The sequence below is a fragment of the Balaenoptera musculus genome, chromosome 21 (genome assembly GCF_009873245.2).
Source record: "Balaenoptera musculus isolate JJ_BM4_2016_0621 chromosome 21, mBalMus1.pri.v3, whole genome shotgun sequence".
Taxonomy (NCBI): domain Eukaryota; kingdom Metazoa; phylum Chordata; class Mammalia; order Artiodactyla; family Balaenopteridae; genus Balaenoptera; species Balaenoptera musculus.
Genome location: NC_045805.1, coordinates 34,033,153 through 34,104,436, shown reverse-complemented (window position 1 = coordinate 34,104,436; position 71,284 = coordinate 34,033,153). Strand labels below are relative to the sequence as shown.

General features: G+C 49.5%; 1 protein-coding gene across 5 annotated transcripts; it reads right to left on the bottom strand.

The window, feature by feature from the left end:
• Positions 1-19,648: 19,648 nt before the first annotated feature.
• IKBKB (inhibitor of nuclear factor kappa B kinase subunit beta) lies at positions 19,649-67,162 on the bottom strand. Of its 5 annotated transcripts, none has more exons than XM_036838601.1 (22): positions 67,039-67,162; positions 66,330-66,452; positions 55,524-55,618; positions 54,066-54,183; positions 51,650-51,719; positions 40,042-40,130; positions 38,922-39,011; positions 36,609-36,733; positions 33,285-33,392; positions 31,991-32,120; positions 31,514-31,708; positions 30,769-30,883; positions 30,066-30,189; positions 29,353-29,510; positions 29,139-29,200; positions 28,029-28,138; positions 26,692-26,741; positions 26,506-26,605; positions 26,166-26,313; positions 23,842-23,969; positions 21,564-21,654; positions 19,649-20,527 (listed from the first exon to the last, which is right to left on the bottom strand). In XM_036838601.1, exons 2-22 carry the CDS (start codon positions 66,432-66,434, stop codon positions 20,462-20,464), a joined length of 2,277 nt encoding a protein of 758 aa, XP_036694496.1. In that variant the 5' UTR covers positions 66,435-66,452; positions 67,039-67,162; the 3' UTR covers positions 19,649-20,461. The 5 variants fall into 5 exon arrangements, with proteins under 5 accessions (XP_036694496.1, XP_036694497.1, XP_036694498.1 ...); XM_036838602.1 differs by lacking the exon at positions 67,039-67,162 and adding an exon at positions 66,574-66,894; XM_036838604.1 differs by having other exon boundaries at positions 20,462-20,527; positions 29,359-29,510; positions 67,039-67,055.
• Between the last annotated feature and the right edge of the window lie 4,122 nt (positions 67,163-71,284).

Genomic DNA, 71,284 nt, shown 5'->3' with positions numbered 1-71,284 from the left:
TTTCCATACAAATACAAATATAAGATTTTTAGAAATTTCATGTAATGTCTGGAACATTTATATTAACATATTTCCATACATATTTCCATACAAATACAAATATAAGATTTTTAGAAATTTCATGTAATGACTGAAACATTTATATTAACATATTTCCATACAAATAACCCAATGAAAGTTTAGTATTAGTTGTTTTGTTTGTTTTTTTATACTGCAGGTTCTTATTAGGCATCAGTTTTATACACATCAGTGTATACATGTCAATCCCAATTGCCCAATTCAGCACACCACCATCCCCACCTCACCGCAGTTTTCCCCCCTTGGTGTCCATATGACCATTCTCTACATTTGTGTCTCAACTTCTGCCCTGCAAACTGGCTCATCTGTACCATTTTTCTAGGTTCCGCATACATGCATTAATATACGATATTTGTTTTTCTCTTTCTGACTTACTTCACTCTGTATGACAGTCTCTAGATCCATCCATGTCTCAACAAATGACTCAATTTCGTTCCTTTTTATGGCTGAGTAATATTCCATTGTATATATGTACCACATCTTCTTTATCCATTCGTCTGTTGATGGGCATTTAGGTTGCTTCCATGACCTGGCTATTGTAAATAGTGCTGCAATGAACATTCGGGTGCATGTGTCTTTTTGAATTACGGTTTTCTCTGGGTATATGCCCAGTAGTGGGATTGCTGGGTCATATGGTAATTCTATTTTTAGTTTTTTAAGGAACCTCCATATTGTTCTCCATAGTGGCTGTATCAATTTACATTCCCACCAACAGTGCAAGAGGGTTCCCTTTTCTCCACACCCTCTCCAGCATTTGTTGTTTGTAGATTTTCTGATGATGCCCATTCTAACAGGAGTGAGGTGATACCTCATTGTAGTTTTGATTTGCATTTCTCTAATAATTAGTGATGTTGAGCATCTTTTCATGTGCTTCGTGGCCGTCTGTATGTCTTCTTTGGAGAAATGTCTATTTAGGTCTTCTGCCCATTTTTGGATTGGGGTGTTTGTTTCTTTGATATTGAGCTGAATGAGCTGTTTATATATTTTGGAGATTAATCCTTTGTCCGTTGATTCATTTGCAAATATCTTCTCCCATTCTGAGGGTTGTCTTTTCGTCTTGTTTATGGTTTCCTTTGCTGTGCAAAAGCTTTGAAGTTTCATTAGGTCCCATTTGTTTATTTTTGTTTTTATTTCCATTACTCTAGGAGGTGGATCAAAAAAGATCTTGCTGTGATTTATGTCAAAGAGTGTTCTTCCTATGTTTTCCTCTAAGAGGAGAAAACCATAATTTAAAAGGACACATGTACCTCAATGCTCATTGCAACACTATTTACAATAGCCAGGACATGGAAACAACCTAAATGTCCAATGACAGATGACTGGATAAAGAACATGTGGTACATATATACAATGGAATATTACTCAGCCATAAAAAGGAATGAAATTGGGTCATTTGTAGTGAGGTGGATGGATCTAGAGTCTGTCATACACAGTGAAGTAAGTCATAAAGAGAAAAACAATTATTGTATATTAACGCATATATATGGAATCTAGAAAAATGGTACAGATGAACCTATTTGCAGGGCAGGAATAGAGACGTAGATGTAGTGAAGGGACGTGTGGACACAGGGTGGGAAGGGGAGGGTGGGATGAATTGGGAGATTAGGATTGACATATATGCACTATCATGCATAAAATAGATAGCTAGTGGGAACCTGCTATAAAGCACAGGAAGCTCAGCTCGGTGCTCTGTGATGACCTAGAGGGGTGGGATGGGGTGGGGGTAGGAGGGAGGTCCAAGAGGAGGGGATATAGGTATACTTATAGCTGATTCACTTAATTGTACAGCAGAAACTAACACAACATGGTAAAGCAATTATACTCCAATAAAAAATAATAATTAAAAGAAAAAAAGAAGAAGAAACACCAGAGTCAAGCTCAAGGAAAAGCTCTCCAGAGAAGTGCCCCTTGAGCTGAGCTTTAAGGAAGGAGTTGAAAGGGGGGCAGTTGGGCAAGGTGGCGGCAGAGGAGGAGGACGGAGGAGGGAGGAAGGATGGGCCTCCAAAGGACATGTCTGAAGGCCCAAGGCTAGAAATAGCTTCCTTTAGGGAAATTCAAGTAATTCTTTTTAAAAAAACAAAAAAAAGCACTGATTTTTTTTTTTTTTTTTTTGGCTGCGTTGGGTCTTTGTTGCTGTGCGTGGGCTTTCTCTAGGTGCGGCGAGCAGGGGCTACTCTTCGTTGCAGTGCGTGGGCTTCTCATTGCAGTGGCTTCTCTTGTTGCGGAGCATGGGCTCTAGAGCGCAGGCTCAGTAGTTTTGGTGCACAGGCTCAGCTGCTCCGCGGCATGTGGGATCTGCCTGGACCAGGGCTCGAACCCGTGTCCCTGCATTGGCAGGCGGATTCTTAACCACGGCACCACCAGGGAAGTCCCAAGTAATTCTTTAAAGCAGATACAAAGGGTAAAGATGAAAAATAAAGGAATAGTGGGAAATACAGCTTAAGAAGCAGGAAGAAGTTATATCTTGAAGGGCCTTGTGTGCTGAATTTGAACTTTGTCCTGAAAGCTATGGGAAGCTCTTGAAAGATTTTAAGTAGGAAATAGATGATACAATTTGCTTTTTAGAAAGATCATTTTATCAGTAATGTTGAGGACACATAGGAGGGTTGAGTAGATTGTAGGGAAACCAGTTAGCAGACTATTGCAGTAGTGCCTGATAGAGGTGATGAGAGTCTGAATTTAGGCAGTGAGAGTGGCTGTAGAAATGAAATTGAGAGAGGACAGGGAGAGAGGGAGGGACTGATACAAGAGATAATAAAAAGAGACTTGGGAGAAACTGATGACTAATTGAGTGTGAGGGATGAGTGAGAATGAGGAATAGAGAAAGATTCCCAGGCTTCTAGGTTAGGTATCTGGCGATTTGATGATGCCATTTACTGAGAGAGAAGCCAGAATTGGAACAGAAAGACGATGTGTTTGGTTTGGGACATATTTAATTTGGTGTGTCTATGAGACATCCAAGTGCAGATGTCAGATAAATAGATATCTGGGTCTGGAGTTCAGCAGTGATCAGGGTTGAAGATAAAGACTTAGAAGTCACCAGAATAAAAGTGGTAGCTGAAGCCCTGGGTTAAGGAGAGTGCTTAGTTAAAAAACAAATTAGGGAACACCGACTTAGCAGGCCATCAGAAGAAGAGGAAGCCTTGAAAGATATTAAGAAGGAATGTCCAGAAAGGCAGAAGGAAAACATAATGATAAGCACCATTTTGGGGGATACCTATTGTCTTCTAGTGAATGGCCTGGGACCTTTATATACATCATTTCACTGAATTCTTATGGCAACCCTAGAAGGTAGATGTTTTCAAACAGAAAAACTTAAGTTCTGAGAAGTTAAGTAATTTGACAAGAGTATGTTTGGCCTCTGGAGTCAGATGAAACCTAGATTGAAATCCCACCTTCCAGTAGCTATGGGATGTGCGCAAATTTGTAATCTCTCTGAGTCTCGATTTCCTCGTCCACATAGGATACAAATAGAACCTACCTCTGAGGACTGTTGTGAAGATTAGATGAGACAGCACATGTAACGTGCCTGGCACTGAGTGGGTACTCGATACCTGATAGTTACTGTCCTTATTAATAACTATAACCACATATAACTATGTTAACAAGTTACTGTCTCTTCTTTAGCTCCAAATTCTCACCTAAGGTCCTTAGTGTACAACTGACACCTGAGCCAGGCGAAACTATTATAAGGCTTTGTTAAAGACTTAGGCATAGCTGGATGGGAATGAACACAGAGAGCAACGTAATGCTTGATAATCTGAAAGTGTATCGCTTCATCTTAGGCTCCCTTACAGGGGGGTACTGCCTTCCTGCCTAGCCCTTGGGAGAAGCCATTTTTCCATACCACCAGGGAGCATCATCAAATAGTCAGTACACCTAAAAGCCCAGCAAGAGTGTGGTCCCACAGGAAGTCAGGAGTTCTCACCCAAGTCTAAGACCCACCTTCCAAGATCTTGACATCGGTCTGAGGAACTGCCCCTTCCAGATGATTGATGCAGGGATGCCCACTTTCTTCAGAGAAGATCATGTCTACCTCGACGAGGATGGCCTTACACTATGGCCTCAACAGTAGAGCCTTATTAGAACACAACAGAATAAGCCCAATGAGGGTTATACCCTCTTCATAATTCCTAGAAAAGATGAGATTCCTTATACAAACTCTTCTTAATCTTTCAAAACCTTTCTACGCAAAAGTCACTCTGAAAAGTGAGTCTGGATAAAGCCAGAAACTGACTATAGTCCAAGTACAACAACAAGACATATAGCAAAAGGGACCTACCAGATTGAAAGTAAGAAAAATGTTTTGTCAGTATAATCGAGAAAGAACCATAAATGTATGTCTTAAAAATTAAAAGATGTAAGTAGATATAGAAATGAATAAATTATTGATTAGTGTTCAAAAAATTGTAGAAATAAAATATATTGGAAAAAATGGCCTAAGTTACAATAGAAGAAAACAACAAAGTGTCTAGAAATTTTTTTAATGCACAACATCTACATGGGGAAAATATTTAAGTTATTTAAAGCTTTACGGAAGACCCGAATAAATGGACAGATACAATACATGGATGAATCTCACAGCCATATGTTGAGGGAAAGAAGTCAGACACCAAAGAGTATATACTATGTGACCATATATATATGTGACTACATATATATATGTATATACTATGTGACCACATTTATGTGAAGTGCAAATAGGCAAAACTAATCTACAGTGAGAGAGGTCAGAACACTGGTTCTTTTTGGTGAGGGGGGTAATTGCCTGGGAGGGAAGGTCCAGAGGGTGTAAGTTGCAGGAGTGGTGGCTCAGACCCCTTCAACACTAACCGATGTTGCTTCCTCTTCCTCTTTCTCAATCCATGCCTATGGCCTCTTGGGGGTGCTCTTTATGGCCAGTGGACTAAAGAAGAAAATACTGAAGCCTGGTTTGTGGATGGCTCTGCATGACATGCTGATACCACCTGGAAGTAAATAGCTGCAGCACTACAGCCCCACTCGGGTAACTCAGAAGCACAGAAGTGAAGGCCAAGTCTCTCAGTGGGCATTACAATCTGAGTATTACAATTCTTGCCCATTTTGTCTGGAATAAGAAATGGCCAGAAGTATGGATCTACTCTGATTCCTGGGCTGTCACTCATGGGTGGCTGGATGATAAGGGACGTGGAAGGAGTGGGCAAGGGAGGTTGGAGGAGAGGCACGTGGATGAACCTCCCAGGATGGGCAGAGACTGAAGATAACTTGTGTCTCCTGTAAATGTCCACAAAGGACATCCACCGCAGGGAGCCTGTTAATAACATGGCAGGCAAAATTACATGGTAAGTGGATGCTGGTCTGTTTCTCTGCCCGGCCACCACACTGTTTGCTCAATAGTATGACCTTCCTCTGACCAAGGCAGAGCTGGATAATGCTGCTGTTAACCGGCCAGCAGAGACTCCCACGAGCCCCCAGCGTGGCACTGTTCCCAGGGAGACAAGCCAGCCAAATGACGGCAGCTTGATTATAGTGGAAGAGGCAGAGATTCAACCTGGGCATCATTCCACTGGAACAGCTCCGCATTCGGGATATGGACTTGCTCTCCCCATCTGCCTCTGTCAGCACCACCGTCTGCGGACCCATAGAACCACACTCCCTACAGCACTGCTTCTGATGAAGGAGTTCATTTCACAGCAAAGGAAGTGCAGCCACATACTCTATCGTCCAGAAGTGGCTGGGAAAACAGAAATTGGAGTGGCTTAATGAAGACACAGTTTCAGTACCAGTTGGGACACAACATCCTGAAAGGATGGGATTCTGCCTTACAGGATGCAGTCTATGCATTGAATCAAAGGACATTATATGATGCTATCTCTGCCATAGTGAGAATGCATGGGTCTGGGATTGAAAGGGTGAAGGGAGAGACTTTGCTCACTATATATACAAAAAAAAGCCTTGCAGAATTTTTGCTTCCCACACTGACAGTCTTGAGCTCTGCTGGTCTGGAGGTCTTAGTGCCCAAGGAGGGAACACTTCAACCAGCAGCGTTCCATTGAATTGAAGCATGAGACTGCCACCTGCCCATTCTGGGTTCCTGATGCCACTGAGCCAACAGGCCAGGAAAGTGTTTACTCTACTGATTAGAAGGATTGATCCTGATTGCCAGGAAGAAATTGAGTTGCTGCTATACAATCGGGGCAGTAGAACTGTGTCTGGAACCCAGGGGTTTCTCTGGAGCGTCTCTTGGCACTTTTATGTGCAATAGTTAAGATTAATGTAAAATTACAGCAAAAAAAAAAAAAAAAAGGCTGTATGATTTTGGATTTGGATTTTTTAGGAATGAAGATTTGGATCACAGCACCTGGCAAAGAATCCCGACCAGCTGAGGCTCTGGCTGAGGGCAGGGGAAATATGGAACGTGTAGTGGGGAAAGAAAGCCATCTGGTCAATTCCAGCCTCATGGAAGACAAGGGTATCAAGTACAGAAACAAGGACGCAGGGGCTGTGTGCATTTTCTCTTTGCTTGTTACGTGTGTGCTTATTTGTACATGCAATCCATTTTCTTCTCTCCTTCTTCCCAATATCATTTCATATACAGGTTGTTGGAAATAAAACTTTATAATTTAGTGTGACTGAATTTGGGGAGTCATTCATATAGCTGGTGATGGATACAGTGACTGTATCTCTTGATTTGGGGGGAAGGGTGAGAACATTTTCATTTCTGTGCAGAATGGTCATATCTTGTTAGGTGGAAACAGAGTTGTTTTGTTGTTGGAAGGAAGTTTAAGTGTATGTGGGAGGACGGATACGGAAGCTGACGGTCAAAGGGCTGGACTCTGCATCACCGGCTTATTGCCTGTTCATCCCAAATCCACCCTTCATGGTCCTGTTTTTGATGCTGGAACATCTCCGCCTTGCCGGCTGGCCCGGTTATCAGCTTTGTCACTGGGAACACTGGAGGGACACGGAGGAGGAGGGGCTCTTCCTGCTGCTCGGATGTGCTCCTACTGGGGGCCCACGCCCGGAGGCAGTTTCTCAGTGAGTTGTGTGCGGTGACCCATGCAGGAATGCCACATCCCGTGAGAGCCAGCATCATTCCAACAAACTGGGAGACAGTCTGTGATGGGAAAAATCTGACTGCTGCCCTCACCCCACAGCCAGCTCTTCCTGGAGAGGGAGAGCCACTTCTGAGAGACGTCCTGGGCCCCAAAAGAAGATCACATTTAATTTAAGCTGATTACAGCCCCAGTTTCCTCATGGATAAAATGAGGATAATGATAGCACTTAACCACATCAGAATTGCGAGGGCTACCAAAGGCTGTATTTTAACAACCTAAACCCACTGAATTGTAAGAAACACCATGATTTTATGTACCGGTAAGAAAAAATTGCCATCAACTAAACTTTGGCACCACGTCTTAGCAGTAATCGCCATGACAAATGAATGAGTCACACCAGCCTCTTGTTGCTTTGAGTTTTTTCAGCTACCCTGAGGGACCTGGCAGTTTCTCTTGCCTTCCGTTGCATTGCTTGGCATGTGAGATAGACTTTTGTCCTTTGGCTTGTGTTTCAGTGACAGACAGTCTTGCCTTTTTGTAGGTATATTCTGTTCTTATGACCCATTAGAATTTGGTAGAATTATGGTCATATCTCCACATGAAATATTTATTTGACCCATATCAGATTTATGCTCACTGCTGTTCCTATGCGTTTCTACGTACACAATACACTTCTGTGTCAAGTTGAATCAAAGGGTAATCTTTCTGGGACTTCCCTGGAGGTCCAGTGGTTAGGACTCCACGCTTCCACTGCGGGGGGGCGCGGGTTCGATCCATGGTTGAGGAACTAAGATCCCTCATGCCATGTGGCGAGGCCAAAGGAAAAAAAAAAGAAAAAGGGTAATCTTTCTGAAGAGATTTTTAAAGGCAATTAGATTCAACGTGGGTAGTACCAAGTGTACATGGCTCAACTGAATGACAGCTATGACCAAGTTCACACACGCAAATGACAACTGTAAGTCAACAACCATAATTGTGACATGACATTGATCCAAAAACATGTCCCACGTTGAAAAAATTACACACTTTTTATTGCTGATGAAACATATTATTTCAAGTAAAGTTAGTTCAGTGCCCGGCATATTTCAACCAGTCTACACATGCTGGTCCTGCTCCAGATACATCTTTCAAAGACAGTGTTTTCCTTCTAGAATGCACTGTCCAATATAGTAGTCACTGGCTACACATGGCTATTCACATTGAAAATGAAATTAAATAAAAAGTAAGAAGAAAAATCTAGTTCCTCAGTTGCACTCACCACATTTCAAGTCTCAGCTGCCCCCTAACTGGACAGTGCAGATTAGATGGCTCTTGTTGCCACATGAAGTTCTATTGAGGAGCACTTTTCTAGAAACTTCTATTAATACGGACATATATATATATAATTTTTTGGGGGGGATAAAATTGAAACTTTATTCTTCATAACATATGCAGATATTATTTTAAATTAAATGCTAAACATAGACAGCTTCTAAAAGTAAATGTAGATTATGAAAATATCTTCAGCAACTTGGAATAGGCAAAAATGCATATCTTTGTTTTTAACAATTTTTAATCTCACTGAGATTGGCGTCAAGATGACACGGGGTGAGGAGGGTAAAGAGGATGCTACCTATTATTTATTAATCAGAATGGGTATAGAAGAAAAGGATAAGATAAAACCAGCATTGCTAACTAGAAAACAGATTGTCAGTTTGTATTGAGCACTTCTTTTTTTTTGAAGTATAGTTGACTTACAATATTATATTAGTTTCAAGTGTACAACATAGTGATTCACAATTTTTAAAGATTAAACTCCACTTAAAGTAATTACAAATCACGGCCATATTTTCCTGTGCTGTGCAATAGATCCTTGTAGCTTATTTATTTTATACATAATAGTTTGTACCTTTTAATCCCCTAACCCCCATCACATTCCCCCCGCCACCGTCCCTCTCCCCTCCCCCCTCCCCGTAACCATTGGGTTGTTCTCTATATCTGTGAGTCTGTTTCTGTTTTGTTATGTACATTCTGTTTCTGTTTTGTTTTGTACATTTGTTTCTGTTTGTTTGTTTCTGTTTTGTTATGTACATTCGTTTGTTTTGTTTTTAGATTCCACATATAAGTGATAACACAGAGTATTTGTCTTTCTCTGTCTGACTTATTTCACTAAGCATAATGCCCTCCTGGTCCATCCATGTTGCTGCAATAGACATACACTTCTTATATACACAGAATGTATTTCTAAGTGTCCATGTCACTCACATTCTTTCCATTTCTACCATTACCTTCTCTCTGCCCACACCTTCCTCTTCTCCCCAAGCCCCAGCCCAACACCCACCCACAAAACTGGGCTTCTACCTCCAGGGATTTATTGCTCTTTTTTAAAAAAACTTTTAATTTTAAAATAACTATAGATTCACAGGAAGTTCCAAACAATTACAGATGTACAAGAAGTTGCAAATACACTATAGAGAGGTCCCACACACCCTGCACCTAGTTTTTCTCAATGGTTACATCTCGTAAAAACCAGGTAACTGACACTGATTCAATGTGTGCGTATAGCTCTGTGTCATCACAGGCAGATTTGTGTAACCACCACCAGAATCAGGATACAGAACCATTCTATTACCAGAAATATCTCCCTCGGGTTATCCCTTAAACACCCCCCCTCCACCCCTCCAGCGTTACTAATTCCAGGAAATCACTAATTTCCCTTTATTCTCCAACTCATAACATAGTCATTTTGAGAACATTATATAAATGGAACTACACAGTATGTGACCATTTGAGACTGGCTTTTTTTTTTTCACTCAGCATAACGTCCTTGAGGTCTATCCAAATTGTTGAATGTGTCAATAGTTTGTGTCTTTTTATTGCTGAGTAGTACTCCACGCTATGATGTATCACAGTCAGTTTAACTGTTCACTGGTTGTGTGAAATGTTGCTTCCAGTTTTTGGCTCTTAAAAATAAAGCTGCAATGAACATCTTTCTGTGTGGACGTAAGATTTCATTTCTCTAGGATAAATGCCAGGAATGTGATTGCTGAGTCATATGGTATCTATTTAGTTTTTTTAAGAAACTGCCAAACTATTCCAGGGCACCACTTTATACACCATGAGCAATGTCTGAGTGATTCAGCTCCCCACAGGTTCACTAACAGTTGATATTGTCACCATTTTAAAACTTACTTCCTTTGTAAGAGATAATGATATTGTATCACTAATTATTTTAATTTGAATTTCTATTGAACATCTCTTTATATGATTGCCACCCGTGCATCCTTTTTTCGTGAAATATCTCTCCATGGCTTTTGTCCATTTTCTAATCAGATTGTTAGTAAAAAAAAAAAAAAAAGTTAAGTTTTGAGAATGCTTTATATGTTCTAGATGAATCCTTTGTGAGATATATGGTTTGCAAATATTTTCTCCAAATCTAGAGCTTGTCTTTTCATTCTCTTAAGTATCTTTCACAGGGCAAAAGTTTTCAATTTTGATGACGTCTACTTTATTGATTTTTAAAATTTTACGGGCCATGATTTTGATATAATGTCTGAAAACTTCACCAAGCTCTACACCCTGAAGATTTTCTGTATTTTTCCTAAAAGTTTTGTAGTTTTACATTTTACACTTAAATCTATAATCCATTTTGAGATATTTTTTATATAAAGTGTGAGACAGGTCAATTTTTTTTTTTTTTTTTGCTAATGGATATCTAACCATTTGTTGAAAAGACTAGCCTTCCTCCATTGAATTACTTTTGCACCTTTGTCAAAAATCTGTTGGTTGTACTTGTGTGGGTCTATTTCCGGTTCCTCTTTTCTGTTCAGTTGATCTGTGTGTTTACTTCTCTAACCACTAGAATGTCTTGAAACTGGTAGAGTCATTAATCCAGTTCACTCTTCTCTTTCAGAATTATTTTAGCTATTTAGCTCCTTTGTCTCTCCATATAAATTTGAGAATAATTTTGCCTATATCTACCAAAAGTATTGCTTGGATTCTGATAAAAATTGTGTTAAACCTGACTATCAACTTGGGGAGAACTGATACTTTAAGTTGTTGAGTCATCCAATCCACAAACATGGTATTTCTCTCCATTTATTTAGTTCTTTGGATTCTTTCATCCGCATTTTATAGTTTTCAGCATACAGGTCCTATACATGTTTTGTTAGGTTTACACCTGTTTTTTTTTTTTTTGCCTTCGGATCCATTTTTATCTTATGATTTTCAAATTTCTTATTATTCTCATTTTTTTATACAATTTTAAAGGTTACACTACATCTACAGTTATTACAAAGTATTGGCTCTATTCCCCGTGTTGCACACACACCCTTGTAGCCTGTCTAACCCCCAGTAGTTTGTACCTACCACTCCCCCTCCCTTATGTTGCCCCTCCCCACTGCCCCCCTCACTGGTAACCACCAGTTTGTTCTCTACGTCTGTGAGTCTGCTTCTTTTTTGTTATATTTAGTTTGTTGTATTTTTAGATTCCACATATAAGTGATATTATACAGTATTTGTCTTTCTCTGTCTGACTTATTTCACTAAGCATAATGCCCTCCAAGTTCATCCATGTTGCTGCAAATGGCAAAATTTCATTCTTTTTTCTATGGCTGAGTAGTATTCCATTGTATAGATGTACCACATCTTCTTTATCCACTCATCTGTTGATGGACACTTAGGTGGCTTCCATATCTTGGCTATTGTAAATAATGCTGCTACAAATAGTGGAGTGTATGTATCTTTTCGTTTCCTTCAGATAAACATCCAGGAGTGGAACTGCTGGATCATATGGTAATTCTATTTTTAGGTTTTTGACGAATCTCTATACTGTTTTCCACAGTGGTTGCACCAATTTACATTCCCACCAACAGTGTGCAAGGGTTCCCTTTTCTCCACATCCTTGCCAACATTTGTTATTTATGTTCTTTTTGATGATAGCCATCCTGACAGGTGTGAGGTAGTATCTCATTGTGGTTTTGATTTGCATTTCCCTGATGATTAGCGATGTCGAGCATCTTTTCATGTGCCTGTTGGCCAACTGCATTTCCTCTTTGGAAAAATGTCTATTCAGTTCTTCTGCCCATTTTTTAATCAGGTTGTTTGCTTTTTTTATATTGAGTTGTATGAGCTGTTTATATATGTTGGATATTAATACACCTAAGTATTAATTTGGTTTTGAGTAATTATAAATGCTAGTGTATTTTTAATTTGGGGTTTCATGTGCTCATCTAGTATAGAATTTTGAATGTTTATCTTTGTATTCTGTGACTTTGCTTAAGTCACTTTTTAGTTTTAGGAGAGCTTTTGTAGATTCTTTGGGATTTCTACATAAACCATCATGTCATCTGCAAATAGGGACAGTTTTATCTCTTCATTTCCCATCCCTATGTCTTTTCTTTCCTTTTCTTGCCTTATTGTGCTAACACTTCTACTACTATGTTGAACAGCAGGGGTGAGAGAGGACATCCCTGCTTTATCTGAAATATAAGGGGAAAGCACTCAGTCTTTCACCATTAAGTAAAGTGGCTGCTGCTGGGTTTTTGTAGATGACTATTTATTCAGTTGAGGAAGTTTCCTTCTATTTCCATTTTTCTGAGCCTTTTATCTTGAATGGGTGTTAAATACTGCCCAGAGTTTTTCTGCATCAACTGATATTATCGTGTGATTTTTCTTCTTTAGCCTCTTAATATGTGATTACACTGATGGATTTCCAAATACTGAACCAGCTTTGTATCCATGGAGAAAAAACCCACACTTGGTCACGGGTTATAACACTGCTGAATTTTCATTAATATTCTGTTAAGGATTTTTGCATCTATATTCATGAGGATGTTTATGTGTTAACTTTCATTTTCTGTACTGTTTTTGTCTAGTTTGGTACCATGTTAACAGTGCCTTCACAAAATGAATTGGGAAGTATTTCCTCCTATTCTATTTACTGCAAGAGATAGTGTAGCATGTGTTAATTCTTTCATTGTTTGGTAGAACTTGCCAATGTAACCATCTGGGCCTGGAGATCTCTTTTTCAGGGATTTTTTAAATTACAAATTCAATTTCCTTCATGGCTATAAGGCTATTCAAATTATTTCATATTTGATGAGTTGCGGTAGCTTGTGCTTTCCAAGGAATTGGTTCACTTAATCTAAGCTGTCACATTTATTGCATAGAGTTGTTCACAGTATTCCTTTCCTATTCTTTTGATATCTGCAACATTGATAATATCATCTTGTTTTATTCCTGATATTGATAATTTGTGTCTTCTCTCTTTGATCTTAACAGAGAAGCAGCTCATTGTTTTATTGATTTTGTTTTCCTTTTTGTCAATGCCTTTGATTTCTGGTCTTATCTTTCTTGTTTTGTTCCTTCTGCTTGCTTTTGATTATTTTGCTCTTCTTTTTTTTAAGTCCTTGAGGTCATTTGGTGTTATAAATTTCTCTTTCAATTGGTTTAGTCGTATCCCACAAATTTTGATATGTTGTATTTTTATTTTCATTCAGTTCAATGTATTCTTAAAATTTCCTGTGAGACTTCCTCTTTGGTCCATGAGCTATTTAGAAGCATGTTTTTTAGTTTGCATATGTTTGGGATTTTCCTGCTATACTTCTGTTACTCATTCCTGGCGTGATTCCACTGTGGTCAGAGAACACACTCTGTATTATCAATTTTTATAAGTTTTTTGAGGTTTGTCTTATGAGCCAGGATTTGGTCTATCTTAGTATATGTTCCATGGGTGCTTGAAAGGAATATGTATTCTGTTGTTGTTGGGTGAAGGCTCTATAAATGTTGATGAGATCCTGTCGGGTGATGGTGCTGTTGAGTTCTTCTATATCCTTTATATATTGCTGATTTTATATAGTTGTTCTATGAATTGTTAACATCCCCAACTATACTTGTGGACTTGTCTTTTCCACCTTGCAGCTCTATCAGTTTTTGCTTCATATATTTTGCATCTCTGTTGTTTGGTGCATATAGATTTAGGATTGCTATGTCTTTTCATGGACTGCTGCAATTTATTACTATGATGTTCTTCCCTGTCACTGGTAATTTTCTTAGCTCTGAAGTATAATTTATCTGATATTAATATAGTCACTCCTGCATTTTTTGATTAATGTTTGCATGGTATATCTCTTCCATCCTTTTACTTTCAACCTGCTTTGATCATTATATTTGAAATGAGATTCTTGTAGACAGCATATATTGGGGTCTCTTTCAGATCCACTCTACCAATATCTCTTTTAATTGCTGCATTTCAGTCTATTTACATTTAATATAATTATTGATGTGTTAAGTCTCAAGTCTCCTATTTCATTTTTTGCTGCTTTCTGTTTTTTCTCTGTGCGTCTAGCTTCTCTTTTTCTTTTTTCTCCTTTTCTATAAGTTACTTGAACATTTTTTAGGATTCCATTTCAATTTATTTATGGTGTTTTTGAGTGTATCTACTTGTATACCTTTTCCAGGTTGCTCTAGGTGTTCTATTATATATGCATGTCTTATCACAGTTTGATACCTGAGCCTAAAGTGTCAATTTATGAATTCCCTCTGAATTCAAGTGAAGTATAGGAACCTTGCCTCTCTTTGTATCTTTTACTCTATCCCATTTATAGTAAAATTGTCTTAAACACTTCCTGTACATACACTGAGAACTATATCAAACCATGTTATAATTTCTGCTTCAACCACCAACATAACTTAGAAAACTCCAGAAAAGAAAGTCTATTACATTTATCCATATTTTTAGTCTTTCATTCTTCCTAACTTACTGAAGTTCCAAGAATGCTTCTTTTATCCTTTTCACTCTGTTTAGAGAGCTTCCTTTAGCCATTCTTTTAGGGTGCGTCTACTGGCTACAAATTCTCTTCATTTTCTTTGATTTGAGAATGTCGTGACTTCCCCCTTCATTCAGAAGGCATTCCTGAATATGCCTCTAGTATATTTTAGCTGGACACAGGATTTTGGGTTGACAGTTCTTTTCTACCAGAACCTGAAAAATGTGCCACTTTTTCTGACTTCCATGGTTTCTGATGAGAAATCTGCTATCATTCAAATAGTTTCCCACCCCCCAAAACTAAGGTGTATATCTTGTAGTTTTACACATTTTTTCCCCTTTATCTTTAGTTTTTAGGGGTTTGACTGTATGTGTCTTCATATACATCTCTTTCTTTGTGAGAGTTTATCCTGTTTGGGGTTTGCTCAGCTTCTTGAATACACAGGTTTATATTTTTTGCCAAATTTGAAGGATTTACACGTATTCGTTCTTTGAATACTTTTCAGCTACACCTCTTTTCTGCTCTCCTTTTTGGGACTTAGATGACATAAATATTAGCTCTTTTGTTATAGCCCCACAGGCCTTTGAGGCTCTGTTGTTGTTTTTTCCCAATGTTTTCTCTCTGTTGTTCTAATTGAGAAATTTCTATCGTCTATTTTCAAGTTCACTGATTTGTTCCCCTCCATTCTGCTGCTGAGCCTATCCACTGATATTTTTACTTCATTTATTTTACTTCATGTATTTTTCAGTCCTAAAATTTCCACTTGGTTCTTCTTTACATCTTCTGTTTCTTTGCTGAGACTTTCTATTTTTTGTTTGTTTGTTTCAAGCTAGTTCATAATTATTGTTTGAAGCATGTTTAAATGATGGCTGCTTTGAAATCCTTTTCAGATAATTCCAAATCTCTGCCACTTGGGTGCCTGTGTCTGTTGGGTTACCTTTTCTCAGTTGAGGTTTCCTAACTCTTGGTATGATGAGTGATTTTGGAATAAGACCTGGACATCTGAGTCTCATGTTATGAGACTCTGGCTTTCATTTAATTCCTGTCTTAGCAGGCCTCCTCTGATACCCAGTGGGGGAAGCAGGGTGCTGTCTCATCACCACCAAGTGGGAGTGGAAGCCCAGTTTTCCCGAGTGGGACGGGCTCTTCCTCACTGTTGGGTGGCAATAGGAGTCCCGGCTCCCCAGTAGGTCTGCTGTCACCTGGGGGCAGGAAAGCCTCGTTCCTGCTGGGCATTCCCCACGTGGTCTCCCCTGATACCAGCAGCAGAGGCCTTGTTACTGTCCAGCATCAATGAAAGTCCCAGTTCCTCACCCCATCCCTCCAGTGGGGCACTTAATTATGGCCTGATGTGTGTGGAAGTTTAAGTTTCCTCCTTGGTCTTTGCAAGCAGAGGTGGGGCAGTATGTTTTGTGATGTTCAGCTGCCATAGAGTGGTTATCGTTTACATTTCTCCTGTTTTGCGAGGCTGCCCCATCCTGACCCTTCACCTGATGTAGTGAGTTGGGTGCACACCCCTAAAGGCATGTCCATGTCCCAGTTCCCAGAACCTGTGAACATTACCTTATACGGCAAAATATGTGATTCAGTTAAGGACTTTGAGAGGAGGAACTCACCCTAGGTTATCTGGATTGGCTCTAAATCTAATGACAAGTGTCCTTATAAGAGATGCACAGGGGAGATTTGATGGATAGAAGAGAAAGCAATATGATCACATTGGCAGAAACTGAATAGATGTAGCCACAAGGCAAGGACCACCTGGAGCCACCAGAAGCTGGAAAAAGAAAGGAACATGTCTCCCCTACAACTTCTGGAGGGAGCACAGTCCTGCCAGCATCCTGATTTCAGAGTTCTGGCCTCCAGAATTGTGAGAGAACACATTTCTCTTGTTTTAAGCCACCCAGTTTGTGGCAACTTGTTATAGTTTGGTACTGGAAAGTGAGGTGCTACTGTTAAAAAACTCTAAAACTGTGGAAATGGCTTTCAAATTATATAATGGTTAGATGCTAGAAGAATTCTGAGATGCATGAGAGAAAAAGCCTAGGTTGCCTTAAACAGACTATTGGTATAAATGAGTGTTAAAGAAATTGATGATGAGGGCTCAGAAAGTGAGAAGCATGGTAGAAAAAGTTTCTAGTGTCTCAGAGAATACATACATTGTCATGAACAGAATGTTGGTAAATGCGAATGTTACTTGGCTCTGCCATTGTGTTCTACCATTATGTGGACAGCAGAACTTGTAAGCAATGAACTTGAGTATTTTACTGCAGAGATTTCCAAGCAAAGTGTTGAAGGTGCAGTGTGATTTCTCCTTGCTGCTTATAGTAAAATGCAAGACAAAAGAAATAAATTGAAGAAAGAACTGTTAAGAAGAAAAGCAGCAGCATTTGATGATTTAGGAGATTCTCCATCTATCCATATTGCAAAGGATGCTAAAATTAAAAAACTCACTGTTGGAGAGAAGTCCAAGAGTGCAGCTGGACAACCTTTTGCTGAAGAGATTATTTGTGTGACTCACAGACCCACTCACTCATCTCAGCAGAAGCCAGGAACAGAAGTGGAGTTCTGTGGAGTTAAAGAAAGACCTGTGGATCTTTTGTTAATGGTGTGGACTCCCATGACATACACAGGAGACCCACAAGATTATTAAGAATGTTATATCAGCAGAAACAAGCTTGGTCTGAAAAGGACAGAGGGAGGATGGAATAAGTCTATTGGACTTCTAAAACTCAAGAGCCAGGAAATGGTTGACAGAGTTACTTGGTTGTAAACATGTGCTAGCTGTCAAGACAAAGGAGGAATGACTCTGAGGGCAGAGCCATGGGTGCAAAGGAAGAGACTGGAAGAGCAGTTACAGAGGCAGTGGGTGCAGAGGCAGAGGCCTATGAAGCTGCCTTGGGTTTGGTGGACAGAGCCTCAAGTGACAGAAAATGATTCTCAGGACTTGAAACCTAATGGAATTTACCCTGGTAGATTTCAAACTTGCTTCGGGCTAGTGACTCCTTTACTCCTTCCAACTTCTCCCGTTTGGAATGGGAATGTCTATCACATGCATATCTCGCCATTGTATTTTGGAAGCAGATAAACTGTTTTCTAGTTTCACAGGCCCACAGATGGAGGGATTTTGTCACAGGATGGATCATGCCCAGAGCCTGCCAAACCTGATGTAGATGATGAGATTCAAGACTTCTGAGCTGATGATATTTAGATTTTGGTCTTAGTGTTGATTCTGTAGTGGGTCGAGACTTTTCAGGACGGGGTGAATGTATTTTGCATGTGGGACGAATGTGAATTTTGGGGGGCTAGATGGTGGACTGTAGTGGGTTCAATGGTGGCCCCCCCAGGAAGAAATGTCCACATCCTAATCCCCAGAATCTATAAATATCGCCTTATATTGTAAAACATGAGGTCGAATTAAGGGTCTTGATCAAATTATGTGCCTCTTAGGCACTTATCTTGGATTATCCAGATCAGCCCTAAATTCAATTACGAGGGTTTTTTATGAAAGGTACACAGGGGGGATTTGACAGATAGAAAAAGAGGTGGCAATGTGACCACAGAGGCAGAGATGCAGCCACTAAGTCAAGGATCTCCTGGACCCACCAGAAGCTGGAAGAAGCAAGGAACAGAATCTCCCCTAGGGACTTTGGAGGACTTGATCTCAGACTTCGGCCTCCAGACCTGTGAGAATAAATGCCTGTTTTAAGCCACGTAGTTTGTGGTGATTTGTTACAGCAGACCTAGGAATCTAACAGAGTTGGAGAGCAGCTTCTTTGTTTGTGCCATTGGTCGGCGTCTCCAGCCTCCGTCAGGGACACAGGAGGCAAGAGGAAAACCCAGGGAACTCACCACCACCTCACCGCTCAGGGCCAAGGTCCCTAGCTGGTCTGCCTCCTTCTCACTGCCTTTTGGGGTCTTCTTATCTTCGTTTATAAATAACGTCCAAGGATCTCAGCTGTACTAGCAGGAGGAATAGGAAAAAAGTACATCTGCTCCACCTTTTGGAAGTGGAAGTCCTACCTCCAGAATTTTCACTTTTTCAACCAATTAGCATATTCCAGTTACATCACTCGTTTTAAACATTAGCTTTGGTGATGTCCTTCCTTGCTCAAAATTCTTCAGTGGCTCCCAAATGCCTATAAAATCAGCCCCTGACTCTTAACTCCACATTCATTCCCTCCCTAATCTGACCCCGTCCCAGCCTACCTTTCTGGTATAATGTCCCACTGCGCTCCTCACTGGTGTTTCCAAAATCACGCTTTATCAGACTCAGTTCTTTGGGACGTTAATCAATGTTACATGCACCCGGGAGAAAAAAAAAGGCTCTACTGTCAAATGAGTTGGGTAAACAGTGGATTTAGGCACATTTAAGCCAGTTTATTATTATAGATCTTTCAGATTCTTTAATAAACCAGTGCACAAGGTGAATCTCCAAGAGGCAGTTAAAGCATGAAGCGTTTCCCAAACTTCCCTGACACAGAACCCACTGTACCGCCTCCATGGAAGGCACTCTGTGAAACTCTTCTCGTCCCACTTTCTTCTCCAACCAAACTTGCCTGTTTGTTATCATGTGAACTCACTTCGCTTTCCTGCTGTTATAGGAAGGAGCAGCTTTTGTGAAACGTCAAAGAGGCAGTGCTGGTGCTCGGGCACTGTTTGATCAGGCACCCTTCAATTTCATAAAACTTTCCATTAAAGTTGGACTTTGAGTTCAGAAGTCCCAACCAGAGGTATTATAAAAATAGACTGTGGGATTTGAGTCATGCTACAACATAGAGAATCTGCTTTTTAAATACAAATCCATTTAATAATACCGTTGGATGATACGAGGGATGGGAACTGCCCCGTCCACCCCGCCACACCCATGGACAGGGGGTGTGGGCACAGGGGTCAGCAAGCTGGTGGTTGACAGACACCTTCCTCTTCTTTCCCTCTTCTCCATGGCAGCTTGCTCCCGGGGACTCTTTGGGACCCACAGGAAGGGAGATGCTCTCCCCTCCTGGCACCAGCGACTCACTCTGGCTGGAGAGACTCCGGACGGGGAAAGCAGCACTCACCCAACCTGGCCCAAGGTCGTAGGCAGAAGGAAAACGTTAGCAGCCGTGAAATCAGAAGAGGAGGGAGGACCGGGCCGGGCCGAAGCCATGGTTTCGAGAGAAGCCGGATCCCGATGAAACCTTAGCTGTGAAGACAGGTGGATGAGGCCTCTGGAGATCAGGAGGGGTCAGGAGAGCACAGCTAGCACCAAGTGCCGTTCACACTTCGTCCTGAAAGTCAGTTAGACGTGCGGCCAGTGGTCTGTGCAGCCACCGTACTTGGAGCACTTGTCTCCGCGCAGAGGCAGCGGCCGCCGTGGCTCCATCTCCCCGGACGCCGCGCTCGGCGTCCACGTCTGCTGGGCCTCTGTGGCGGAGGACGTCCGGCGTGCAGACAAGCTGCTGGCACTGCCACGGAGGGCTGCACCCTCGGTCCACGGCGGCGGTCACGGCTGCTGGGGAAGCGAGGTCTCCCTCTGGGTGCCGAGGACACCGGGCGCGATGCAGCGGGGCCCCGGGGGCCTCGGGCCGGGCAGCCCAGCGGGGTCGGGGCCGCCCACCATCAGGAGGCCCGCTGCAGGCTCTGCTGCTCTTCCTCCCCCGACTGCAACCAGCTCCAGTCTAGAGACTGAAAGTCAACGGGCACGTTAAAGACACCGAGGCCACCCAGACACCTGCCTTCCTCGGGAGGCAACCAGCACCGTTTAGAAGGAAATTAAATGCCTCTCGTTAAGACAGTCTTGTTTCTGCAGGGTACCCCTGAGCTAGAGCTACGTCTGCAAAACCGTGCCGGAGCTTTTCTTCGGATGGGCTTGGAGCCCTGAGATTCCGGGAAGGCGATTTAAGTATTATTACTGCAGCTCCCAGCACCGACTCATGCTCACTGCGGGCAGCTGGTACCCTGGGCTAATCTCAGCTCTCGACCTCCAACCTCGCCAGGTGAAATGGCCTGGTCAGACTTCCTTTTCCTCTGGCAGAAGTGCAAACGGGCAGTGAAAGGATCGGAATATACACGGCTCGGAGGAGGAAGAACAGCAAGAAGAGACACAGAGAGCCCCAAACCAGAGAAGGACACTTGAATAAATAAGAAGTGATTACAACGAGCAGTATCCCCTCCGATGCTTCCCCAAAATAAGAAGTTCCGGAGACGCTAGCATGTGACCGTATCGGCAGGAAAAGGCCAAAGAGCCAAGCGAATGATTTAGCATCCTCTCAGCAACTTCAGCTTTGTCTCAACGTACCTGCATCTGGACTCGTTTTTCTTTAGGTCAGCCTCCCTACAACTAGGACTGCTAAGCCCCGAGTCCCTGAGAGGCGGGGTGGCGACGGGCTCTTGCTCTGTTCCCGGAGACCAGCACTGCACCCCACACACAGACGCCCGGCAATTGTACAGAAGGTGCAGCAGGGGAAAGGCCTTCTCACAGTGATGCTACCTTCCTCGTAAGGATCAAGTACAGTGAGGATGAAATGAGATAAAGCACATAAAGTACCTGCACACATTCACCAGTCATCAGCACTGTTATCATGGGGAATAAGAAGTATGCACTAGAATCCTAAGTGTACACTGAGATCGAGGAAGCACGGCATCGCCTTTCGATCTGCTTTTTCTCGTTTGCTGCAGAAAGAAAGGACGTGGAGCAGCGGGGGTTCCCACGGGCCATTACCCTTAAGCTCTGGTCCTGCTCCTTCATGGTGTCCTGTAGGGCATTTTCCAGCTGGGCGCACAGGGTGTGTGCTTCAGCCACGAGGTCTTCACTAAGAAAAATGATTGAATTATTAGAACGTGGTCAATGTTAACTTTTCAAAAGTGTTTGCAAATATGCTAAAGAGCTTCTGGAAAGATTTTAAAAATTAAATAATTATTCTGAGGCTGAGTGTCTTAAAACACCATGTTATTGCCTAAGTGATTTCATCCGTCTAGTTGAGTGCTGTTACAGAAGCTCGAATCCAGCTACGAGCACCACTGTTCACAACGTGGAAAAGCAGCGATCCGGCTTAATACCAAAGCTCTTTCTGACTTAACTAGATTCTCTCCAAACTGCCACAATCTGAAGATCTCTCCCAAATCACCTGTTTTCCACTTTTTGAATTGGACAAAAATATACACACCATGCAATTTCCCCAGGTGTCCCCAGCTCGCTGAGATCTGGGGGAAGCAAGTTTTGGGAACTGATTTGTTTACTGCGCTCTCTCCTTCTCTCTGATGAGAAATGCACGTGTCCCCCTGAGAACCGGCCGCGGTGAGAAACAGGAGAGCAGAGCGAGCCGTCTGTCCTTTCTAACCTTGGCTCGTGGGCGTGGAGACACAGACAGCGGCCTGGGCCCCTGGGACGACTTCTCCAGAGCTTTGAGGATCTCATGGAAAGAGAGTGACAAATCCAGAAGGAAGGGCCCTCGATCCCCTCCTCTCACTGTGAAGGGGGCACTGATGGAAGGAACAGAGCACAGCGCTGCCCAGACTCATCCATGGGCTACTAACCAGGCTCCAGGCTCCGGGCCGGCCCCAGAGGCCCCGTGAGAGGCGCGGGACCTGGTTACCATCCTCAAGGAGCTAACAGTAAGCTGGGGAGAGAATTAAGAATCCAAAACAGGGACTTCCCTGGCGGTCCAGTGGTTAGGACTCTGCGCTTTCACTGTTGAGGACCCGGGTTCAATCCTTGGTCAGGGAACTAAGATCCCGCCAGCCAAGCGGCAAAAAAAATAAAAAATTTAAAAAAATTAAACATAAAAAATCCAAAACAGTACAGGCTACAAACCCCCCAAGTACAGGAACAGGATTTTTTTTTTTTTTTTTTTTTTTGGAACAGGATTTTTAAAAACAGCTGTATTGAGATAAATTTACAAACCATAAAGTTCACCCACTTAAGGTGCACAATTCCATAGTTCGAGTACATTTATGGAGTTGTGCAACCATCCTGGTAATCCAGTTTTGGAACGTTTTCATCACCCAAGAAGAAACCTTGTACCTGTCGTCAGTCACTCCCCATTCCTGCCCCGTCCCCTGCCCTCGGCAATCATTAATCTATTTTCTCTTCTATAGATCTGCCCACAGGAACCGATTTTAACCATGTCCAGGAGGAGAAGGATCCCTGTGCTCGTGTGTCAGGGCCGTGGAGGAGGTGGGCGCAGAGGGAGGATGGCTCTGGGGAAAGGTGTCAGCGGAGCCGAGGTTCTGGAACTTCAGGGTGCAGGAGGGTCAGCCAGGGCTGGTTCAACAGGACTGCTTGGCCTCACCCCGAGCTCCTGATCCCGAATCTGCATTTCTGGCAAGTACCCAGAACCCGCCGATACTGCTGGTCTGGACCAGACTTTAAGACCCCTGACGGCAGAGCCAGAGTCTGCCTGGGAGCAGTGGGTCAGAATGGGGAGGTGGCGTGAAGGCCTGAGAAGGCTCAGGCTTGGACCCCGAGGCAGCAGGAAGCCGTGGCTGGTCCCTAAATAACCGGAGGAATAACTCGATCAAAATGGTCTCCTGTGAAGACTGATTTGACCAGAGGAGCCTGGAGGCAGCACTAGGGGGGAAGCAGGGAGGGAAAAGTTCACCAGAAGGGCTCTGGGGCTCTGCTCCCAGCTCTGCGGCAGGGGTGCAGGTGATGAGTGGGGCAGGGAGAGGCCACGGGAGGGACCAGTGACACGCGACTCAGGCGTGGAGGCCAGGGCACGCCCTCAGGGACCTGGTTCTACGAGCAGACCGCGATGGGCGGACTCGCAGGAAGCGGGGACTGGCCAGCACTTCCAAGGCTCCCGTCCAGCAACGAGCAACCCGACCTCAGACGAGGAAGCCTTAGTCAGCAAGTCAGGAGGAGCTCTGAGAGCAGAACGCCACATCTGTCCCCACAGCACCCGGCAAAGGGAACAAACACCGAGGAACACGCACAGACCCGCCGACGGGTGACCGACGCGCCCTGACTCCTGCACTGGGCGCGGCGAACGGGGACGCACCTCTTCTTGACGGCCTCGGGTAAGCTGTCAGGGGCTGGGCAAGGCTGCGACAGCAGCTGGCTGGGCTGACTCAGGCGGGACGTGTTCATGCTGTCCGGGCTTCCGCTGACGGGACCTCGGACCTTGCTCTAGATGACAAAACCAGGAAGAGAGTCAGCAGTTTAGGAGCAAACAGATGTTTCAAATTTTGCATTCACACCAGGGTATTTTCTTTTTTTCAAGTTTTTTTTTTTTTTCGATGTGGACCTTTTCTAAAGTCTATATTGAATTTGTTACAATATTGTTTCTGTTTTTTATGTTTTGGTTTTTTGGCTGAGAGGCATGTGGGATTTTCGCTCCCCGACGAGGGATCAACCCACACCCCTGCATTGGAAGGTGAAGTCTTTAACCACTGGACCGCCAGGTAAGTCCCAGTCACCACACCAGGGTATTTTCTCATGAGACAACTGGCCATGAGACACAGGCTCTTCCTGGAGAGATAGGTCAACTTCGCTATTTGATGGTTTGCATTTCAGTTTAGAAACTGTTTCTGTATCTATAGGTGTGCTTTTTGGTAAAAGTTTCTAGGGGCTTCCCTGGCGGCGCAGTGGTTAAGAATTCGCCTGCCAATGCAGGGGACACGGGTTTGATCCCTGGTCCGGGAAGATCCCACATGCTGCGGGGCAACTAAGCCTGTGCGCCACAAATACTGAGCCTGCACTCTAGAGCCCGCGAGCCACAACTACTGAGCCCACGTGCCATAACTACTGAGCCCACGTGCCACAACTACTGAAGCCCGTGCGCCTAGAGCCTGTGCACCGCAACAAAGAGTAGCCCCTACTCGCCGCAACTAGAGAAAGCCCGCACGCAGCAACAAACACCCAACGCAGCCAAAAATAAATAAATAAATTTATATTAAAAAAAAAAAGATTCTAGGGCTTCCCTGGTGGCGCAGTGGTTGAGAATCTGCCTGCCGGTGCGGGGGATACGGGTTCGAGCCCTGGTCTGGGAGGATCCCACGTGCCGCGGAGCAACTGGGCCCGTGAGCCACAATTGCTGAGCCTGCGCGTCTGGAGCCTGTGCTCCGCAACAAGAGAGGCCGCGACAGTGAGAGGCCCACGCACCGCGATGAAGAGTGGCCCCCACTTGCCGCAACTAGAGAAAGCCCTCGCACAGAAACGAAGACCCAACACAGCCATAAATAAATAAAAAAAAAAAGACTAGCTTTTTAAAAAAAAAAAAAAAAAAAAAAAAAAAAAAAAAAAAAAAAAAAAAAAAAGATTCTAAATACAGAGAGATCTGAGGGCTCTATTTCATTAGTTGGGTCGCTTAACAAACTCTTACAAGGAAATTAGAAGGAAGGTGTGTTTACTCTTTCCAAGTAGAAGACAGACACACAAAGGTCCTAAGTGACTTTCTGTGACTCGCACCATCCGCGGGACAGAAGGAGACCAAGGTGTTCTGACGCCCCAGGCTGCGGCGGCCACTCCACCTTATGCAGCCGTGCGCCCCTGATCCGTGACCAAGTCGCTCTGCTGTCACCTCCTCAACTTCCCTGCAGCCCTCACGGCGGCGGGGTCTGTCCCACCAGCTCGCTTCCAAGACACGGCTTTTACCCGGCTCGTCTCCCTTCTCTGTCCGGGGCTCTCTTTTGTGCTGAGGGTTCTCTCTGAGCAACACTCAGTGGGATTGCAGCTACGCTGAGACGGCGGGCACAGAAAGTGCGGGCTGAGTGCTGCACGGCACAGGCACGGCTCAGGCCACACGGGCACGCACCGCGGGGGCTGCATGCAGATCTTCAGGAACCTGGGCGTATGACCTCGCCTGGAAAAAGGATCTTTGCAGGTGTAGCTAAGGAGCCTGTGATGAGATCACCCTGGACTATCTGGGTGGGACCTGAATCCAGCGACAAGTGTTTTTACAAGAGATACTCAGAAAAGAGACGCAGAGAAGAGGGTCACGTGGAGACAGAGGCAGAGACGGGAGGGATGCTGCCACAAGCCAAGGAGTACTGGGAGCCGCCGAAATCGAAGATGAGGCGAGGAAGGAGGAGGGATTCTCCCCTCCAGCCTCCAGAGGGAGCCCGGCCCCGCCGACACCTTGAGGGCGGCCTTCTGGCCTCCAGGACCGTGAGAATAACTGTGATGATTTATCACAGCCGCCACACGCACAAGTAACACAAGGACACAGGCGCCCACCTCGCCCCTCCCCACTCACACCAAGTCACGGAGCAGAGAAGTAGAAAGTGAGCGGCAGCAGCGGAGCGCTGGCGGGGGCCCCGCGGTCCCCACGCCGGGCGCGTGGGCGGGGGCCGGCAGCACAGGGCCCGGCCGAGGGTCACTCACACAAGCGATCTTCAGGAGGTTCCAGAGCTCCTTCTGCCGCTTCTCCTGCAGCCGAACCACAGTCCTCTCGTCCTCGCTCATTAAGCTCACCACCTCCTCCACCTTGGGCAGCAGCTCCAGAGCCTTCTGCTTGCAGACCACAGTCTTGCTGTGAAGAACAAACGTGACAAGCTCCAGCGGCACGTGGGTCGCAGGAAGCAGGACGCAGCCCCGGCAGTTAAGGCTCCGCTCGGCCGCTGCAGGTGGAGGTCCCGCGGGGCTCAGGTGAGTGGGCGAGGCCTCACACACAGCCCGCCGCCCCTCCTCGCTCCGCCCCGCCGGAGGGAAGGCGGCCTGATACCTGAGCTGCGTATAGATCACTCGCACTTTCTTCTCAAAGCCTTGGATTGCCTGCAGGAGCAGCCGTACCATCTCCTGACTGTCGCCATCGGTTCGCTGGTCTGCAAAGAGGGATGGGGTCGCACGGTCCGCGGGGGGCTGGCCTGGTGCCTGAGTAGCGAGGGACCCGGGAGGTGGCCCAACTCACCTCGGGGCTTCTCCCTCAGCCTCCGGTAAAGCTCCCGCGCCTGCTCTTCTCTGAAACACACGAGACAGCAGCTTCGTCAGCATCGAGCAGAGGTCAACAAGCTCACCTGAAGCGCCGGGGCCAACTCCTGCCGGCAGCACTACTGATTTCTAGAAGCCAGACGGGCAGCACATCCCGACTGGAGCAAACGATCGTTCCTGGTGATGTTACAGGTGAAATCCATGACAAGGGAAGGCTCGCCTCATTATCAAAACTCAAACACCTCCAAGGCCTAGTGAGAATCTTCAGGACAGGAGTCTCCTCTGAATTCCCTGCCCACCCGGCTCCTGCCACCGGGACTCTGGGTGCGGTCTGTTGCTGGACCTGAGCCCGGAGAACGTGACCCCCGAAAACTCAAGCCCAGGAGCAGACACAGACGCCCTCCCAGTGCCCCTAACACAGTGAGACGGGCTGACATTTTCAGGGGTGACTTTCGTTTGAAAACCAGAGGAGAATAAAGGGTTAAATGACTTGAGAAAATATGGACTACAAATAACTAAATTTCTGATGTTCGGCATCTGGCCCTAAGAATCCTAGTAGAAGCGTCAGAGGACACGGCTGAGCCCCAAGGAGGTAGCTCCTGAGGGGCCCCGAGGCTCACCTGCCCCTCCTGTCCGCTCCCAGGGCTGCAGGTGGGGCTGCTCTGCCTAGGCACCCCCCTGCCCTCCCCCCGCCCCCGGAGCCAAGGCCAAGTTCCTGATCAAGACTCAGATGAAGTTTCCACATCCCACCTTCTAAGACTTGCCAGGCTCCTCCCCTGTTCTACTTTCTGCTCCTCGGGCCACGCCGAGTGAGGATGGGCTGGGCGGCCCTGGCGTCTCATCTGATACTTTGGTCAAGCAAAGGCTCCTGGGACGGCAGCCTCCGTAGTTCACGAGCCACCGCTGGGGGCGTTATCTGAACTCGTCCCCATAACTGTGAGGTCAGACAGTGCTTCTCTATCCTGTGAGGCTCAGAGTGACGGAGGTGTGTCCGTGCTCATCTCTGCACGTGCCGAGATGACCCCCCAGGGGCCGAGCTCCGGGGGGAGTGGGCCCATGGGGCTCCACTGGGACCGCACTCGAACCAGCCCGACACACACACACAAAGAGAGACACACTCACACACAGACACACACATTCCCATACAGGCCCACTCTCACACAACACGCACTCACACACACACACACACACACGCTCACATACAGACTCACTCTCACACAACACGCACTCACACACACACACACACACACACGCTCACATACAGACTCACTCTCACACAACACGCACTCACACATATACACGCACACACACACTCACAGGTCGTCCAGCGTCCCGCCCTGCTTCCGGCCCATGGGGCTGCGCTGCAGGTCCACGATGTCCGTCTGCAGCGCCATCATCCGCTCCACCAGGTGCTTCACCTCGTTCTCCTGAAGGAAGAGCGGTGCTGAGGCCAAGGACGCAGCGAGAAACTCCTGGGACACGGGGTTCTTGGGGGAGCCCTCCGGCCCCGCCGCAGACCCTCAGCCGACCAGCCGGAAGGGACACGGACTTGGAGCCCTGCAGTCGGACCTGGGGTCGGCCACCTGCCAGCTGCGTGGCCCTCGGGCAGGTCACCTGACCTTGCGCTGCAGTTTCCTCCACCGTGAACTAGGCTCTCAAAGGGCTGTGTTAGGGTGAGAGGAGACAGAGCAGGTGGGGGCCTGGCCTGGTCCTGGCGTGGAGAAGCGGCTGGGGCACATTCTCTTCTCCAAATTTGTCCATTATCTCAGGGATTACACCCACGAGTGCCAAGACTGGGGGTGCGCTCGTGTCCCTGTGGTTGAACAAGGTACTGCCGATGGACACCCACCTTTAAGGAGGCACATCGGTACTGATTGACAGAAACAGATGTTAAGACATGGAGGTGAAACTCCCTGCCCAAGTTCACAGGGAAAATGGTGACAAAGTCCAGGAAAAAGCCTTGGAGTCCACAGTCTTCCATTTGTGTGAGGTCTGCCACGTCACACCCTGGCCTCATAATCAACACTTTTCAGTGGCATCTGATTTACACTGTCCTAAGACTTGCCCCTTAGGCCCATTCTTTCCTGGGGATTTCATGTCCCAAGGAGGTTAGGACAACCTCCGACAAGACGGCGTGTTGCTCCTTCACCCAAGGCCCCTTCTCATGGAAAGAGGACACTTCATGTCGTAATCCTGACTCCAATCTGTGCAGGTCCCGGACCTGCCACGGCAGGGCCCCCTGCACTGTCCCCCACCCCCTGCCTCTCCCCCTCTTTCCAGCAAGTCCTAGCTGAGGGCAGAGAGCTGGGAGAGGAAAATCTCATTTTCGACATACAAGCTCAACCGAGCGCGCAGTGAGAAAGGGGAGGACGGCAGTGAAGAGCCTCGCGCCCTCAGCCGGGCTGGGGACCCCAGGGCGCCTCCTACCCGTCCACAGAGCTCCACGGCCTGCTCCATCTCCCTCCAGGCCAGCAGCAGCTTGTCTGACGCTGGAAAAAAATGGAAGGAAAATAAATTAAAAGCAAAACGAAAACATCCCCAAACCAAAACAGAAAACAAGCGATTCAATGGCAAGGGGACAAAAGACACCTCGGAAAGAAGAGGAAAGGGACGCTCTCTCGAGACTCATCGCAAAGCGTACACTCACTGATCCCAAATTCCTTCTGTTCACTGTACTTCTCCAGGTCAATCTGGATGCTGGTTTTAAAGAAATCCAGCTTGGCCTTGAGCTGCTGAGACATAGAAGCCATGGAATTCTTCATCTTGGACAGGCAGCTGTTGTTCCGGAGCAGATTCATCCTGCAGGGGCCCCGAGAAACAGAACCGTGGGGCGTCTCTGGCGTCCAAGTACCATTTCCCGGACAATAACAAAACCACCTCGAACACCACGGCAGGCCCCTGCTATAATTAGCATAACCACAACAAGAGCAGCCACCTATAACCGTAACGACGATCTCCTGGCCCTCGGCAATGGCTGAGGTTCTGCTCCCAAACTGGAATTAGGCCAAGTACCACACGAAGCGACCCAAACCAGCCACAACCCGGGGAAAGAGTCAGCCCGGCCTGGCAGGACGGTCAGGGGAGGGCGGCCGACCCACGCCGCAGCGAGCCCTTCCGCGGTCCCGGAGCTGCCCTCCGTCCGGCAGCCCCGCCCCGTCCGCGCCCCTGCGCCGCCCGCCGACCACACCGGCCTGGTCGGGTCTGACGGAGCCTCCCTCCATCCCACCCTTCCAGACCAGCGTTCCCCTGCTCGCTCTCCCAGCGGCCACCCCCGGGCCCTCGCCTCTCCCACCGTCCTGCGGCTGGGCCACCGGGCAGCTCCGAGCAAGCGAAGGCGAACCACCGGGCACGTACATGGCGGCGCGCTGGCCCTGCTGCAGGCGGCCGCAGTCCTCCTTCAGGGCCTGGATGCTGTGCCAGACCTGACCCCACACCTTCCTCAGCTGGAAGAACGGGAGGCTCCTCTTGGGCTCTTGCACTGCCAGAGACACACACGACCGTCAGGGAGCGGCGCCTGCGACGGACCGCCTCCTGCCCGCGGGGCTCGCAGGCACGTCTACACTGCTCCGTTATGTACTGCTCTGCTGCTGCACAACCGTGTCGGGTGCTGGGCCTGGTTACGGTTGCAGACATTTTTGTGCCCTGGTAGAGCACAGGCACGTCAAAAGTTACAGACACACAGAACACCCCAGAAGGTAGACCCAGGAGTCAGGCAGCAGTGGTTCCCCTGGGGAGCCGGGGAGACGGAGGCACTTACTGCCTACCGTACAATCTTTTTGATTTTTTGGTATCGCGTGCACGTATCGATTGTTAAAATATGAAGACGACTTCAAAAATCAAGAAAATGGTCACGTGGGTCAAGTTCAGTGGCCTGTGGGCAGTACTGTCTGTCCTCTGTTTAAATGAGGTTGACATTAATTGAAGATGGATGTCCTTTCCTCTCTTCACCTGGGCTACTCTTCTCAGGGGGGGCCCCTCCCTCGGTCCAGGGCTCTCCCTCCAGCCTCGTCCCAAGCACTGTAAGTAATTATCTTTTAAAAGATCACGCTGTTCTTACGGATACAGCTGACGCTTTCAGGCTGGGGCCGTGGGGAGATCTGGGTCTCATAGGCGACCCTGCTGTTGTCAAAGAGGAAAACGAGATCCATGTCCAGGGTGCGGCCCTCGTTCAGCTGCAAAGGGACAAGAGCAAAATGAGGCCTCGTGGACCCAGCCCCTCCTTTTCTCAAGCAACAACGGGGGGAGTCTTCAGAGGGTCCCGACAGCACCGTCCTCAGAGAGCAGGTGCCGGGCGCCCACCGAGCCTTTCCTAGGGGCCGCGGCCTCTGCTTCCCTTGGCTGTTCCTTTTACACTTATTCCCAAATGCAAACCTTATCTACAACTTACTCTGTTCTGTTTTATTCTCTGATTGTCTTTATTGTGCAACTTAGATGGTTTGCTTTACTGTCCAGTGACTCTCTCTCCTGCGTTAACTTTCCAGCTCTTTCTGTGCAGCTATCAGCATGGTTCTGCACACACAAGGTGTGTCAAAAATAGTTTTGGTTGACTCGGAAAAATGAAGCATCACTTTGGCAGCAAAGGCAAAAGAAAGGCACTCCCAGTGGTCTGGAAGGAACAGGTGAAGCATGGGGTGACTCAGATCTCCTATCAGGTTCACGGGATCTCGCATTCCAACCTCAAAACAGGCAGGCGCTTGCCCTGCGTGGTAACAGACTGCCTGGCACGACGGAGTGGGATGGGACGGGCGAGCAGCTTCCCGGGGTCGGGTGGGGCTGGGGCGCCTGCAGGAGGCCGGTCTCACCTTGCCGTCGGAGGTGCACTGAGCGGCGGGCTTGTCGGGGGTCAAGGCCAGACCCGCTTCCTGCAGCAGCTCCTGGTCCTCCTCGGGGATGCCTGTGTCCTGCTGGATCCGGGCCTTCAAGCTAGGCAGACTCTCGTCCTCTGCCACGGGGTAGGTGTGAATGGTGCCCGTGACCATGTTCAAGACGTGAACCAGCTGCGACACAACCCAGGACAAACCACTTGATGGACTCCTGCCTGCTCGCCCGGATCCCCTGCCACTCCCCACACCTCCCAGCCTCCCAGAGGCCCGGCCTGGGGAGGAAGGCCAGCGCTGGGCCACACACAGGAGGAGTCTTCCCACTCCTGTCCGGCCACAGCTACGACCTCATGACCCACGTCGGTCAGCAAGGGGTCCCATCACCCTCTCACATGGAGACGCCCTCACGGGAGCCTGCGTTTGCCCACTGGTCGGGCAGCCCACAGCCCGCAGGCTCACCTTCAAGTTTAAGATGTCGTCCAGGGCCCTGAAGCAGCCATTGGGCCCGTAGACGGGGTCGGTGCCCCTCTGTCGGGGGTGCCACATCAGCATCAGCTGCAGCCACTTCTCCAGCCGCTGGGCCAGGACGCTGAGAAGAGGGGGCCATGCACGTGTGTGTGTGTGTGTGTGCGCGCGTGCGTGTGGGCCCAGAGCCAGCCTCAGGGCCCCGCGTGGGAACTGAAAGGCACTCACACCTCACACGCACGTGACCATCATGCGGACGGGGCCAAAGTGATCCCTGAGGACGAACTAACCTAAGGAAAGACGAGCCTTTCCAACAAAACGACTCACTCAGGCGCTCACCCCCCCCCACCCCGATCCGCGCCAACACCCTCACATCAGGGCTGTCTCAGCAGATGGCTGTGCAAGAACCTCAGGGAGCTTTCTATGTGCTTCCCAGGCCCGCCCCACCTCAGGAGAACCGCCCACACGATCCAGACCTCTCGCTGCCGATTCGCTTTGTCGGTCGCCCCGGGGACCCCTCGCGAGGTCCACACGACAAAGTTCTCACTTCTCCCGGCCCGGCGGGGCCCCGCCGGCACCCTGAGCGGCCCTCGCCGTGCCCCCAAGAAAGCCCTGCAGAGGCCAGCACCGCTACGAGCTGCCGCTCCTGGGCCCCCCCGCCCCCCATCTTTCCCATGCCTGTCCTGCAGGTCTTTCCAGATCCTTCCAGAAAGTTCCAGCCCGCCCAGTCATCCCGCGCAGCTAGTCCACTCGGTATCTCTCTCCCCGTCCTCCAAACACTCATGGTCACTGTGCTCCGTGCTCCTCAGCTGTGTGTGGCCGCCTGGCAGCTTTCCTCTGTACTAGCCCCCAATTCTGACAGGATTACCTGACTGCTCATATTCTGGCTCTAAGACCAGACGGCAGTGCCGTTCAAACGGCAAAGGTTTGTTTGTTGACAGTAACACACGATTAGGCTGCAGGCAAAGAGAAATAAAGCGTAATCCCCTGGCCGTCAAAGGCTTACAGCTGACCAGAAGGTAAACCCTCTGCAAAACCAAATGTCACGTGATGTAGAAGCTTCTTGGAGTGATGAGAGGTACAGACAGATTGCTGTGTGAATTCGGGAAGGAGATGACTTCTAGATGGGGTCGGGGGGAAGGCGTTCTAAGTTTAACACTGAGATGGATTATGCCAGGTGCCGGCCACAGCAGGACGTCCCCACGTCAGAGCTACCAGGACGTCTGCTCTGACCTCCACTTCTAAAAAAGGAAGGACACGACGCGGAGGGGAAGGCCTGGGGCCGTACCTGTTGAGGTTGCTCGGTTGGGGTAACGAGCTGGAGAACTTCACGGCTCCGTTCAGGTCCTCACTCACCACGATGTCCATCTCACTCTTCTGCCGGACTTTGGAGTGCCTGCGGACGCAGGGCCTGGTCCGTCACGCCGCTCGTGATGACCCTGCGTCACCCAGCAGCCAACAGCCCCTCTACACCGGTAGCCTTCCACTTGACAACCGGACGGGATGCCCCCGGGTCACTAGCTAACCCCTTGGGATGCCGGCCAGCGCGTCTGCGTCCTGCTAGGATGCTTCTCTGAGCGTTTAAGGCCGTCAGCACTGCCCGGTGAGTGTCACTGACCTTCAGCCTTGTCCTGCTGACTCCTGGCCTCACCCTGGCTCATCCTTATCTTTCTTCTACTTTTCATCGAACACCAAACTCTCACGTTTTGGTAGAGGATGAAATTAGGACGTGCACACCAAGATTACTGCACAAGGATCCTGTTCACGTGAAACCTGCAGGCACCACACACTTCCCTCTTAATGCGTGTGGCTAAGCGTTACTTCTGATGGTGAATGAACGGTTACATTTCCCACTCTAGAGACCCTTTTGATGTATCTGAAATAGTATTTGAAGGAAGCAAATTTTTACACTGGTTTCAAATCTTCTCGGGGACAAGGGTGATGACGTAAGTCTGAATAATGCTTCATGGATAACCAAGCACTGACTGCGAACACGCCCTTCTCTGCCCGATGACCCCATGTGGCAGACGGTTTTCAGCCACCCATTCAGCGGTGAGGAAGTGAAGATCAGGGGACCTGCCCAAGGTCACACCACCGGGGACTCAGATCCAAAGTCTGGTGCCCCTTCTACTCTGTCTAAATGCCTACATCCTTCCTTTTCAAAAACACGTAAGAAATTCAAATGAAAAATGCTTTAGCCCTGAAGCCTCACTGGCAAGGGGTGAACCGGACCATGTGGAGCACACGTAGCCTGGAAGAGGTGGGGTCCAGCTGGAACCTGCCTGCTCTAAGTCAGGCTGTCATTACACACAATGGGATGGTCCTCTGATAGAAACTCGGTCTGTCAACGGGAAACTATATAGATAAAGAAAAGGACACAGTAAGTGAAATGCTTACTGCTTAGGCCGGTCCTAAAATGCACTTCACAGTAGCTCAGTGATAGGATAATAAAGCTCAAATTTCATTTGTCCTGAAGTTACTATCTACCTGCCACCTGAGATGAGAGTGAAATTGCTAAAGCTGCCTGAGGCATTACAAGGCAGACAAGACAGGCACGTCTCACAGCTACTGGGTTTCAGAGATGTCCGCCTGCAAGTGGTCACCCGGCCTCCCGGCTCCGTACAGGAGGCTGGCTCTGAAGATAAAAAACTTACTATGAAGATGCCAGGCCATTAGGGATAGCTTCAAATAGCATTTCTTCTTCTAGTTCTAATGGACTTTAACTCATCTTGTTATAAATAATGGAAACGCTCGACATTTGAACTGAAAAAAATGCAGTAATTCCTTGGTTAGTTAAAAACGCTATAGATGTACAGACATTTAAAGTTTTTGTCGTGATGGTTACATGGTAAGGTGTGACTCTCATGTAATGAGCTAATTCAACACTCCAGAACCCAGCTCAGGAGCGCTGCCTCTTCTAAAGTCAGTCCCCACAGGAGGGCACTCTCTGCCAGGTCACCAGGCTCCTCAGGAGCTGGGACCGTGCCCGGCTCATCTCTTCCAGTGTCTGGCATGTGAATGGTGACTGAACTGGACCGCGTCACACAAAACTACTCTTCTGGAATTGATTTCAAAGGCTACATCTTACTCTTATAAATAAACAATCTCATGATGTAAGTACCTGTCCCTTGAAAAAGTCAATGTTTTCGCTACTTCCAGAAAGATACTGAGAAACGTGACAACAGCCATTGCGGACCCACAAAGGGGCAGCTTTTGTACGTTCCTGGTGGAAACGTTATTTATACAAACTTTCTGTGGAGCAATTTGTTAGTGCACATGGAAGACCTTTAAAATGCGGATAATCTTTGATCTGTTGATCCCATTTCTAGGAATTTATCCCAGGGAAATAACTGCGGACATACAAGGATTTCCCTACAATGATGTTATTCTTGGTGTTATTTTAAGAAGTAAAAATTATAAACCACTGATTCTTCCAGTAATGGGGAGCAGGTTAAACCAACTACAGTGGAACAGCAAACAGATGTGACAAAGACCATGGAAGAACAGAAAGCATTTTCAGTAGCAAGTCTGAAAGGCAGGTTCTATGAGAGTATGCATGGTAACCTACTTTGTTTTTTAAATAAACACAGGCACAATGAAGAATCTGGAGACACAGAGATATGTTCACAGCAGTCGGAGGAAATTCTCAGTGTAAAAATCCTGGAAGAGCACGTACAGGGCAGTGTGCGTATTACACTATCACTGAGGTAAAATGCGGTGGCATACATAAATGAGTTAACAAACAGGTACATGCCCATTTGCTTGTACACGTACAAGACATCCTCAGAGGTGGACCCAAAATCAACGGGACCAGATGCCTGTGGGGAGGAACCATGACTTCTCACTTTTATGCTCTGAAGTTTGAACCACATGAACTTAACACTGCTCCAAAAAATAAAAACTGGAGATAAAAAAATAATGTTGAACAACAGTCGCATCATTTCAATTAGTGTGTGGTCTCTCAACCTAACTGATTTAGGGGGTTGTTAGTTTTTAAATGATGCATTTCAGTAATGGTTAACTTTTATGTATGCAATGAACCACACGTTAGTATTATAATCAGAAAAGAAGTTTCAAAATATAAAGTAATTTTTAAAAACTTAATTGTATCCTTTGACTTGTTTTATTAGAAAATCTCTTTTTGGAAATGTATTCAGTTCACATTTTAAGCCACTTTTTGATGCTTTTAAAAACAGTAAAATTTGTCAACAATAAATTTTCATGTAAATACAGCTCATAATTTGTCATGTGAACATGCTGTTTGTTTACTAATGCACAGCGTTTTCGGTGTAAGCGTACACTACACACACACTCTGTAAACACAATGACCTCCTGCCCTGCACAGAGCAGGCATTTACACAGTACTGGATTTAAAGCTGTTAAGGTTCAGAATCCAGGTTGACACTTAACAACCTTCCATCTTTCCAGGCTTTTGGAGCTCAGACTGACCACGTGCCAGGTCTTAACGGGACTTCCTCTGGGCAACAGGTCACAGGTGTCTCAGGCCCAGCCTGGGGCGCCCAGTGAGACAGGACAGGCGAGGTGACATCTGACAAAGACAGGGGGACACCGCCCCCTTCAGGCGGCCGGCCCGCCCCGAGCCCTCACTCACCACTGCACGGGCTGCCAGTTGGGCAGGAAGGGCCGGAAGCCCGTGATACACTCGAAGGCCAAGGTGCCGAAGCTCCAGTAGTCCACGGTCACCGTGTACTTCTGCTGCTCCAGCAGCTCAGGGGCCTGCGGTGACAATGGCGGGACATACCTGAGCTGCTCCCCATCCGAGGGTCTACCACGGAGCGGGGCACCCAGCCTCTCATCGTGCCCCGTGCTCCCTGGGCCCCGCTCCAGGTGAGCAGGAGACCACGTGTTCAGCAGGTGGTGCCTAGGATCTCTCTGGACCTTGTTCAGTCCCGGTGCTGAAACAAGGGCCTGGGGGTATTTTAGGTGAACCGGAGTGCAGCGTGTACCCTTTTCCCAGCACTGTGCAGGGAGGGGAAGACAGGGCACGGACAACAAAGGGGAGTGACCCCGGCCATGCACACCCGTTCACAGCGCATGCACTGCATGCCAGCCGGTCCCCTAAAGCGGCGAGGTCCACAGCATGCGGTCGGGCAGCGGGACACTGCATGCCAGCCGGTCCCCTAAAGCGGCGAGGTCCACAGCATGCGGTCGGGCAGCGGGACGGATCGTTGCAGTCAGGTAGGAAAGGCCAGATGCGTGGCTGCTGCCCAAGCAGAGAGGCGGGGACGACCGAGGGAAGCCTCCCAGCGCAGGTGGGGCGGGACGGAACGGCTCAGAGTGCCTCAGGGCAGACCTTTAGGTCCGCGCAGGAAGGACCATGACAAGCGAAGGCGTGGAGGCAGGACTGCGCCCGGGCTGGCTGGAGGCATGACACTCATGAAGGACCACGGAGTCCAAACCAAGAGGAAACACGTGGGGACGCACAGGTCAGCCTCTGTGTCCGGTTACGGACAGAAGTTTTAGGCCCGCAAGTGAACAATTTGGCCGAGCACCCTTGTCAGAGCCTGGGGTCCTCACTAACTGCTGCTGAGCTGACAAGGGGTCCAGAGGACACCGGGCAGGAGCCACAGGGTCACGTTATGTGGACACACGTGCTGAGTCACAGCCTCGAGTTCCCGCTCTGAATCCCCTACTCCCCAGGGCAGGAGATAAACCGGCAGGCCACTGCCCGGTTGTGGGGTTAGTGGAAAGTATGGATACACTCAAAAGGACCTCAATAATGGCTTTCTCTCTTTCTATATAAGAACCACGTAGGATAATTAAGCTCGTCGAGCCCAGTGGCTTTCAACCTTTTTTTTTGTTTTTCTTTTTTAAATTGTAGACTCCTTTAATCAACATGTACTGGCTATCATCTGCAAACAATCTACTACCGAGTCCTGCTGGGTCTCTTCCAGGCATTTCTTGAACCATCCTCTACATCCTCAAGGCCCTCCACCAGCTCGGACCAGCTCAGCACAACAGCCTCCTTACCACTCCCCCACTACCTGCAATTCACCCTCCACGCGGTACCAAGCGTGGTCTCTTCAAAAGGTAAACCCGATCCCTCTCACACTTAAAAACCTTCCATGTCTCTCCAGAGGTTTCAGGATAAAGTTTAAAATCTCTAACCCAGCCAACAAGGCTGTGAATAATCTGTCCTCTATCTCTCTCTCCAGCCTCAACTCGAGATACCCTTTTCCTTCTTCTCTGGTTCCTGCCACACCTTCTGGCCTCCCATGTCCTACCCCTTTACCTGGAACTTCCTCTCTCTCCCCCTCCCCCAGTCCCCCTTTCCCCCCTTCATCCTTCAGGTCCCAGATCAGGCTAGGTCTTCCTAAAATATATTCTCATAACACCCTGCACTTTCCCTTTGCAGTACTTAACACAATTGTAATTTCTTCATTATTTGTGTTATCAGGGTGATGCCTGCTTTCCTCCTAAACTCTAAAACTACACTTGACCAATATTTCTTGGATGAATGAGTGACTCAAATAGAACCACAGTATTAAGACCAAATAACAAAAAGAAAGGGTGGGAGCTCGAAGCTCAGCCCTCTCCTCCATGGCCCCTGAGACGCCACGTGGAAACTGAGGCCCCCTACAGACCAGCAAGAACCTGGTTTAAACTCTTTGTCCTCAGATAAAATACTGCAGCATGAGAGGTTATGGGACTCGTGCGAGGGCCCAGGAGCAGGGTCCTTTTGATATGAGAAGACGACCACGTCCCTCCGTAAGGCCTCTGCTGGCAAAACGTGCTGACTTGAATGGATTATGAGTCTGACCTCATACAACAGTTCCTAGGCATCCAGGAAACACCCAAAGAGCCAGCAAACTTAGATGGCAGAAGGCAAGGATGGAGGAAGAGACCCACAGACACGGCCATCAGACAGAAACTGACACACAAACATGGAAACCCCGTCTCTTACCAGGTACTGCAGGGTCCCCACAAACGAAGTGCACAGACTGCCCTGGTCCAGCTCCTTGGCATATCCTAGGTCAATAATTTTGTGTATTAACTGAAAAAAACGGGAGGAGGAGAAACCTGATGGTTATGAGAGTGCACTGTCCTTCACGAATTCTGAATGTCTCTGTTAGAGCAGAGGATGTTTCTGAATTCCCAATCCTAAGACCCTAAGTTCCAAAGGACCACCAAATACACAGGAGAGTGCCCTAGACATGGTAGATTTGGGCAAAAGGAAACAATGTAAAAACGCCAGGCACATGTTCCCCCTTGCTCTGCGACCAACTGCCAGAGGAAGGTCAAAATTAGCAGACCACGCGCCAGCCCTCAGGATTGCTAAACCTAGACGCAAAGGAGGACCAGGCCAGTTCCTTCTCAGTAAATACCTTTAATTCTCAAATCTTAGAACTGGCAGGAATGAGCGTGAACTGGGCCAAAGGTGAGAGCTAGGACAGGCATGGGTCACGCCTAGGATGCTGGAGGAAGCTGCGTGGAAGAGATCAGACGGTCCGGGAGCTGAGTTACTGCATTCCACTCCGCTGAGCCCCTGCCCGTCACCCAGCTGAACAAACAAGGCCAGGAAGAGCACAGGGCCGAGCCCTGCGGGGAGGTTACCCCACACCTGAGCAGGGGGCCCCGGAGAAGGTCCCTGAGAGCTCTGGGGAAACTGCAGGCTGGACCAGGCCCCATGGGCAGGTGCCAGCTCCAAATGCCTCCTCTCGGCCACGTCCAGAACCAACTTATAGATGGTCTCCCTGTTAGCTTCAAAAGCTGAGGCTCTCAAACAGATGGAAAACAAAAAGTCCATTTCCAAGAAGTGCAAGTCCCAAAGGCTGGGGGTGTCAGCTGGAAGACAAACATTATTTTTCTTATCAGATTCCTGCAACTTGGATGACTAACAATGTGGTCCATTCAAACTTGCCTCAATCTGCAAGCGAGACTTTTCGCTGAATTTCGTTCCAAATCAAAAAGCATTCCCAGAGGATCAAAGCAAATATGTGAGCAAAGAAACGCAAACACACAAAGCGGGTTCCTCCCCCGCCCAGCTGCCACCCGCCCTCCCCAGGCCCTGGAGGGTCACTCACTCTCTGCTCCCCTTGCTGCAGGACGATGTTTTCTGGCTTTAGATCCCGGTGGATGATCCTGTTTTCGTGAAGGTATCGAAGTGCAGAGGCTGACAGGGTGGAAAGGGGAGTGAGTTTTCGTTAAGCCTGGACAATGCTTTTCACTTGGCATCGCCTACCCAGTGAAAGATGATTACCGCGTGCCCCCGACACACACCCTGACGCGGTGCAGGGGATCGCAGTGGAGGGACGGGGCCCGGCACACACCCCTCCGGTGAAGGGAAGGGGACCCGGCTACGTGAGCAGAACTTGGACCAGCACCAGAATCTGCCTCGTTCACGCAAAGAACTCTGAGCCTTCCACCCACGAGGTCACCAACTCCAGTCTTGAGCGGCGGTTCTCAAGCTGCACTGCCTGGGCCTGCAGCGTGCACACTTGTTAGAAATGCAAAACCCTTGGGTCCCAACCCAGACGAAGTGAATCAGAAACCTGGGGTTACCCCACAATCTGTGTTTTACCAGGCCCTCCAGGTGACGCTGATAAAGACTGAGAAGGGGAACTTCTCTGGTCTAGAGGCTCAAAAAAAATCTAAATTCTTCTGGGCAGGTAAGGGAGAAGGGCCCTCTGGACAGAGAGCACTTGGTCATCTGATGTAGAGTCCGCAGGGCAGAGGAGGCTCCAAGGAAGAAGCGGGGGGCTCTGGAAGGAGAGAATGGGGGCGCCTTCAATACATCTGACAGTCCAACGTGTGCCTGTTATGCGCCCCGTTCTCTGCTGGGTTCTGAGGGACATAAAATCAGGGAGGACATGGTCCCCAACTTTAAAGGGCTCAGAATCTAGCTGGCAAGGAAGGAGCCTGAACAACCTGGCTGTGAAGTCACTTGATACCACGGCTTCTGCCGTGAAGAGCAAACATGACGATGCGACTGACCCAGGACGGCCAAGGCTAAGACTCCAAGCAGGACGTGATCTTTACCCCTAAGAGAGGTTTAATAACTTCAACAGAAGTCCTAACAACCTGTACTACAAAAGAAGAAAATGAAGAAGTATTGGAAAGAGATAAAATCACCTTTATTTGGAAATGATCTGACTATATGCCAGGAAGACTCAACAGACTAAAAACTGGGAAAAATTTAGTAAGTTGTCTGGAAGCAAAACAAGTATATACAAATCAATAGTTTTTCTCCCTGTCATAGATCCAGTTGAAAGGAAAAAGAAAATAAAACCCCATTCACATTAGCAACAAAAATTCTAAAACACCACGCGATAAATTCAGCAAAAAAAGTAGTGTCATGTGAGGAAAACTATATGGCATAAAGAAAAGCAATACAAATAACATAAAGAGGTTTTAAAAATTTATGGCAACTACGGAAAAGAGTACGGAGGCTCCTTAAAAACCTAAAAATAGAGTTACCATGTGATCCAGCAGTCCCACTCCTGGGCACTTACCCGGAAAAGACAAAAACTCTAATTCAAAAAGATTCATGCACCCCAGGGGACTTCCCTGGTGGCGCAGTGGTTAAGACTCCGTGCTCCCAATGCAGGGGGCCCGGGTTCGATCCCTGGTCAGAGAACTAGATCCCACATGCATGCTGCAACTAAGAGTTCACATGCCGCAACTAAGGAGCCGGCGAGCCACAACTAGAGTCCACCTGCTGCAACTAAGACCCGGTGCAACCAAATAAATTTAAAAACAAACAAAAAGATACATGCACCCCAATGTTCACAGCAGCTTATATACAATAGCCAAGACATGGAAGTAACCTAAGTGTCCACTGACAAACGAATGGATAAAAAAGATATGGTACATATATACAATGAATACTATTCACACATAGAAAAGAATGAAATAACACCATTTGCAGCCACATGGATGGAACCAGAGATTATCACAGTAAGTGAAGTAAGTAGAAAGATAAAGAGAAAGATAAATATCATATGATATCACTTATATGTGGAATGTAAAAACTTATTTACAAAACAGAAATTGACTCACAGACATGGAAAAGAAATGGTTACCAAAGGGAAAGGCAGGGGAGGGATAAATTAGGAGGTTGGGATTAATAGATACACACTACTATATATAAAACAGATAAACAACAAGGACCTACTGTATAGCACTGGGAACTCTATTCAGTATCCTGTAATAAACTACAGTGGAAAAGAATCTGAAAAAGAATGTGTGTGTATATATATATATATATATATATATATATACACACACACACACACACACACACACACGCATGTATGTATAACTGAATCACTTTGCTGTACATTTGAAATACTATAAATCAACTACATTTCAATTTAAAAAAAAGAAAGAAAGCTTTATGGCAAAAGACACTATACACAAAGCAAAAGACCAAAAAAAGGGAAAAAAATATCTGCAGCACATATGCCAAAAAGCGTATACCTAACAGACAAAAGCTACTACAAATCAATAAAAAAGCAACCCAGATGTTAGGGTAGCAAGAAAACTTTTGTTTTTCCTTTTTTGAACCTCTATTTTTCAAAATCATAATGTTATGTTACTTTTCTAATGAAAAAAAATACATAGCTTTTTACTTTAAAGGAACATAAAAAAAACAAAGAGGTGGGTTAGACAGGTGGCTCCAAGGTTTTTGGATTCAGACCAGTAGAACTAAGAATAAAAACTGAGGATGGGGTCCAAGAGAAGATTACTAGGGCTTCCCTGGTGGCGCAGTGGTTGAGAATCTGCCTGCTAATGCAGGGGACACGGGTTCGAGCCCTGGTCTGGGAAGATCCCACATGCCGCGGAGCAACTAGGCCCGTGAGCCACAACTACTGAGCCTGCGCGTCTGGAGCCTGTGCTCCGCAACAAGAGAGGCCGCGATAGTGAGAGGCCCGCGCACCGCGATGAAGAGTGGCCCCCGCTTGCCGCAACTAGAGGAAGCCCTCGCACAGAAACGAAGACCCAACACAGCCAAAAATAAATATAAAAATAAATAAATAAACAAAAGAGCCTTCCCTAAATTAAAAAAAAAAAGAGAAGATTACTACATTTCTATTTTGCCAGGTTAAGTTCATCTAAAAATAATAAATTATTATCTACTATCAACGTAATTTAGTAATTAATAATTTAAAAAAGGAAAGACCATTTTAACACATACACACAAAGAAAGCAACCCAGTAGAAAAAAGGGCAAAGAACACATGAAGCGGTAACTTACAGGAGTAGAAATGAAACACAAACCGTGAACAATTATGCAATTATGCACAAAGTCGCTCAAGCTTACTGGCCGTCCACAAAGTGCACATTAAAACAACACTGAGGGACTTCTCTGGTGGCACAGTGATTAAGAATCCACCTGCCAATGCAGGGGACACAGGTTTGATCCCTGGTCCGGGAAGATCCCACATGCCACGGAGCAACTAAGCCCGTGCGCCACAACTACTGGGCCTGTGCTCTAGAGCCCGCGAGCCACAACTACTGAGCCCACGGGCAACAACTACTGAAGCCCACGCGCCTAGAGCCCATGCTCCGCAACAAGAGAAGCCCCTGCTCGCCGCAACTAGAGAAAGCCTGTGCACAGCAATGAAGACCCAACGCAGCCAAAAAAAAATACATTAAAAAAAGCCACAATGAAATGCCTTTCACCTCTTCAGCTGGCAGGAATTTTAGATGAGAGATAAAAGGCACTCCCTACGTTGCTGGAAGGAGTAATAACTGCTGTGCAATTGGGGGAAAGAAATATGGCAAAAGCTATTAAATTTTTAGACATACATATCATTTGACCCTTCATTTCCGCCTCTGGTAATCCAGCTTACAAAATCAAAAGCACTATCACGTACAAACACGGATGTGGACTGCATAGTGTGGAGTGAAATAATTAGAAACTAATGGAAAGTCATCAATCAGGGAACGGCTGAACAAATTATCGGAGATCCATAATATAACAGGCAATTATCAAAAATTATTTAGGTTTATACTACACAACTCAGAGGGATGTCAATGATGTAATGGTATGAACCTTTTTTTTATTAGGGAAAAAAAAAAGGTAAAAAGCAAAAGTGATCACAACACTAAGAGAGGTTTACTAATGGGTCCTCGGCCAGGGCACAGCAGGGAGGGGGCAAGAGAGAAGCCCTCCGCAGAAACCGAGGGATCAGATATGCTGTGTAAAGACTTTCATGCTGAATGTTTCCTGAAAACACTGGAGAAAGTCTAACTGAGAGTTAAACACCCAACTTCAGGGACTTCCCTGGTGGCTCAGTGGTTAAGAATCCACCTGCCAATGCAGGGGACACAGGTTCGATCCCTGGTCCGGGAAGATCCCACATGCCGCGAAGCAACTAAGCCCGTGCGCCACAACTACTGAGCCTGCGAGCCACAACTACTGAGCCCACGTGCCACAAGTACTGAAGCCCACGTGCCTGGAGCCCATGCTCTGCAACAAGAGAAGCCACTGCAATGAGAAGCCCGCACACCACAACGAAGAGTAGCCCCCGCTCGCTGCAACTAGAGAAAGCCTGCGTGCAGCAATGAAGACCCAATGCAGCCAAAAATAAATAAATTAAATAAATTTATTTAAAAATAAATAAACACCCAACTTCCATCTTCTCGGGGGTGTTCCATCTGCACATTAAGTCAAATCGCAAAACCTCTCCTTAAATCTGCCCTTTTAAACGCAGCCTTCGACCACAGAGTTTCAACATTTCACACCTGTTCCCTCTTTTCTCTTCTTTCATAACTGGGTACAGTGATTGGCTTAGGTCCAACAAACGTCCAAATGAAGGAACATACTTGCTGCTTTCCAAGTGTGCCCCCCAAATCCCCCCAAACCTTGTTCTCGGTCACGGTAATTTTTAAAAGACATGCTTCTTACCAGCACTTTCATTTTTATTTCACTAATCTTTATTAAAGAATCAAAGCAACGTGTAATAACAAGTACTAATAATGGCACAGACACGACATTGCACACAGAGGTGCTGCTACTGCTGCATGTGAACGAGTGGCCGGCGGGAGCACCGTGTGGGAAGACCGGGCCTGCCTGCTCAGTGACTGAGTCACAAATGCCTGCTTGGGTATGTGACACAGTGTCGGGGTGTAATACATGAAGGCGTGGGTCAGTTTGTTCAAGAGCAGGATATATGAACGTTGACACTCACTGTATTTAGAGCAAGTAGAAACACAGACTAAGGCAAGGCCTCTGAAGCTAGATGTGAACCTCTCAGAGCCAGTGACACGGGGCACGAGCAGGGGAGGTGTCCCAAGAAGCCCCCAGGGAGGGCATTCAGATCACATGGAGAGGGCTGCTCTCGACACTACAAAGATTGAGAGTTGTCACCAGGTCTTTAGGGAGGACGCAGGGCAAGCTGGTGACTAAGCCAGGGATCACTATTAACAGCTGTCTCTTGTTATGCTTAAGCAACTGTACACGACAAACTTGAGTCCTCATTTCGGGGGAGTCATTTATTCTCAAATGCTTTTTTGTCAACTTAATAAAGCCCGGAGTTAAAAAATCCTATAGGTGTTGTTATACACGGTTTCTTGGACTGAGTGAAACGGTCAAAACCTTGATGGGCAGGAGCTCTTAGACAGCTCCCCTTACGGGATCAGTCCTTCATAGGCTTAGTTCAGTCTGACGGTGCCTTGTTTTACACAACGGTACCTCAGGAGAGTGTCACGAATCGGAATTGTCTCAAGCCAAGAGAATCTAATTTGATTTCAGTTGGATGGAACATAAGAATTTGAGATGAAGACCAATACCTTTGTGTCTGAAAGTTTCTTAAAAATAGAAGCCCCTAACAATAGAGGTACTACAAGTGTACAGAAACGGAAAAGCACACCACAAAGCAGAAAAGCCTGCAGGTTAATTTCTCATGTTCCAGTGACAGAAAAGTGTTGCCAGGCAGTACTCCGTGTGAACTTGTACACCACGCAGTGGCACTTCCTAGGACAGACGCTGCTCAGAGGGGTCCGCACCTGCCCCCTCCTGCTGTCCTCGTCAGGAACAGCACCCAGGTCTGGACCCCAGCTTTCTCTCAGCTCAAGAGGGAGACACAAACATTAGAACTGAAGACTGCGGCACTCCTGGAGTTCTTACTGATGAGTCAGAATCCCAAACCACACTCCACAAATTAGGGAACAGACAGGACCAGCTAGACTCCCGTGTCGAGAAGCAGCTGTGTAAGGATCGTGTCCATGAAGCCCACTGACCATACCCTGAACTGAAAGAGATTACTAAGCTCTCTTGAGAATACTGTTGCTCGGGATACAGTCCCGAGCAACGATGGAAGAAATGGAAAGATAAATGGACCAGAGAGCTGACGCAGAGATTAGAAGGGAAAGAAAAGACAGTTACCAGTTGGTGGTCTGAGTCACCAGTGCGGGAGAAGGGCAAGAGGACATTCGTTCACGCAATAAAAACTGGCCGCACGCCGACTATGTGCCAGTCGCTTTGGTGTCACTGGGCTTTCCAAGCAAAACAGGCTGGAAGGCCAAGTGCAGACATGTGGAGATTTTAGTCCAGCTAATGGTTTCTTGGTTAAAAGAGTCCCTGTGACTCATCAGCAAGGTAGCAAGGCAGTCACACCAAGTGCTGAGAGAAAAGTGCAAAATCATTCTCTCATTCATTCAACCATCCTCAGGAAGTGTCTTCATACATAAGTGTGCCAGGTGTTGTCGAAAATGTGCCACTGGATCGAACCGTTTTCTTCACTTACTGCACAAACAGTCTGGTAGATGGGCCCCAAACCCAGAAGTCAGTCCTTACTGTCAAGCACAGGCAGAGGTCACATAACAACAGCAGGGAAACCAAGTCCTGAGTGGAGGAGGCCACGAGGGCAGAAGAATCCCGAGAGGGAGACCACTGTGCGCGCCAGGCCAGGGCGGTCCCCACGGAGGGTCAGGTCGAAAGCGCAGGGTCGTGGGGAGCGGCCAGAGCAGCATTCTAGAAAGGAGCGTGTGGACAAAGGCTCGCAGGGGGACCGACAAGTGGGTTCTGAGGTTGGCTAGAGTGGATCAGGAGAGATGCGAGGCTGTGAGGTTTGGCCTTGATCTAGTGGCGGATTATGACGAAAGCATCCTTTCAGAAGCATGAAAGATGGATTAGTAAAACGGGAATAAGGACTCCAGGTAAGCGATGTGCCGTGACACTGAATGAGCGGAGGTGGTGGGAACAGAAAGGGAAAGTGGGATGCTCAGCACGAAGGAAAGGATGGAGGCCCTTTAAATGGGACGGTGCGGAGCAGGAAGAGGGCAGGTTCTAAGAAGAGACGAGATTCGAGGTCGGCACCCGTGTCGGGTAGCTGGCAGAAAGACAGGGCCAGTGACACAAGAAAGAGGACGTCAGGAAGGGATCGGCTTTAAGGAAAACGTCTAGGACTTCAATTTGGAAGTGACTTGGGGAGAAATATTGTGTAGACGTGGATATGGAGCTGAGGGTGGAGGTCAGCGCTCAACATCCAGACTTCGGAAAAGATTTGGTGGATAAAGATGTCGTGAGGATGGCCCGGCACACAGAATACTGGAAGCAGTGGGCGGTCACCCAGGTGCAGAGAGGGACACACAGGCTGGGGCAGGAATAGACAGACAGCATCAAGACAAGGTTCCAGGCAGAAGATGATGCGTGAGGACCGCGGGAAGCAGTCAGGCTGGGGCAGTGCAGCGGATGTCAAATACATGCTGGGCAACCTTTCTGAAAATCAGAACCTGAACCATGAAAAAGCAATATTCAGAGTCAGAAGGGCCCCTAGGGGTCACCCAGCCCAAATGCCTCATTTAAAGTTGAAGACGCGCAGGCCCAGAAAGTCACCTTGGTTTTCCAGAGAGGAAAGGCCCTCGTCAGAGGCAGTAGAGCTGGAGAGGCAGCGAGGCCAGGACTGAGAGCAGCTGTCTTCTCTTTTATTATGATCACATTCATTAATCTGGTTATTTACGCCTTTCCATGTATTTTATATACTAATGACCTGGATTGCTGAGACCAGGTAGTCATCTTTTATTATAATCAGCAGTGCAGTCAGAATGTAAGTATTCAACAGAATAAGCAAGGAAATTCACAATTACATAAACACAAAGCAGAGAGCCCAGTGTTCTGATTCCCTAAAGCCCTGAGTTCCCTTTGGAACCCTCCCTGTCCTGTAAGGCGGAAGGGCTGGACGCCTGCCAGGAGCAGCTCTAACAGGGACGGAGATGGTGACTCAGAGAACGGAGCACAGACAAAATGGGGAGCGGGGGCCCTGAATGCTTAGAGGACAGGACGGTCGGCCACCACGGTACCCCGGCCACCTGGAGAGTCAAGATGGGTGCAGAGCTAAGATCCGGAAAGGCCATGGTGATCGCTCACCATCCCGCCCAGCTGGCCTGGGTGTGGGCAGGTCCCCGCTCTTTGGGCAGCAGAGACCTGGGCCTCCAGAGTGCGCAGGGGTTTGCTGTCAGCTGGCAGAGGGAAACACATGGCAACGTTTTCCAAAGGATGACGAGCACACTGCTTAAATAGAGTCCACTGAGATACAACTTCCTGGGGCTATTTTAGGGTCGCTTTATGTGGAAGACAGATTGCTTCCAGCTGCCTCTGCCACCTGTCCCCAGACCTCTTACTAGCCTGAGAGCAATGTTCTAACAGGCCTGTCCGTCCTGGCACAGGAAACGGGCTCACCCACGTGCTTGCCGGGCGTCTGCTCCCTCACTCATGCGTACTCTGCAAGATCTTCCTGGGCAACGTAAAGCTCACTGGAAAAAATCCCACCTACGTCTATCATCCTGACGCTGCTGTGAGTGGGCATCTCTGGGAGGCCAGTGGCACCGAAGAGGTTAAAGGCAAGTAGGTGTCACCCAGAGGAGAAGGTCGTGAATCTGACCTGGCAGGCAAGGGTGGGGCTCTGCCCTTATCTGAAGTCAACCTGGCAGGGACCAGCAGGGCAGCTCCACAAAGGGGACGTGCGGCCGGCCCTTGGGACAAACTGGAACAAAACAGGCTCAGGAAATGTTCCAGAATACAAAAGAGTTATGTTAGATGAACTCCCAGAAAAACTTTTGGACTCGGGCTCTGTGACGACATCCGTGCAAAATAAATAAACTTCATGGATCTCGTACACAAATCAGAAAAGGGACTGAAAGTACCACACAGGCTTATCAGCTACCTCCACAGAAGCCTCCGAATCAGGGGGCCTGATGGCATCCCGGAGGCAGCCACTTCCGGGAAGGGACGCCTCAGAAGACAGCCACCCGCCTGGCTCACTGTATCCCAGCCTTGGGTCACAACCCAAAGGAGGGCGACGGAGGTTTTCTAAAAGGGGTGCTACGAACCCAAACCCGGAGGGAAGGACAGGAGGAAGGGGCGAGCACGTGCTGACTGCACGTTAATGCGGCAAGCAGAGCATGTGCTGCGATTACGTGTCCCACCTCCCTCACTCCACCCTCCTAACGGTTCTCACGTGGTGAGTTATGTTCCCACCTCACAGCAAATAAAGCTGCTGCCCTTAAGAATTAAATAACGTGCCCTAGGTCACACCGCCAACAGGGGGAAGCGCTGGTATTTGACCTGGGAGTGTTAATTTAATTATATGTGGACAGCGGTTCTTTTCAATAAAAAAATAGGTCCTTATTCTAATTTCCTTTGGGATTTATTTCATTCGTTTGACAAATATTTACAAAGAACCTGCTACATAAGGTACTACTGCTGTTCCAGATGCCAGAGACACAGCAGTGACTAAGTCTCGGCCTTCACGGACTTAAGTCTAGTTGAGTAGTACTTCAAAGCCTCATTATTTCCAACCTGGGGCCACAGAGAGGAAAGATAGGGAATCAGCGACCTAAAGACCTTTGATACTCATCCACCGACAGGAGAACGGAGCCACATAAGCACGTGGAGTGAACCTGTCTCCTGTCTTCATGACTGTGATTTACATGTAACTTACACACAGACACCTTGAATGCATCACACGAAAGCTACCGCAGGAGGCCAAGGTAACTGGATGTGACACGTGCCCACACCAAGGGACATGTGACCAGCAGAGGCTCCATGAATATCACCACAGTCACCTGAGGCAGTAGAAGGCTGCATGAGGAAGTAGACAGTTTCGTGTGCTTGAGCCAATAATTTAAAGACTTTCTTAATAACGATCTCCTGAATGCACAAATAATCTAATGAGGGGAAGCACGATATTTGAGGGAATAACATACAAAAAAATGACTTGAAGCAGCTCTAACCAGAGAGAAACAAAATCAAAGTTGCCCATGAAGAGCAAAAGAATATTCCCCAACCTTCTAACCTGCCTTCAACCCAACGGAGAATAAACTGATGATGTGGCCACTGGGGCAAAAAACAGGTAAATGTGGAAGCACAGCATGGATGGGCCAGGGTGGGGCAAGGTGTCGAGGGAACAGGTGGGATCTTGGCCTAAGGACTGGACGTCCTAGGGAATCAGAGAGGGCACCTCCCACACACCCACACGAGGCAAGCAGTCTGGCCAGTGACGGATGGCCATGCTGGTCACGTAAAACCGGTGTGATGTTTTCATGCTGCACACCTGAAACTTACATGTGTCACCTGTCAGTTATACCTCAATAGAGCTGGAAAAAAAAACCCCAAACTGGCGCCAGGTCAACTTGCCCTCACCGTGAACCCCATCCACAGGACAGGGACACCGGCTACAGGGAGAGAGGGAATTTTCTATGTCCGACCACTCGGATCCTAACCTTAAGCATGTCATCCCTCGGTTCCGCTCACTTCCTTCTTGCCCAGAGTGAGAGGGAGGCAGACCTGGAGCCGCGGGGACCAGAGGCCCCCTGCCCTCCCAGGCCAAGCGTCAGCTAACACAGCTTTACAGACGTGGCGAGACGGTAACAACTGGTGAACCTGGGTGACGGGTGTGTGGGTTTCACTACTCTTCCGACTTTCCTATATGTTTGATATTTTCCTAAAAAGAAAGTTTGAACGTGTAGAAGGGAAAAAGAAAAATACAGCTTCGAAGAGGTTGTGGTGGCAGAGGGGTGAAAATGATGTCATTCCCCAAATCTGGGGGCAAAGGCTCAGTGATGAACTCTGGGTACCTCTAAACTTTAGATCCTTGCACCACCAACCTTGGAGGTTTACCCCTAACTAATAGCAGGTGCCAGGGTGGAGGAGACTGCATCTGACCCCCGCAGGCTGAGGTCAGGCTCCCGCTCCCCAGGCCAGCCGGGCCACCAGCCAGGCCTTCTCTGAGGGCCATGGACACCCTCCTCGGAGGACACCAAGGGCACCAAAGGGATAAACAAGGCCCGTTTTTCCTAAGCCTGCGGCCAGCAAAAGAACCGCCAGTGTGGAAGTGGAAAAATTCATTGCCAAGGGATGAAATTCATTCAAAGGACAGACAACCTACTCCATCACTGGCTGTTCTGGGAAAGTAGGGAGTGGAGCTTTTAATGGGAAAGGAAATCTGTTACCCTATATACACCATCATTCACTTCATGACTTAGTCCGGAAGGAAGGGAAATCTATTTGAGTTCAGTGCCGGCCCGACTAGGCCCTACTGACATCCCCACCGTCCCCAGTCCTCCACCACCGTCTGTCCCCGACAGCCCCACCTCCGTAGAGACCGGAGGACCAGTCATCTCCCCTCCTCGCCCCCAGAGGCCTCTCCCCGGAGGGCACGGCCTGACTTCCAGGGCTGGGATTTACCGATGTCGCTCAGCAAGGTGAGGATGGCTCCTTCCCGCAGGCCACAGCAGTTCTCAAACTGGTTCAGGTACTGTCAAGAAGGGGAAAGAGGCGTCAGGGGGAGTGGTCACCAGCCACCAATGCGCCCACAAGTGTCCTTCACCAGCCGAGGCCGTCTGAGCACTCCCTGGGCCCTGGGCCTTGGGGACCTGGGCGGACAGCCAGCCCAGGCAGGACGGGCAGGGTCGGCCCAGGCGGGGAAGGAGGAAGCACCTGAGAGCTCCTAGAAGCGCTCTTGTGTGTAACCCTACCCCTGACCCTGAGTCATGCTCAGAGTCTCACCTGTGCCACAGTCCCGGTCGCAATCCCGGTCCCGGGGGAAGCAGGCCCATCTGAGCCCAGCCACAGTTGGTCCACTGCTCCCGAGAGCCCAAAGGAGCCACTGAACACCTCCCTCCGACCCCTTCCCCGACGCAGCCCTGCTGTGGGGTGAGGATGACAGCAGGGACCGGGCAGTGAGCACTTAGTACGTGCCGGGCACCCGGCAGAGCTGCGTGGACGGGCTCAGTGCAGCCTCACCTGCCCCGTCTCACTTCACCCTCCCTCCCGCCCACCACCCCCCCAGGCCAGCACTGGCGGCATTTCCACTTCACAGGTGAGGGTGCTGGACGGGAGGGGTTCAGCCATCCGTCTGCCACCACGGCCGCTGCGCGGCAGAGCTGCCATAGGACACAGGTCCACCTGAGGCTCGTGCCCAAACACTCAGCCCCTGTGCCCTCCTGAACCTGGCAAGCCTGTCGAGGGGCTCCGTCTGCTGCTGGAAGCCGGCCTCAACTTCAGGAAGTAACTTCCCGACAGGGTGCCCTGTCGTTAACTCACACCCACACCCACGAACGTCCGCCAGCCGTTCCCTGCGACAGGCACACACACGGCACTCCTTCAATCAGCTCTGGCTTTTACCCTCGCTCCCGTGCTGGCCAAACTTGTCTCCCCAGACCAGGTGCGGATTTTGAACTTTCTAGAGGTGGGAAAGACGAGCCACCTCATTTGGAGAACAAAGAGGACAGACCGCGGGCACCGGGGCAGCAACGCCCTCCTCCCAGGTCCCCTGGTGACCGCGTGGGCCAAGGCCCCGTGGGGTACAATCGTTTCCCACGTCCCCTGCACCATCCTGCACCCCGTGCCAGGTCAATCACACCAAAGTCTGTGTCAGCTTCTTCCCTGGCCAACTGGCTCCCTGCTGCCTACAAGATGATGTCCGAAATCCTCTGCCTCTGTAAGCTGGTCACCTCCCACCCCTCCCACGCTGCCCTCTAAGGACTGTCCACTCAACTACAATGACACAGCTTTATCTCACTAAATAGCTGCAGTTAGGAATCAGCTGTCAAAGGTTAGGAAGATAAAGAGGAAAATGGAAACGTTGTCAAGTTCCCCATTTGTCATCGGTTATCAGTCCCCGGTCTGGGGGTTGCCGACGACTGTGCTCACATCCTGCCCTGAACCCCAGGACGAGCCCATCTCCCAGGACGGGAGAGCCACCCGGGCACACCAGCCCTCATGGAGAGCCTCCTTCGGAGAGGGAAGGCGGGAGGGGCCGGAAGAGTGCTGGGAAAGCACACGATGCCGGGTCCCGGAAAGTGCTGAGTACGGATGGAAGAACCACCTGGCTATCCTGACCGTGCCCCCGAACAATGCAGACCTTTGTCCAGAGCGCGAGGTGCGGGGGGTGGAGACGAACAGGCAACCTCTCTTCAATACAAAGCCAGCTTCTGCCCAGAGCTTTCACGGTCCTCGTGCGCTGGGCGCTATTCCCTTCACAGACGGAGGGGGGCCCGCGGCTGGGACCCACCGGCCGTGACTCAGCCTCTGCCGCTGCAGCTGTGTGAGGCCCGGACACCCACGTGGGCCCTCGGGGCCACGGGGCCCACCATTCACACGGGATCCCATCCGTTTTACCCACGTCACAGGCTGCTGAGAATCACACGAGGCCACGTGTAAGAGCGGGTCGTGACACTGTTCCGGAGATCGCTGGGGAGGGGGACACACAACGGTCCCCGACACCCACCCCGCAGTGTGCGTTCTGGCAAATGGTGGACGCGGCGGGAAGAAAGGGAGAGGAGCCCAGAAGCTGAGTCAGTGGGGCTCTGGGTCCCCAGCCCGGCTGGCCCGAGCCAGTCCCTTCCTGCCCCGCTCCAGGACCCCGGGCGGCCACATCTGGGAGAAGCCCTCCGAACCGGGACAGTGGCCACGACGACACCCAAGGGCTCAAGTGGCCCCAGCGTGCCGAGGGAGGAAGGCCCGTCCTGGAGTCTGTCCGGCCTCTCCCTGTGCTCGGACCTGGTGGGTCTTCCGCGACACGTCAGGGACAGCTGCACAGGGTGCGCGGCAAGCCCCCCCTGCCCTCCGTGCACCCGCGACCCCGACCCCGCAGCCTCACCTTCCGCAGGTCCCCCCCCTGGCAGTACTCCATGGCCAGCAGGGGCAGGTCGTTGGGAGCCAGGCTCTGCATGCCCTCGGGGACGTCCCGGGCGGCCACCACGTTGGGGTGGTTCAGCCTGGGGGGAGGGAACCAGTGAGGGAGGGCCGGGCTCCGGCTCCACCCCAGCCCCCCACGGCCTGCAGGCGCTGAGGGCCCTGGAGGGTGAGCGGCGGGGAGACGCGGGGCCCACCACTCGCCCAGGGCCCGGCAGCGCTACTGTCAGCACTGTAGCCCCGGCTCTGGGCGCCCCGTGCAGAGCTCCGCTCTCTTCAGAGGGCCCCGGGCAAGTCCTCCCTGTATCTCCACACTGCTCTGAGGCAGAGAGAGCAGGGGGACTTCGGATCTCACGCCACTGGGCGGGGATGGGGTGTGTGGTGTGTGTGTGTGGTGTGTGTGTGGTGTGTGTGATGTGTGTGTGTGGTGTGTGTGGGGTGTGTGTGGTGTGTGTGGGGTGTGTGTGGTGTGTGTGGGGTATGTGTGGGGTGTGTGTGGTGTGTGTGTGATGTGTGTGTCTGTGTGTGGTGTGTGTGTGGTGTGTGTGGTGTGTGTGTGGTGTGTGTGTGGGGTGTGTGGTGTGTGTGTGGGGTGTGTGTGTGTGTGGGTGTGTGTGATGTGTGTGTCTGTGTGTGGTGTGTGTGGGGTGTGTGTGTGGGTGGGTGTGTGTGATGTGTGTGTCTGTGTGTGGTGTGTGTGGGGTGTGTGTGGTGTGTGTGTGTCTGTGTGTGGGGTGTGTGGGGTGTGTGTGTGTGGTGTGTGTGTGGTGTGTGTGTCTGTGTGTGTGGTGTGTGTGGGGTGTGTGTGGTATGTGTGGGGTGTGTGTGGTGTGTGTGTGATGTGTGTGGTGTGTGTGGTGTGTGTGTGGTGTGTGTGGTGTGTGTGTGGTGTGTGTGCGCGCACGTGCACCTGCAAACAAGGGGACGCCTCCCCTTTCCCTGAGCTCCAGCAGGGAGCCCCTGTTTGGGGCCCGACGGTCTGTGAGCTTCCCCACGTGCCTTCCTGGCTGGGAGGGCACCCTGGAGGAACAGACGACAGCAGGCTCAGGGCACAGGAGACTCACATACCAGCTCGGAATTGCAAACACTGGAGAAAAAAGGACTTTTGCCAACAAAGGAAAATTCACTGTGATGGCTATTTTAAATAATTTAACATAACAAAGAAAACCCCCAAGAGCCCTTGGCAAGGCCCAGCGGTGGGCTGTAACTGCCACTCCTCCAGAAGCCACCCCTCTGAACAGTTTGGCTGGGGTCCTTACTGAGGGGCTGGGATGCACGGCTCTTTCCCAGACAGAACTGGGGCTGTTGCTCCACATGCCAAAGCTCGGCCTCCTAGCTCCCTCCAGAGTCATTCCACGTCCCAGGCCCCCGCCCTGCGGTCCCGCACCCCGCACCCGGGCCCACTCGTGCACCAGGCTCTCACCTCCTCATGATCTGGATCTCCAGGCACCAGCGCTCGCGGTTCCGGGGACTAAGCTCCTGCCGGCACTGCTTGATAGCGATCTGCTCGCCCGTTTCCTGCAGAGGACACGTACGGGAGGATCAGAGAAAGCCGAGGGTCAAATCCGAAGTTGTCTCCCTAGGACCTGGAGCACGGACCGCCATCACCTCCAGGCTCCCGAGGTCCGCATGGGTGCCCACTTGAACAGACGTCCCCCAGTCACCTCCAGCCCGTCACACGGGTCCCCACCAGCCCCACCTCCCAGGCTGCCCCCTCCCCTCATCTCTATCCATCCCAAGTCTGCACCGAGGCCTTGCTCCGTCCCCACCTCCTCCGCGAGACCTCTGCCAGCCACTCCTGCCCCAGAGAGTCCTCACTCCTCAGACCCCAATGCTGCTGGACGTGACCTCTGACCCATGCAAAGGGCACTTCCCTGCACTTCAACCTAACAGTTAATGCCCTGGCTTCAGGCTTCATGCTTCTCCCCGTGGGGGCTTCTCTCTCCAGAGAGAATGCAAGCCTGGTGTAGGAGATGGAACACAGGCTGATTCAAATCCCAGTGCAGCCACGTACCAGCTCTGTGACCCCTGGCAGACCACGAGGTCTGGCTGTCTTCATCTGTAAAATGGGAACATTGACACCCACTTTTCAGGGCTGTCATGCAGCTAAGCCCCTAGCAGTGTCCAGCCCTTAGGGGTGCTCAGTAACACTCTTGGGGGCAGACCCGTGTCACACAGGCACTCCTGGCACGTAAAACCCTTCCAGGCTGGGCTCTAACCTGCCTTTCCATCATCCCCCGTCGACTCCACCCCAGGCGTCTGGTGCCAAGTCTAGGTCAGACCACCGGCCCGGTCCTGTGCTCTAGGGTCTCTGCTCTGGCTCGTGCAGATGCCCAGGCACCGGCCCCCCCACTCCTTCACTGTACTTACCTACCAAAGACTTACTTTCCGTAGGGTCACAGGGTTATTTTCTCTTTTCTCTGTTAAACTATAGGCCTGTCCCTCCTCGTGCGTTTAACCTCTAATGCGGTACCTGGCACAGTACCCTCGATGCAGGCTCCGTGAACGAAGGCAATCACTGCAATTCCCGTGAATGAGCAACTGCCTGGGCCCCGAGAATTAACTCTTCCCTTCCCCTAGGTGTCTCGACAGAGCCCAGGACAGTGCTCGGCCGCCACCTCCTGGCCCACGGGGCTCCCAGGACGGCCGAGGGTCAGCAGCTGCCCTGGCCATGGCCCTGTGGTGCTGGCCCTGCCATCAGCGAGCAGGCCGACCCCCACCCCACCCCGCGAACCCCACACCTGCGGCCAGACCCCTTCCCCCGGCAGCCCTCGTGCCACGAGCCCTGCAACAAGCCCCGGCCGGTGGGACGGGCGGAGTGTAAATCCAGCAAGAAAAGGCTTCAGAACGGCACCAAAATCCTACTGGTGCCCAGCTGAAGGGTGGGTGTCCTACAGGCCCTGTCGGACCATTTTCTCTGTTTACGAAAATGCATACTGTAAGGAATCATAAGCTCTGTAAGTGCAGGAGTTCATTCGGTACAGAACGGGACTTAACAGAGGCATGTCGAGGACGTGGCAAGGTCCCCAGGAACACATGCTTCCCAAGGGCGGCAGAAGCGCACCGCGGTCACACGTCCACCAAACTAGCCGCTATCCCTGTGAACAAGGACCCACCCGGGAGGAAAAGGAAAATGGGAGTCCCGGACGGAGACAGACGGTGTCCACTAAGACCCCTGACTCGCTGGTCAACAGACCCGTCCCTAAAACCGACATTCAAGAACAAAAGCTTCGGGGAGAAGGCGGAGGCATCTTTTGACCGTGATGGCTCCAAGGCCCGAAGCAGGTACTTGCCACACCTCCAGGGCACTCTCAGAAGTAAGTGGCTTTTATCAAATCCCCACGTGGCTGTGGGTAAGCCTGTGTCATGCAGTCACCTCACATGCTTATTTTTTTTTCAATAGCTCTACTGAGCTATAATTCACATACCATTCAATTCAACCATTTAAAGCACACATGTGGGGACTTACTTCCCTGCTGACACAGTGGTTAAGAATCCGCCTGCCAATGCAGGAGACACGGGTTCGAGCCCTGGTCCGGGAAGATCCCACATGCCGCGGAGCAACTAAGCCCGTGTGCCACAATTACTGAGCCTGCGCTCTAGAGCCTGTGAGCCACAACTACTGAGCCCGCGTGCCACAACTACTGAAGCCCGCGCGCCTAGAGCCCGTGCTCCGCAACAAGAGAAGCCACCGCAGTGAGAAGCCCGCGCACCGCAAAGAAGAGTGGCCCCCGCTCGCCACAACTAGAGAAAGCCCGTGCGCAGCAACGAAGACCCAGCGCAGCCAAAAATAAATAAATAAATAAATAAAGCCTGCACGTTAATGGCTGGGGGACATTCAGAGTCACGTGGCCAAAGCCACCGTCGGTCTTAGAACACGCACATCATCCCCCCAAGAAACCCCACACCCGTCAGCCATCACTTCCCGTTTCTCCCCAACGCCCTCCAGCGCTAGGCAACCACCCATCTACACTCTGTCTCTACAGATTTAGCTGTTCAGACATTTCATCCAAGTGGGATCACACAAGATGTGGCCTTTCGTGACGGCCTCTCACCCAGCACAGTGCTCCCCGGGCTCACCCTGCGGCGGCCCACGCCTGCCTCTGCGCCAGCGCTCCCTGGTGCCAGGCGGGCACTGATGGCCAGGCTGCGCCACATCGTTCACTTACTTTGCTCTTAGAATCCTGATCTCTGGCCTGGATTCAGAAGCCCTATTGAAGAAGAGCTGACCTCTTTCAAAAACTGTCAGTCCTGTTGCTCTTGAACCCATCAGTACAGCCGGACGAGTGAACTTGGGTGGACGTTCAGCTAATACTTGTCAAGAGTTACGGTGTGTGTCAAGAGACCCCTATTTCTTTAATCGATGTACAAACAGACTTGAGTTACATCTCACAAGATGTTCCATCCTCTACAGCGTGAACTTCCCGATTCCTCTGCTCTCAAACTGGTTTGAATCTGCTTTCGAGTTTCACTTCCCACTAAGCGTTCAGACTAGAACATTTTCACCCAGTTCTCTGGTAACTTCACCAACAGCTGCTCTGACATGTGTCTAGATGCTTGTTTCCAGGTGGGCAGGATCGCACAGGGACCCGGGCTGGGATGCCGAGATCTACCAATGAGAGAAGACTGACGGCCAGGCTGTAAAAGGCGGTGACGCCATTGGGAGCGTCCACTCAAGCGTGTGACGTTGTGACGGACAGTGTTTTATGCAACAGTTTCGAAGAAGATACTGCCACGCATGGTGTGTTACCTCAGAATGTCTCTGAGAGTTTAAAAATCTGCACCTATTTTAACTTCAATACACAGAACAGTGTATTCATTTTCTATTGCTGCTACGACAAATTGCCACCAGCTTACTGGCTTAAAACAACACAAATTTATTTTCGTGATAGTTCTGGGGGTCAGAAGTCTGGCAAGCGGCTCAATGGACTAAAATCAAGATGTGGGCAGGCCGTGTCCCTTTCCGGAGAATGCACATCCCCACCCGCCCCAGCTTCTAGAGGCTGCATTCATCCCTTGGCTCATGGCCCCTTCCTGCAGCTCAAAGCCATCAGTGACCAGCTGAGTCTTTGTGGTTGCATCACTCTGACACTGGCTCTCCGGCCTCCCTCTTCCACTTTTAATGACCCTTGTGGTTACAGTGGGTCCACCCAGATCACCCAGGATAATCTTCCCATTTAAGTCAGCTGATTAGCAACCTTAATTCCCTCTGCCACGTAACCTAACATACTCACGGGCTCAAGGGGTTAGGACGCAGACATTTTGGGAGGCGTCATTATTCTCCCAAGCATAAACAGTATGCTTCCTTCATAAAGATAACAGATAAATCAAACCCAAAGGGTAGACTTATTAAGTGACTTAGAAAATATTTTATAGACTCTACCTGTATATGCTGGGTGATTGTAGATAACTGTAGTCTTTTGCCCAACACAAACACCGGAGCTAACACACAGCCATCGCCTGGCCCATACCAGAATCCACAAATAGATTCTGATGTTGAAGACTGATCCGATATTGGTCTCAACAGCCAAACCAAACCTAAAGAGCCAACTTAACGATATGAACACGGAACACATTACAGACTAAGTGGGCACAGACACCAACACTGACTCCGGACAGCTCAGCTTCGTCCTGCGGCAGCAGGGGAAATCCTGACTTCCGAGGCCTGAGTGTCCCATGCAGACACAGACACAACTTTTCTTACCTGGTGGCCCTCTAGCAAGTACTCTAAAACATTCCCGTTTTTCCATGAGTAATGTTTCATTTGAAACAGAAACCCAAAGAGAATGACCTTCCATTGCTAAAAGCATACTGGCTCTGGAAAGCGAAATTCAATTCATTGTAAACAGACTACGAAGAAGTTTTTGAAACTCGGGGGGCAGGGGGCTTGGTTCTCCAGCAGCAATGCCACTCGAGGGCATGGATGACTTTCTCCACTTGGCTCAGAACCCTCCCACTCTCAGCTCAGTTCTCTGGAAACCCAGACTCGGCCCAAACCATCTCAGTATCCAGCTCCTAGTAAGTTGGGGCAAAATTTAAAAGTGATGTGTACTTTGGTAAAATGGAGAAAGGGGCCCACAGTGGTACCTACATCAAAGGCAGTTGATTATGAAGGTCCTTCGAGTGTCTGCAACTCTGCCTTTTGTACAGGAAAACACGAACCTCGCGTATAAACGTGGGCATACTCTGAAGCGAGGGCGGCGAGAGGCATGCCTCCTCAGACTTCTGAGACCGTCAGATGGTGTTCTTCTAACGACAAGGGGACATGCACAGGAAGCCAAGAGGTCCCTCCACACCCTCAGGTCAGAAAGCCGACTCTTGTTACCACGGCAACCACCCAACAGGCCTCTGTGGTCCAAGAGGGGGGTTAGAAATACCTTCCTTGTTCCTTCTCAGGTCCTCCCTCCAAGATGAGTGTTTCAGGAAGGAGGTGCGAAGCTGGGCCCAGAGAGATCCTAGGGACAGAACCCAGGCCTGAGAGTCAGAAGGCCGAGGTCTGGTCGCAGCTTCACCCCTGACTCAACCCCGGTGACCAGTCTACGCCGAGACGGCTGACCCCACCCCATTCCCTTTCGAGTCAAAACCTAACGGGCACGTCGGCCTCCAAACCCACCCACAGGGGCTCAGGGGTGAAGCAGGTCACAGATCATGATCCCTGTACTCCGCCTGGCGAATGTGCGACCTTGAGCCCATTGGGCCTCTGGGTCTTTATCCACAAGGTGGAGGCGACCCTACCCCTGCCGGTGTTCTCAGTTAAATAAGACGCAGCGTCTGATCCTTGAGGGCCTGGAGCACATTCGCGCAGCACCGTTCCCTTCCTAGGCGCGTATAGACGGTGCTCTCCCCGTCCCACCACCCGCACTCCACCTCCCGTGAAACCCTGCTTTGAGAAGCCTCCGGTCACCTCCGGGCATCGACGAGACAGCGTGGGTAAAGCACCCAGCACAACTGGCAATGACATTCCCGATAAACAGGAGCCGTGATTATTTCCTCACGATTTGGTGCTCATATTTACACTCACTTGATACGTTCCTGAGGATTCACTTTATCCCCTCGACTACAGCACAGTGCGTCAGGGTCACCTCCTTTTTTCCCTGACGGACCCCTGATGGCCTCAGGCCTGTGCTCAAAGTCTTTAAGACCTGAAGACACACAGACAGGCTAAAGTGAGCTTAGTGTCGTCCAGTGAGGGGACAAGTAGAGCCAGCGCCACTTCTAGAGGGATAACCGGTGTGTCCTCGGGGACCAGGGCAGCAACTCCCAGCCTTTCCCATCACAGCGCACAGAGTAAGTATGTGGTATCTGTGAGGTACCCTGGGACGTGTCCAGAGGCTTCCAGGGTGTAGCAGCGCCACGTCTGGCCCAGACATGCTGAGAGCAGAGGGGATCGATATCTCAGCTTCTTTCAAATCCATGTGGGAGGCTGTGGCCCAGAGCCCTGAAGCTGCTGACACCAGAGCCAAGACTTGAGCCCAGGCTGTGTGACTGCGAGTCCTGAGTTTTCTCCCCCTCGCTCCCGAAGGGGGCTGCAGCTGAGGTCACTGAGGTCCCCTCCTCTTCTTCTTCTTCCTTTGTGTTTGACAAACACCTTACTGAAAATATCAGCCCATCTAGAAAGTGCTGACCCTTGGGCTGAAGATTTAAGGGAGTATCCACACAGCAAGGATTGTCAAGGCCCATGCTTGGTAAGAGAACCAAAAAACTCATGGAGACGGGTAGGGTCATTTGTTGCACGGCCCTTCCTCCCTGGGAAATATTCACTTTAGGGTTCTCTGTTTAGCAAGGAAGACTTATACATTTTGTCATCCAAAGGGGGCTTTTTCCTTTAGTGCTTCAACTGAGCCTGTTCCGGGGTGTCCCTGACCTTGGATCCCCACCTTGGAGAAGCCACAAGCCAGTGGAGGAGGCATGAGGCTGGGATTCAAACAGATGTAGGTTCAGAAGATTCCAGCTCCTTTACTTACTAGCTTAGCCTCTCTGGGTAAGGGGTTAACCTCTCTCTGCTTCAGTTTCCTCAGTTATAAAATGGGAGTAAAGACAACAGTACTTCCATTTACGGTGGTTGAGCAGACTGGAGATAAAGCATGTGAAACACCTTGCCCATGCTGGCATACAGGACGTTCTCAATAAATGATGGGTCTGGACTTCCCTCACGGCGCAGTGGTGAAGAATCCACCTGCCAATGCAGGAGACACGGGTTCAAGCCCTGGCCCGGGAAGATCTCACATGCCGCGGAGCACCTAAGCCCGTGCCCCACAACTACTGAGCCTGCGCTCTAGAGCCCGCGAGCCACAACTACTGAAGCCCACGCACCTAGAGCCCGTGCTCCGCAACAAGAGAAGCCACCGCAATGAGAAACCGGCGCACGGCAACGAAGAGTATCCCCTGCTCGCCACAACTAGAGAAAGCCCGCGCGCAGCAACGAAGACCCAGCGCAGCCAAAAATAAAAATTAATTAATTACTTAATTTTAAAAATACTGAGAAAAAAAAAATGATGGGTCTGATCATTAGTCTGACTCATCTGACTGAGGACACCAATGCTTAGGCTCCTTTATGCTTCTCCTATGACGAAGGACAAATATTCTCTCTTGTAGACAAGGTACATGGCGTTATTAGGAAAATGTACATGGTTGCCATGTCGAATATAAGCAATTACTCTGCCCGACTGGAGTTAAGTAACCACCACCCTATGCCAGCTGCTCTCCCCCAGAGGTTCTGAAAGCAGGGGTGTCCCCCCGGAGAACACGCTCGTGTTCTGACCCTGAACACCGATTAAAGACCCTCCCCTGAGCACCCAGAGCAGCCCAGGGATTTCCCCAAGGGGGCAACGCCCGGAGGACCTGGAGTGCTTCCTGCACGGAGCCAGGCCCCGAGCCAGTGCTCGACACACCTGGGAACGCTGGACACCACTCCCCCAGCCCCTCACCGTGCACTCCACCCGTGTCCTGCCAATGTCAGCCTGTGGACACCACTCCCCCAGCCCCTCACCGTGCACTCCACCCCTGTGTCCTGCCAATGTCAGCCTGTGGACACCACTCCCCCAGCCCCTCACCGTGCACTCCACCCGTGTCCTGCCAATGTCAGCCTGTGGACACCACTCCCCCAGCCCCTCACCGTGCACTCCACCCCTGTGTCCTGCCAATGTCAGCCTGTGGACACCACTCCCCCAGCCCCTCACCGTGCACTCCACCCGTGTCCTGCCAATGTCAGCCTGTGGACACCACTCCCCCAGCCCCTCACCGTGCACTCCACCCCGTGTCCTGCCAAGGTCAGCCTGAAGAGCCCTTAAATCTGCCCACTTCCCCCCACGCCCACCACCATCAGCCCAGTCCAATCTCGCACCCGGACTGCTCCGGAAACCTCTTACTTAACTGGTCTCCCCAACAGACGGGGCAGTGCCAGTGGGGTCCCCGTACCGGCTCCCGAGAGCTGACTGCTAATACTCAGGAATCCGGTGAGAAAGGAGGTTAAACCGCCAGCAGCAAGAAACAAGCCGCAGTGGGAGCCGTCACGCTGCAGGAGTCAGGGAGTTTTTTTGGAGAGCTGACTTCCCAGCCCAGCACTGCCTGGGCCCCACCAAGTGTTCCTGCAGCCCGAGCGGGGCTCCCTGCAGCAGCCCTTCCCCTCCCAGCCCTTCCGCTCACATCCACCTGCCATGACCTACCCCTCCCAACCCCCCCGGCAGGGGCTCCAAACAGGCCGCGCCCTGGGCCTGGAACCCTCCTCCCGCCTTCTCTGCCCGGCAGCTTCCACCATCCCTCAGGTCTCCCGTCCAGCGCTGCCTCCTTGGGGCAGCCTTCCAGACCCCGTGACGGACCCCGGCCTCCGGTACAAGGTCTCACTGCACCGGGCCCCTCTCCTGAGTCGCAGTGATCAAAGGTGGGAGCTTACATTTATAACACTTGATGAATGGCTCTTTCCCTTTTCCAGAAAGGTCTTTAGCCAAGAGTGGATGACCCTGTGCACCTAACACACCTGTAACACCAAGAGAGTCTCTTGGGGGGGAGTGACAGAAGCCCAAAGCCGGGCAGAGCCCAGGCCGATGGGAACACTCCTAGGCAGAAAACCATACCGCGCGAGGCTGCCCGAACAAGCGAGGCTGCAGGGTTCAGTGAGAGCCAGCTCCCGCAGGACGAGGGGTCCTGCCGGCTCTGTGGGAGGTGGTCCACACGGGGTCCTGGAGGCAGGGGCAAAGTGCACACAAAGATGTCCAGGAGAGAGGGGCTCGTCCCGCACAGGGCTCAGCTGGGAGCCGACGGGGGAGAGGAGGGGAGTGGAGTGGCCGCAAACGGGAGAACGAGAGCTCGGCCTTTGGCTTTCTAAAAATTAAGGTTTCTGAACAGGAGAAGATACTGGAAAGTAGCAATTCTAGAAAACAAGTCCACACACACACACACACACACACTCTTGGGCTCGCGGCTATAAAGCCAGAAACAAACTCCATCTGACAAGTGGATCCCAAGCCCAGAGAGCAGATGGAGGCCACTTGGGGTGAGAGATGGCAGACATGCGGCACAGCCTGATAGAACTCTTCCTGCAGGAAACCAAGATGTCTCCAGTTCAGTTGCAGCAGGACACTTGCTGTAGTCAAGACTCCAGAAGCCCTGGCCTGTCTGGAAGCAGCCCGGCCCAGGTCTGCGTGGGGCTGTGGAAGGACCTGACTCTCCTGTCCTGATGCCAGGCCCCTGGCTGCACCCCCTGCCCCCCTCCCCCAACCCCGTCCCAGCCACAGGGTTTGCTGGAATTGGCGTCTCCTGGGTGAGTGTGAGAATTACCAGATGCAGGACTGCCCTCTGCCCTCCAGCTCTGGCTCTCACATTCCTCCAGGGGCTGCTCCATCCACTCAGAGCTGACAGGGTTCAGGGCAGGGCCTGAAGTGTCTTCCAGTTGATACAGGAGGGTGGCCGTCTGAGATGGCCCTCTGCCGTGGCTGGCCGGGGGCCTGCATGACCCTCCCTGCCGGCTGCAGCCAGGCTCCTGGGAAGCGGTACGAAATTTTCCATCTCTTGAGTCCAAAAAGATGCTCGTGGCCCTTGATTAAAAAGCAGGAGCCTTCTTCCCTCAGGGGCTCTGGGGTGTCTGAATTTTGGGTCAAGAAGCTAGTATTATCTATTTGGTGAGAGGGGGTTTCCTTGAGCAATGGGCTCCAAATTGGCTATATGTAGGGGTTTCCCAAGACTGGAATCCAAAAAATAAACACGAAATGAAGCTTTCCTGCTATTAACCGTACAGCACCGTCCTCAGATCATCTGTCAGGTCACGTGCCGCTTCTGACACTCAAGGGATCCCAAGGAAAATGGGCATTCCACAGGCAGGGGACGGAGGACGTGCTGCAGGTTCCGTGTGCCCCACTTTGGTAGAATTATGGATGGTATTATCCGATTTTAACAAAATAACTCTCATAAAATGGATGAATGGCTTAAAGATACTGCTGTGGATAATTTCAGTGCATGTAACACCGGTACACACAAACAGTAATATGGAAGACCTAACGCTTGTGGAGTGAGAAACTCACGTCAGACACATAAGGAATAAAAACAACGGGGATCACTTTGTTATACAGCAGAAACTAACACACAGTCGTGAAGCAATCATACTGCAATAAAGATGTTTAAAACAAAACAATGAAGATCTAGCAGAGCTAAAAAGAAATCGGTCCAAAGAATTCAAAACTATAAAAATTATTTGAAATAACGGATGTTCACCCACCATCCTTAACGATAATTCTCACTTTCGTGTGTCTCTGTATAATTCGTGCTGTGAAGTATTGCAAACAATACTGGGAAGACATTGTAATTGGTAAGTACTTGAAATATTTTTTAAATTAACTTTTCAAACAGTTAAAAATATTTTATTATTTTCACACTTTAGATTTTTCTATTTTTGCATGTTTCATAACATGTAATATATTACTACACAATGTATTAGTAGGTGTTAGTCTAAGGTTAGCATAGATATATAATTTTCAATATATATAACTGAAGCTGAAAGCTTAAACTTTTTTTTTTTTACTATTTATTTAGGTGACACAGTCAATAAAGCTTGGAGACCACTAACCTAGAGTCAGCTTAGGGGCCCTGAGGCCCCGTCTCTCACTCTCTCCCAAGAAGCCCATGGCCAAGGTGAGCCCCGTTCACCCAGGGAGCGCAGGGTCGCACAGAGGTAGTGAGGGGGGAGCCTGCCCCCAACCCCGCCGCCCCCAGCTCTTCCCGGCGGCACCGGGCCTACCTGATTGTGCCACCGGATGACGTTCCCAAATCCCCCTGTCCCAAGCCGTTCTTTCATTTCCCAGGCCCCGCATGTCTGGGTTGGCAGGGAAGGTGACCAGCTCATCCTGATGTCCTGCTAACTCTGTAAGCAATTTGGCGGTGGGGGACAAAAGGCGGAGGTTAAGGAAGAATGGAACGCAGGGAGATGGACAAGAGATACTACAGCCCTTCCATGTGAAAGAAAAATCGGAAGTGGTTTTCACCTCGTACATAAACCAGGTTGCTTGGTTTGGTTTTGGTTTTGGTAGCCAACTCCGGCCTTTCGCAGCCCCTCCACCGACCCGCCCCCCTTCCCAAGCTGTATGGAAGCAGCAGGGAGGAGAGTCCCTCAAAGGACAGGGCGCCCCACTGCCCAGGACCTGCAAGGGGATCCCCAGCCGGGACCCCGCCCGGGCGCCCTGCCCGCTGGCCGGGGCGCCTCCCCTCCCAGCTCCTCGCTGTCCCCGCGTCACCGCGGCGCGGACGAATCACCGCCCCGTCCCGGGCCCCCGCCTCGCGGCCGCCACCCGGCACCACCCCGCCGGGGCCGGGCTCCGGGGCCTCCCAGCTCCCCCCGCCCAGGAACCCCTGACTCAGGACCCGTCACGGGCGTCTCCGCGAGCCTCGGAGAGGAGGGGTGCGAGCCCGCCGGGCAGGTGACACCGGGGGCGCCCGCCCGAGGGACTCACCTGGCGGCGGGGAGCGGGCGCCACCCAGACGACATTAAAGTGCGGGAATCTCAAAACCGCCAGCCGAGCGCCACTTCCTCAAACACTTCCTACTCTGACGTCACGGAGCACGTGGGCTGCAGCCTTAAAGGGACTGCGCGGCCCAGGCCCCGCCCCGTTCCGCCCGGTGACCAGCCCTGAGAAAAGCCAGAGCCCTTTTTAGACTTAGCGACTTCGACCCGAGCGGCTTCTGGGACAGGGAAGATGGGGATTTCCTCACCTGGCACCCCTGGAGTCAGCCTGACACGCTTCCTAGACCTTGAACTGGGGGAATTTCCCGGCCCCTGCTAGGACTGGTTTAGGGACAGTTTACAAGAATTGCCCTGGGCCTCCTGTTCTCGGGCTGCGCTCCCTCCCCTCGTCTGGAGGCTCCTTGGCTCATATCGAGAATGATAAGTCACACCTGTCGTTCCTAGGAGGAGTGACAACCCCCGTTTCCTCCTTAAAAAAATAAGGTCAAGGGAAAGAATCCAGTAGCGTAACGCAGAACTGCAGGTTCAGCCCCAGTGACTAACACAAAACTGCAGGTTCAGCCCCAGTGACGTCTGGAAATTGTGAGAACAGCTGTTAATTGGTCATCTCCTACCTACTTAGCATCATAATTAGGTTTTTACTATTCACTTTCTCAGTTCGAGGGCCTCAGGTTAGCAGACAAAGGAGAGGCCTGTGTGTGTTGGTATATTTACTCAAGCAGGAAAAAAAGTATTAAAGGCAACCTGAAGATAATAGCTCACTTTATAGAGTGCTTACTGAGTGCCTGGCACTGTCTAGATTCTGTACTTGGATTTCCTCATCCAATTGTCAAGACCATCCTACAAATTGGACAGTACTGCATTATTATCCCCATTTTACAGATGAGAAAAGTGACGCACAGAGCGAAAAATCTTTATCCCAAAGTCACAGCCTTATAAGAGGATGATGATCTGATGTTTAAACCCCAGCAGCTGGTTCTTGGGTGCAAGCTCTTAAAAGTAGCATACTAGTAAGTTCAGAAGGGAGCAAACTGGACTTTGAATCCGGGTACTGTTATTGAGAACCTCTGAGAATTTAGGGCAAGTTATTGATACTTAGACCATTCTAAGCAGCCATTTCTTTTCTTTAAAATGTAGGCAATATTAATGGATGTACTTGGAGGGTATTATGCTAAGTGAAATAAGTCAGACAGAGAAAGACAAACACTGTGTGATATCACTTATATGTGGAATGTAAAAAATACAACAAACTAGTGAATATAACAAAAAGAAGCAGACTCACAGATATAGAGAACAAACTAGGGGCTACCAGTGGGGAGACGGAAAGGGGGAGGGGCACGAAAGGGGTAGGGAATTAAGAGGTACAAACTACAATGTATTAAATAAATAAGCTACAAGGATACATTGTACAGCACAGGGAATAGAGCCAATATTTTCTAATAAGTATAAATGGAGTATATTTTATAAAAAAATTTGAATCACTATGTTGTACACTTGAAACTATATTGTAAATCAACTATACCTCAATTTTTTTTAAAAGGTAGGCAATATAAGGCTGAATTGCATGAAATTATCATTTTTTAAAATAAAACAAAACCAGTTGAAACATCAGCAACAAAGATTAGCAGTTTCATCTGGTTCAGCCTAAAAGCAGCAGGAGGTAAGAGGGCACACAAGTCAGAGACAGGAGGGCTGGGAGGGCGAGGGTGTTGTGAAGGACAGGTGATAAGATGGTAAGAGCCGTGCCTGACACAGAGGACGCTCCTGCCTGGACAGAGCCTGAGGCTGAAGTTTACTCTTAGGAACAGACGTCAACCCAAGCAGACGGGTCAGTGTGCCCAGGGCTGCCCTAGCCACGCCAGGATGCTCAGAGTTTCTCCACTTATCCTATTGCTTCTGCTAAACAGCACGCTGGGCCTCAAAGCAGGAAGAGAAAAGAACATGAGTAAACAGTTGTAAAACACTTAGAATAGTGCCTGACATATTCTAAGTGCAGTGTAAGTGTCTCTTTTTTTTTTTTTTAATTTTTGGCTGCGTTGGGTCTTTGTTGCTGCGCGCGGGCTCTCTCTAGTTGCGGCGAGCGGGGGCTACTCTTTGTTGTGGTGCGCGGGCTTCTCATTGCAATGGCTTCTCGTTGTGGAGCATGGGCTCTAGGCACACGGGCTTCAGTAGTTGTGGCACGCGGGCTCAGTAGTTGTGGCATGCGGGCTCAGTAGTTGTGGCTCGCGGGCTCTAGAACGTAAGCTCAGTAGTTGTGGGGCACGGGCTTAGTTGCTCCGTGGCATGTGGGATCTTCCCAGACCAGGGCTCGAACCCGTGTCCCCTGCATTGGCAGGTCTTAACCACTGTGCCACCAGGGAAGTCCTAAGAGTAATACATCAATTTTTAAAATAAATTTATTTTCATAAATAAAATTTTACTGAGTTCCTACAGGTGCTGGGCCCTCTCTAGAGTATGTTTCCTGTATGACATCACAAAAAGTTTCTTTTTAATCCTGTCACCACTGAAAATCACTGTCCCTGAGAAACTTAGTGAGACATCCATAGATATGCCAAAGGTTCACTCTGCACCACTATAATTTAAGAATTCTCATTTGCTCAGCTAAAAATACCTTGGCTTTCAACTGAATATAAATCTCTCTGATAAGTCATATATTACTGGATTTAAAAAAAAAAAATTAATGATGGCCCAGGAAGGAGTCTCTGGGTTTTATCATGTCCTGAGATGTTTATCATGTTAAGTCCCTTTTTCCCTCCAGATAAGACACGTCCACTGCCTACGTCTGGTCTTTATCCTGTTCTAGAGATGACTGAGCAGATTTTTTACAAAAAATATTTTCAGATGCAGCAGAAAAGTCTTCCTTTTCCTTCCTGTTTTGAGGCTGAATGTGCTATTTAGGGTAATCCAGAAACACTGAGCAGCCTGAGTGCCCCGCACAGCCCTGGGTACCGCTGGTCCAGGGTATCCAACTCTCATTAGAGGCACCTAGAATCTTACTGGAGGTGTACGACTCACTGAGGGTCCCCAAGTGATGAGAGATGGGACCAGGCAATACAGTGTCCAGTGCTAATTTGTTCTGCTGTAGAGGCGGTATGGTGTTGGTGATAAGGATACCGTTTCCAATGGGGTTATTGTAAAATAAAAGTCTTCTTCACAGGGTAAGTAAAAAATAACTATCCTCTTGCCCGATCTTTGAGAACAAAACAGCACTGAGCTCCTTTGAGTGAGAAAAGGATTGTTTTCTGAGCAATCTGGGAGCTGAGTCATAGTAAGAGAAGCCAGCTTAAAAGATAGGAAAGCGATAAAACAGACCACTCGGAAGAGGGAGGATTTCAGCAACTCTTTCACTATCCTTCCAAGTTTGTTTTACCCCAGCCCTGCAGGGAGAGAGCTCTGCAAGTCAGGACCTGCTCCTTCAACAAACAAAAAATCTTTTGTCGCAAAAGTTGGAAAACTTGCAGTTGAAGGACGTAAAGAAATCCGCCTTTCTTCTAGGGGAGATCGTGGGAGGTGGGAGTGGGCTGGTGGAGACTGATGGTGAGAAGGAACTTCAGCCCAGACCCTACGTGGCTCAGCGCAGAGCTGGCTGCAGTGAGGAAGGGAAGAATATGTAGCTAACTTCTACCTCTGTGAATGAGACCTGGGCCAGTCTGGCCATCGTGCTTCAAACCTTGGGTGAAACACGGAAAGCTGGGGATTTGGGGCCCTGAGTCCCCCTCCTGAGAGGGATTATAGCCGGGGGAGGAAATCAGCTTGTAAGCTCCTTTCATTTGTACATGCACATGTTTTTATTCCAGTAAATTCAAATTAAAGAGGAAGGCGTTGCTAAAGCACAGCTGCCCATCCCTTGGCCGTGGTGGTGGGGAAACCGTGGATGTGGGCTGGGTGTGTGTGCTCATACCTTAGGATGTTTCTTAGCTCACCTTAGTTCTGAGCTCTTACCTGTGCTCTATGGGAGCAGAGATTTTATTCCCTGCTTCATTCCTAGTGCTTGGAACATCACAGGTGCTCAGTAAGAATTTACTGAATGAATGGGTGAATTGGCCAAGGCAAAGACTTGGTGATACTGCACCCTTTAGCATTTGGTTATAGGTGGTCTCTGGAGTCTGAGAGATGTGGTTCTACCTCTGGCTCTGCGTTTTCTTGGCTTTGTGAACAGGCAGTTCACTGGACCTCACTGAGCCTTAGTTTTCTCATCTCTAAATTGGGGGCTAATAATCATTAAAAAGTCTACA

What these genes read in the sequence shown, in the direction of transcription:
- IKBKB (XM_036838601.1), bottom strand. Translation starts at nt 66,434, where the DNA reads ATGAGCTGGTCACCTTCCCTGCCAACCCAGACATGCGGGGCCTGGGAA. An exon ending in TGAAAGCGTCAGCTGTATCC is followed by an intron (nt 30,190 to 30,768) that starts GTAAGAACAGCG and finishes TGTCTCTGGCAG; the next exon opens with TGCAAGAGCCCAAGAGGAGC. An exon ending in GTGATCTATACGCAGCTCAG is followed by an intron (nt 26,314 to 26,505) that starts GTATCAGGCCGC and finishes TGTTCTTCACAG; the next exon opens with CAAGACTGTGGTCTGCAAGC.